Source organism: Papaver somniferum, chromosome 11 (assembly GCF_003573695.1).
Source record: "Papaver somniferum cultivar HN1 chromosome 11, ASM357369v1, whole genome shotgun sequence".
Lineage (NCBI taxonomy): Eukaryota > Viridiplantae > Streptophyta > Magnoliopsida > Ranunculales > Papaveraceae > Papaver > Papaver somniferum.
Genome location: NC_039368.1, coordinates 132,143,653 through 132,215,741, shown reverse-complemented (window position 1 = coordinate 132,215,741; position 72,089 = coordinate 132,143,653). Strand labels below are relative to the sequence as shown.

Here is a 72,089-nt window from a genome sequence, read left to right as displayed (position 1 = left end):
AGCAAGGCTAAGTGAAAAATGTAAAGTCCATGGGGAACAATATCTAACCTTGGCCAAAGAACCTAATCTTTTATTCATCATTGAAACGACTTCAATCTACCACTACAGGAAAAAAAAAACGTTTCATGACTGTTGTTTCACGACAGTTTTCGTTTTAAGTCAAATATTATCAATGCCAACTCTTAGTAAAAAGAGTAGTGATGAGAAAAACATTAAACTAGAAACTTTATTAGACGCTATGCCATTTGAGAAATGGAACAACTTTATCCCATATTTTAAGGCCAGGATGTTGAAAAGAAAAGCAAGAGAAGAACATCATGAACATGTGATTTGTATCAAATGAACAACATCAGAAAACTTGATCATTTATCACTTACAAGTTCCGCACCTGATCATTTAAGTTAAGACTAGTGTCGATTGAGTGGGATACAATGATAATTATCTTAATTGCTTTCAGATGTAACCAGATGAGACTTGTACTAAACCAAGATCATGATTTATTGGATGAAAGTTAAAGAACAAGTCATGAAATTAAAATTTGTGAGCCAACTGCAGAGAAAACATTTCAAGTAGTTACATACCGATGAAGAAAGTCCTTGCTTGAAGAAACTGCAGAAGGCACAAATGGAAGCTCACTCATTCGCAATGCATGGAAGCAATGAACCTGAAAACTGAACCAAAGAAGCAATAAGAAAAAGTGCATAGGAAGGCACAAAATGAAGTTAACCAAAGCTTAAAATCGAAGTAGTTTGAAGGAGTTACCTACCAGGGTTTCTAAATAAATTTTGGGGATATCAATGAACACTCAATCCTTTGCTAGCAACCAGGACTAATTGGACGATCCAAGTACATGGTGCATATTCCTATTTGTTTCCTACAAGAAAACAGAGAGAAACACGATAAGAGTTATGGACTAGAATGAGAATGTATGCATAGAAAGGTACACCAAATAGATATAGTACTAGTTCAGAAGAACAAGCATATTTCTTGGCAACTAAAGTTCACCCCCGTAAGAGTGACAATTTAGAAATCACTGCAACAATGCAACTAAAGTTCATCCTATAAGGTGAAAATTCATAAATTGAACATGCTAGGGACAGTCTACGCATTATCTAAAAGCCTTATACAGCAAATAGATCTTGAATTTCTACTCCATTTCCACTTTTCTTACATGGTGGTTCAAAGACTAATTCCTCATTAAAAGGACAAAAAAGAAGCCAGAAGAAATAAAAAAACAAAACTCTGAGCCCCTACCCCTGCCAGAAATGGATATTGACTTAAAGATTTTCCCCTGTTAACCCTGTTCCAGCTAAATATAAGTGAAAAATTGGTTCAATTTTAATAACCAAGATTTTGGTATATTTCCTGACCACATTTTAGGTGCACTAACATTGAGGTTAACTTAACTAGGTGAGCAGGACTGGGACCAGACAAAGCCTTTCTAGAGAGATCAGCTTCAAAAAGATTCACATGATTTCCAAAACTTTGAAAGAGTTTTACCCGGTTTTTTCCTATGTGCAAATGTCTAAGACTTGTGAGATCTCCCATACTGAAAGGTAAATTTCCTATTAACATGTTGTCATGAATTAGTAACCCTTGGAGTGGAATCTTACCAATTGATGATGGTATACCACCGGTAAATCTATTACCTGATATTCAATATTGATTCATAAATGATCAAACTAGTTTAAACAACTTTTAATACAGAGTTTACAGATAGAGTGAAAAAGAGATATGTACCCCTGTCCAAAAGCAAGTGCAACTCTAGGTGCAGATCTAGCTACCATTGTATCACTGATTTCATATCCCCGCAAATCTTAATCTGATAAGCAAGAGAAAGCATGTGTCAATACTAATCTGATATGCGCACAAATCAATTCAGATATTTCCCTCGAGAAAACTCACTGTTGTAAAACCCTCCAGCTGCTTGTGCATCAGATGGATCTTCATATGACAGAACTCCATCTCCTTTGTGTTTTCCAGAATCATCTGTGGAAAGCTTAATGTTCCAGGGCAATTGATCCTTGTATCCTTTTTCTTTTGTTTTATCCTTGCAATCTACACAGTGGGAGCAACATCAATATTTAAGCAATTTCCATTACCTAGGAGTTGCCTAGTGTGTGCCATAATCTACTTCTCAATGCACTTACTTAACCGGCGAAAGAGATTTGATGGACACAAAAGAAACAAGCATACTAGTTAACTGATAATACATACATAGTGATAGTATGACTGCTGGACGACCCATGACTTCAACGGAAATTACAAAACTGAAGTACAAAAATACTGGATGTGCTTGTTTCATCAGTAGTACAAAAATTACCCGTTCACTTTTATTCAGTTCGGCCTCCTTAGCCTGCAGCTCCTCCTTTTTCTTTAAATCCTACATTACAACCAAATAAAAATTTAGAAAATCAGTTTAATTCCTACACAAAAGCAGTGATATCATAGAGCATAATTAGGCGACAAGTTACAGATAACACGACCAACAGTTGTATCATATATTCTCATTGACTCGAATCAGCCTATCAAAGACTCAAAGTAACCTAATCAATGAAAAAACAAGAATTATCATAACAATGTCCATTCTTAGGCATTTTCACAAACACATAAAGGTCTGTTAAAAACGTATACGTGCAAGAAATGAAAACCAAAACATTCTTCAAATATTACTTGTTTTAACCCATGAATCCTAACAAAACTTTGCCCTAGTATCAGTAACTTCCTACATTATTACAGATTCAACTCAAAATTCTCTAACTCAATCCGTAAAATTATCCAATTGCACCAAAAAAAAAACAAAAAAACAAATTTAACTCCAAATTATCAAACTCAATCAATATAATTCTCCATCTGAACCAAAAAAAAAAACAGACTAACTCAAAATCGAGCAGATGATCGGTAATATACTACGATTTACCCAAAAACAACCTTAAAATTTTCGTTTCAAGGAGCAAACCAGAAAAACTCAAAAAGGGAAGGAGAAAAACTTAAAATTTGGGGATTTCTTTTCCAAGAGAGTGAAAGAAAATTGCACCAAATTGACAAACCCCAAAACAAAATTAACAGAACCCTAACCTGATTCTCAACAGAAAAAATAGAAACACAAATCAAAGAGAACCTATTACACCAGATCCTCAAGATTTCCCCAATTTCAAACTCTTACAACCCCAAAACAAAATCGAACAACCAGGATATTAAATCCCTTAAAAAGAAATAAAATTTCATACTAAACCCACTTCATAGAACTTCTAAATCAAAACTCAAATCGAAGTTAAAAAAGCATAATTCAAACATATTGAAACCAACCTTATAAACCAGACAGAAATTGAAAAGCCCTAATTTCTCTCCTTTAGGTCTTCGATTTCAATTAGAGAAGATAAGAGCTGTTTTACTAAGAACTTAGAAGAGAAAGAGAGAATATTTCTGAAATCGAGTTAGCGTTTGAAGGATGGGGAGTTACGTTTCAGAAGATTGAGCAGTAGAGAGTTTCAGGGAGAGTAGTAGAGAGTTTAGGGTTTCAACATTTTTATCTAAACCCAAAATATTTGACGGTCCACATAAAGAAGAGCGCGAACGTTCCCGCGGTTTTTTTTCTTTTGCCGCCACACGAAATTTTTGGAGAAATTTTCCCTCCATGGGACAAGGTGGCAATCCGTGTGAATATTTATGTTTGCATCCATTGGTGTATTAGAGATTCTTGGTTTTCTATTGGTGGAACTGGTGGCAAACGGATCAATGTAAGCCAGATGATTTTCATCTTGATTTTTACTTTGACTGAAAATTACATTTTTTTTCTCCTTCAAAAAAGGAAAAAAAAAATACATTTTTGTTACAATTTTATAAAATCTGTACTTTAATTTGAATCTATAATTTTTAAGGTGTCCATAAGTACGATGTTGAATTATATTAGTGACTTTTTTTTTTTGTGGTGGTGTATCGACTATTTATTACTCGATGAAAAAGCTTTTGCGGACGAGTTTCGAGCTCTTGTCATTAGTATCCATGTATTTTTTTCATGCTTCCTGATCATCCGATTAAAAACTGATTTCGAATTCAAAGGATTCGATTGCTAAGATTTGGATCAATCCAAAGGATCATACTAAAACCTTGAGAAAGTAATTGAGGTCGGTGGATATTAGGTAAAATTTATGCATTTAAAGGAAAAATCGAAGGAATCCGAGTGAAATTGAGCAAAGTCGAGCGACATTGAGTTATATTGATGAATACCATATAAATTGACGAAATCCAGGTGAAGTCAGTAAAATTGAGTAAGATCGATAGATATTCGGTGAAACTAATGGATAGTCGAGGAAATGGATGGTATCACGATGAAAACGAGTAAGGTCAAGCGATATTGTATAAGTTTGGTGGACAAGCAAGTTGGACAAGTCTCATTACTAATCCAACTGCCACCCTATCAACAAGACCTAATCTCAATTCTATCTTTAGAGGAAATTGGTGAAAATGAGAATCCAATCTTCTCTGATAGGAATTGATCTCGCTGCGTCCAGACTGCGTATGGAAAAAAGAGGGTGCCTTTACCGTTGTACGAGACATGTGCATCCAGTCTTCGCGGGAAATGTTTTGGGGTAAATAATATGATAGGAAGTATTTTCGGTAAAAATGGACCATACATGTATGCACATGTCAATGATATTTGTACTCCATGTTTATAGATCGAACAGGAGACTTGTATCATTTGTAATCAATAAAATCTTGTTATAATACGTTGTTCGATAAGATTAGTGGAGCGAAATTTTGGGATATTTGAAGAAAGTAATAGATATAACAAGTCGGGGAAAAGTTCTTCAGAAAGATTGACCTTTGCGCATGCGTTCCACCACTAATAATAAAGAAATTAATTGAATATCCAAATAAAATTGAGCAAGTTCGAGTGTCATTATGTGAGATTAATTTGTAACCGGAGAAATTGATTCAATCCAGGTGAAGTCATGTAGAATTGAGTAATATCGATGGATGTGTATAAGCCGAATTCCATGACAGCGCACGTATATACAACTTTATAAGTTGTGTTCAATTGAATCGGAAGCGCATATAGTTTTACATAAGTCAATTTGGAGAAAGGGTTATACCACTCTAAAATTTGTTTAAGAAAAGTATACGACTCTAAAATTCGTTAATTAGTTACTTGAGACACCCCACCATAATATCTATGATAAACCTGAAAGTAAATAAAAAATATAAACATAGCCATCTCTTACTGTTCCTACATTTTTATTACCCTCCTATCCAGGGTTACGTTTCTCTTTTAACCTTACTCGGAGAAAACTAAAAATGTGAAACAAGGAAACCTAACTCAACAAAAAAAATCCTCTCTAAACTCATTAAAAATTTCATGAACCTTAGACCGAGAAGAATAACAAGAAAAATGGATTCATTTTATGGCTTAAACAACCAAAGTGTACATACATATGTATCCTCTTGAGGAATATAATGACCTTCGAGGTTGTCCGTAGGATATATCAAAGGACAACTGAAAACAAGATTTTATTTGGAATTAGAAAGCCGAAATATTAATATCATAACGTATTTTGATTAGGGTTGCGATACTATTCGAACTAGTATTATATTTATATATGGATTTTGGAGAAAAATCGTTGTAACTCCTAATCACTCCTCATCGGATATGCTTAGCGATCTGCACAAGTCAATTCGAAAAAGAAATTCATTTTCTTTTAGATTTATTTTATATGCATCGAAGGTCTATGACAAATATTGGATTTCAAACTTAATTTTTCTTCCTTGTAATTCATTTCCACTATGCATTTTTGCAAAATAGTTACAGTTTTTCTTTTTATCGAAAAAGAACATAAGTTGATTCCAAGTCAAATTTATCCGACTGAAGCATTTGTTTGATCTCGTTGGATATGTTTTTAGATTTATGGAAGTCAATTCAAAAAAGATAATCATTTGACTATATATTTCAAAAAAGAGTTTCATACATCCAACTAAACTAATACTACTCTACGAATACAAGTGTGCGGGTATCAAACATCTAAAAAATCATCACATCCTCTAATAATTTTACCATTGAATTACTGTCATTGAGGTTTCTTTGGGGATTTATTTTTTTTATACAAAATGCATCTTTCCAATTGAGGATCGAAATTTTTTGGGGATTTTTTTTTTATACCAAATGCATCTTTCCAATTGAGGATCGGAATACAAAGTATCGTTTGTTTAATTTACACGTGGCTGTAAATAACCATTAGATCTTCCTCAACCAATCACGTAAGCGTTGGAGCTAGTATAATCATCCAACCTGATACACTGTATGACACCCATATGGATATTATCACCCAGCCATAACCCTAATCTCTTCATTTCCCACTTCTGCGCCGTTATCTCAACTCTCTTTGCATCCTCTCTCTAATATAATCCTCCTTTTGATTTCTAATCGAAAGAAATGAGATCTATGAAATCTATGAAGCGAAAGAATTGATGTTAAACTTAACCCTGTTGCAGAGACACATCAAATGAAATCTATCATAGATCCGTTGATGGTGAAGGTTTTTTTTTGCCAAAGTGAATGTAGAGATTCATCGATGGTTAAGGACGAAAGGCAAGTAGAGATTCACAGAAGACGAAGTGCTAGTATTAGTCGAAGTGATGAAACCAAAGGAGGTTTGAGGTTTTCTGTTGTTGTAAGTATTGTTTTGAAGAACTGAAATTATTGGTTCATTTGTTTTTTAAAAACCCTAAATCTTTGAACTCTCGGTCCATCAATATGTGCACTGTGGGCATAAAATTCTGCTCAAAATTTTCACCAATTCGACCCCCCAGTTCAGCAATCATACTAATCTTCTTCCCTTTCCCAAGATCATCAACCACAATCTCATACGGCCCAGAAAACCCCCAAAATCTTTTGTTGCTGCTGCTTTGGAAGAAGTCTTCAATCCAATTGCCCTAGATTCAAAACAACCCAACTGTTATTGCGAAGAAGTCTACAATTATTACCACTACCGTTAACATCAATTCCATTTGTCTATACGGATCCATGAAGTCTCCATCTCGATTTTGTGAAGAGTTGATTCCCAAAATAGGAAGGAGTTTAAGGATGTACATGAGAGAACACCTCTGCGTAAGCTAAGTCTCATTTACTGCTGGTCATTTGATTAGTTTTGATGGGTTAATTAGTGTTACTAACTTATTCCGGTTGGTATTTTTGATTTTGTAGATGATAAAATGAAGATTGAGGTAGAGCCTTCTGAATCAGTTGCTGAATTTTGCGGGGGATTCCTTGTTAAATCTTGCATATCTTCACTGTGTATGTTTAAGATCTCTATTGCTCTATGAGTTAGTGTTTTGTAGATTTACTCTTACTATTTTTATGTGAAATTTTCAACTTTATAAGTATTATCTGATTATTAGAGTTTTAATTAAACTCAATCTAGGAAGTCTTGTTTAGTAGGAATTCATGTTTCAATTCCTTGCACATATTCCTTTAATTTCCATATAACACTAACCAGTTGTTAGTAGTGCTGTTAGCAAAGCCGGCCATTAAGGTTGTTAGTGGGATTAGATAATGGTCAGTATGTTAGATTGTTTTAAACATTAGTTGTGATTGCAGCATGTAGTTAGTGGGTAGAAGTCATGTACTCAGATCTCACCTATATAATGGTGATCAGGTTATGACTTTATCATTGAAAAACGTTGAAATTATGTAGTCTCCGTAGCATTTTTGGTTTCACCAGATTTCTTTTAGCAAATTGTTTGTAGGTTTCAAATTTTGTTTGGTATACTTTCTTTTGTTTGGCTATTTATTGCATCTAGATTTCCGGCATTTAATTTTGACGAAACCAGCCTGTTTGTTATAATATTATGTCATTGTTGGCTAGCTGGTATAAATGTTTCTTGGATCCTACTAAAGAAAATTAGCTTTCAACGTGTTTGGCAAGTGCCTGGCAATTGGTTCTGTTAGCCCAAAATTACGTTAGTGTTGTAAACGAAATTGAATCTTGTCTATTGACTCCCATGTAATGCTAGTTATTCATTTATCTCTGATATTGGTTATTCAATCTTAAATTTATATTTAAATCTTTAGTTTGTGTATGTTGATTTTCTTAGGCATATCATTTAAGTGGTGAATATCTTTTCATGTGTAAAAGCCAGTACTCTCCCTACCTGTTGATGTAACACATTATTCTGGTAGTGTCTTAGTTCTGATTAATGGTGTTCTTGATTGTTCTTATGTGTGTATCATTTAGGTTATAGTATCTCTTTTAATTACTATTATTAGGTTAATAATAAGTTTATATAGACTCATCTGCTCTTTTATTCTTCATATTAGCCTTGCAATAATTGAAATGGTTCTCACATGATTTTATTATCCTTAATTGTTGTTTTCGAATTCGAGTTGACTGGAAGTTTAATAAGCATGAACAAGCTCCGTTGTAATACTTCAATGCATTCTTCATGAATTTGAATGAGCTTGCGTTCTTAAGTTGTGGTTTTTATGTTTTTATCAAATCTAACCAGGTTAAGAGGAAGACTTATTGGTTTTTGACTAAAAGGTATCTACACTATTCTTTTTCTTGTAGCTTTTTCTGTGTTTTACAGAAAACCTGTTGTCATGTAAATTAGAACGTGCTATTTTGTCACAAATAGTTGTCTGTCAATGTATTTTCAAATTGGCCTGTTTTCCTTTGTAGGTTGCCAAGAGAATCTTATTGTTTGCTTATAAGATGGTTCAAACTGGTGCCATTTCATCTGATCCTCTTTTTTGTATGGCATTTGTGTTGCAGTGCATCTCTTTGGAAGGACCATCTGTTCGTGCTGACCAAGCAGCATTGTACCATCAGATTGTTATCATCGCTATGTTTGTTTTTTGTTTTTTCTTTTTTATAGGCATAATGTGATCTCTTATGTATATCTTTGTTGTAATCGAAATAATAAATGTATTATTAATTATAAATAATAAATTACTTTGGAATTAGTTTGTGTTCAGCTTTAATTCTGGCATGCATTTATTTAATTTAATTGTTAATTTCGTATTAATATTAGTTTACAGAACTCTGCTACCTAGAAATTGCATTGGTTTGAACATTTGACCAATTAATTACTAAACTTTTGTGGTATTATTTCGTTGAACCAAGTCCCAACCACTTTGGCACAGCAATCTATGAAAGCTGCATGCATTGGTCTATACATTTGACCAATTGAACCTTCATTGGCAACTTTTACAGAGCCCAAAGTAATTAATCTAGCACCTGTCATATGGGAACTACAAAACTGTCATATTTTAAAGCAATTCCATATGTTGTTGCCGGTTTTAGTTGTGAATTGAATCAGGAACCATCTGACAACTACTGATGTTACTTGTTGAATGAATCGGAAACTACATGCCAACTACAACTTAATTGCTTTAACCTATTGCAATTATGAAATAACAATATTTGGTTACTACCAAATTGGTTGCCATATAAATTCACAACAAGATGTATATTAGTTGCCATATTGTTTGGCAAGTACATGATAACTAGATAGATGTAGTTGTTTGAATGTTTGGCAAGTAACTAACAACTGCGAAAACTAGTAGGTCTAATTTATCGCACTTAACAAATAACGTATTTGGCTACTAAAATTTGAGTTGCCAAAAGTACGCATAGCAACAAGCCAGTTTTGGTAGTTGCCTTTGCATTTCGAAACAACCCATACGGCAACCAAAGCCTGGCAACTACCATTAGTTTCCTTTCTGTTTGGCAACTAAAAACTCATCTTAGGCAACTAAACCAGTATGGTTTCCAATGCTCAGGTTTTTTGTAGTGAAATTTGATATTCATGTTTTGAGTTGAAAGCCACATTCTAAGAAAATGACATTGCAAAAAGGTTTTCAGGCATTGTGAAATGCCAATTCAGCTTCTGTTTAAAATGAGCCCAAATTTTCTCTGCGAACTCACAATGAAGAAAAAGGTGATTAGATGTTTCAGGTTGAGAACAAAAGAGCAGCTTTGAGGGACTTCAATGCCTCTCTGCTAACATATCCCTAGTAAGTAAGTTGTTATGAGCCAGAGTCCATAAGAAGAAGCAAATTTTAAGAGGACATTTCAGCTTCCATATGTATTTATAAATATGAGAAAGATCATTGTCTGTAGATTCTTGAGAGAGAGAGAGAATCATAAGTAGACTTCACAGTGAAAATTCCTTTGCTACCAGTATCCCAAATAATTTCATCTTCTGCAGTGACGTTAAGAGAAACCAACTCCAAACTTCTTTGTAACTCTTCAAGTTCAGTTCTAACATTACTGTTTTGGCTTCTAGGTAATTCCAAGTTTCATTGATGCTCGTCCACTTGAATTTTTTTTGCAACAGTGTTATTCTTAGCTCTTGAAACTGCAGAAATATTTGAAAATTTCAAACACAAAGGTACATTCAAAATCCACTTGTCCATCCAAAAGCTGATACTACATGGCTTCTAAATAAAGAGTTACATTGCATAATGCCCTTGCAAACTGATTTCCCATAGGAACACTTATGAATCTTAGAGAACCAAAATGAGTCAAACCCATATTTCTCATGCACAATTTCCCCCCATAATACATCTTTCTCTATTGCAAACCTCCAGTGTCATTTAGTTAACAATGCTTGATTTATTTTCTTAAGACTTTTAATGCCAATCCACCAAATTTTTTTGTTTTGCACAGAGCTGGCTATCTCACTAAATTAAGCTTTTTTCTTCCTTTGTTATCATTCCACAAAAAATCCCTCATACAATTTTCTTAGCCACATAGACAGGGATGGTAAACAAGGACATATAATAGATAGGTAAACTAGCTAAAACACCGTTTATTAAAGCTATTTACCTGATCTTCTAAGCACTAGATGACAACACAAAATGATCTGTTTAAAAACTCCATATTAAGTAAGTAGATGCAAATAAATATCGTGAGGTTGAGTCGTCAATTGCAACCGAGAACCACATAAAATATAAACGATTTGTTCCAACCGCATTAGAGGAACAAGTTGTCATCAAGGTAGTCAATTTCGGCCATCTCGGCCGAAATTCCGCCGAAATTTCCCTTTTCGGTTCGTGACATAGCGGAATACGAAATTCCGGTGATACGAAAAGTGACCGAAAAAATCGGTTATATCGGCCGAAATTCCACCGATTTTACCCCCGAGATAGGGTGTTTTAGTAATTTAACCTAACTAATCCTAATATCTATTCCATCGGTTCACTCTTCTCCACTTCGTTTCTTCTCCACTTCGTTTCTTCTTCAGTCTCCGACTCTCTCTCACATAATCGAAGCAAGATTAGGGTTTGTGGTGTTAATCGAAGCTAGATTTATATATTTTGACTTTTGAGAACTTTTCTATCATATTGTGAGTCCTTTTGATGTTAATCTGAGATTAGGGTTTTGAATTTCAATTGAAGCTTTCTTTGTTTAATTACTAAATTTGTTTTTCATGGGTTCTTTTTGATTTGTCATGGGTTCTTGTTGATTTGCTGGTGAGGTCATTAAATATTGAGTTCACTTCATAGTTGTGACAGTGTTTGATGCATGTTAGGGTTCTTGTTGATTTGCTTTAGTAATGAAGAATTGGGTGTTCGGTTTCCTCAGGTAGCAGTATTAACTGCTGGTTAAGCTCAAGAAGTATTTAATTTTTCTTTGGGTGGCTCAAGTAGTAGTCTTCTTTCAGCTGGATGCAAATCTGAGGTAGGCATCCATTCTATGCTTCTCTCAGGTAGGAATGTGGTTGAGGTGATGTTTGTGTCATTATCTGATATCAATTTATAGACTATACATCGATGTTCATAAGTAGAGTTTTATTAGGCAGTGGTAATAATTTTGTGCTAATAATTGGTTGTATTAGCCAGTGGTGTACCAAGTTCAGTTGGCTCCCAATTGTAAGAAAGTTCAGTTGGGTAATAGAGTTTGCTTATTGTTCTCATAATTTCAATTTGACATGAATTTCAGGTTGTGATTATGGATTCTTCTAATGCATCCAGTTCTAACAAATCAAACACTACATGTGGGTCAATACTCCCTCAATCTTCTAGTCTGACTCAAACAAGAGATCCAGCATGGAAATGGGCTACGTGCAAAGATCCTGCATTTCCGAAGAAACTAAGTTGTACGCTTTGTAACAAAGAAATGCATGGTGGTGCAATTACTAGGCTTAAGCAGCATATCACACAAGTCAAAGGGAATGTTTCATCATGTATGAAAGCAACAGTTGAAACTATAAATGAAATTAGACAAAATGACAGTGTAAAGAAGTTAAAGAAAGCTCACAGGGATAACGTTGATGCTATGTATCGTCGCACACAATCTGATGAGAAGTCTGATGAGAAGTCTGATGATGAGGACCATGAGGTACAAGAAGTTGAAAAGGATTTTAATGTGGGCAGTAGTAATCAAGTAGTTGTTCAGAGTCAGAGTAAAAGAAAATTCAAGAGCCAAAGTAGTTCTAGGGGTCCAATGGATTTATTCATGCAGACAGACCACCAGAAAACTCAGCAAGCCACTCTTGACATAAACAGTTCAGCGAAAGAGAAGTTAAAGAAAGATGCATGGAAAAGCATTTCAGCTTGGATGACTGAGAACTCTATATCTTTTAATACTGTTCGATGTCCAAGTTTCCAACAAATGATCTATGCAATTGGTGAATATGGTAAAGCTATGCCTGCGCCATCTTACCATCCAGATTCGCACAAATCTTTTCAGGACCAGTAGCAAACAAAGAAGTTTGTTGTACATTTAGGATACATTGGAAGAGGTATGGATGTTCTCTTATGTCCGATGGTTGGACAGATGGGAAAAAGCGACATCTTATTAACTTTTTGTGAATTGTCCGGGTCAGTTTCTTGACGTCTGTAGATGCGTCAACAGAACCAATGATGCTGATTTCATACGTGAGCTTGTAAAGGAGGTAATTGAGATGTCGGGAAAGAAAATGTGGTTCAATTCATTACTGACATGGTTCAAATTTTAAAAAGGCTGGGAAAGATTTAATGCTTGATACCCGAATCTATTTGGACTCCTTGTGGTGCTCATTGTGTCCAGTTGATGCTAGAGGAACTTGGTAACAAGCTTATGCGAATCAAGACAGCCGTCATTCTAGGTAAAAGACTTGTTACTTACATTTATGCTTTCAAGTAATGTGCTGCTTGGGGAGTTGACACGTGCAGACTTACATAGGTCTACAAAGACTAGATTTGCAACTCAGTATTACACTAAAAAGTCTTCAAAAGTATAAAACTCCTTTACAAATGGTGTTTGTGTGATAGGGGGCAAAAACTAGATTTTCAAAAGAACTCTTGGAATTATGCACTTAAAATTGTTACAAGAGCACATTTTGGGAAGATGTTGATTATGTTGTAGTGTGCTGAAGCCTTTAGTTAAGGTTGTAAGGTTGGTGGACATCGAGCGCAAACCTACAATTCCTTCTTTTTATGATGCAATGAGGATAGCAAGGAATCAACTAGAGGAGAAATTCAGTGAAGATGATGATACGTGGGGTGTAATTAAGGCTTGCTTTGAGAAAATATGGAAGAATAACTTTAATCATGCTCTACATTGTGCGGCATACTATTTGAATCCTTCCATATTCTACACTATTGAAGCTTATGAAATGGATAGTGATCCAAAGTACATAGAAATCAAAAGAGGACTTCATAGAGCAATGCAAAGGCTTATACCCAATGAAGATGAACTTGATGCTGCTACGGGTGAATTGAGAAAGTATGCTGATGCTGTTGGGATCTTGGGATCTCCGCCTTGCAAAAGAAGAAGAAATAAGGATCAACCTTGTAAGCTTGTTTGTTCTTTAAGTTTAAAGTTTGACTACATTTGTGTTAGATAGATTTTATAACTACTTTGTTTATATTTATAACAGATGAATGGTGGATTACATTTGGAGGAATCGATGCGCCAAACCTACAAAAATTTGCAATCAGAGTATTGAGTCTTACTTGTTATGCTTCCCCATGTGAGCGAAACTGGAGCACATTTCAAAATGTAAGTATTCTAATCTTTTACACTGATTAGTAATATTCTGAATATGCACGAACCATGCAATTCCAGTACCTATATTTTGAATTAATTGATTGTGGAGTGTTGTATTACTGTTAAGACTTGACCATAACTCATTTCCCTTAAGTGCTCTGTATAGTAGGTCGATTGAACTAGGAACATAACATGCCTGTATACCCCTATGTTCTTATGACAACAAGCAACAAAAAAATTAGCATGTGCTTACTATTAAGTATTTTAGTTGAATTACTTACTTATCTTATGTATTTCAGTTGCACTCGCAAAAACGAAATCGCATAACGCAACAGAAATTGAATGATAGTGTTTTTATCCAGTATTATAAGAAATTGCAGCGTCGTTACCTAGAAATCCAATAATATAACGATAATGATAAAGCTAATGATCTTATTTTTCTGGAGGAGCATGATGAAAATGATGAATGGTTGGAGTTACAAAATTTGAATGACTTGGAGGTTCATGGTGATTATGTAACTTTTGATGATTTGCAAGTGATAGTTAGTGAAGAACGTGGGACTGTTGGTAGTAAAGGTGTCAGTAGTTCTCGAAGTAAGTCTACGTGTCCAACTAACTCGGAGTATGATGGATATGATACTGATGACTTGATGTTGGACACTCAAAATGGGCTACTCGGTGGTGTCGGGAATGATGGAGTTACTTTAGATGATGATATCTATGATGAATCAAATTATATTGATTAGAATTGTAATATCCTTGTTGTTCCTTTACTTTGTACACATTTTGTAACGTTTACTTAGTGCGTGAGACTGCTTTTCTTGGTTGTGCAATCATGATACATTCTTGATAACCTCTGGAACTGGCTGTGGATGTAAAATGCTTCCAATTTTATTTGTGAATGGAATTAATTGTTACTAATAGTCTTTCAGAACTCTGGCCTCAGCACAATTTCTCATCAATCCATATGAGAGTTAGTGTTTACGCCTGGTAATTGAACCTGTCAACAAACACTTCTTATTTTAAAAGTTGGGACCGAAATTACACCGAAATTTGAAAACGGAATCTCCCCGAGACAACGTTGTACCAGTGTCTCGCTCGGGACCGAGATAAACCGGAATCCGAAATTAACTACCTTGGTTGTCATCGTTATGTTTCTTGGTTCAAACTAATGCATTCTAAGGGCCAATTAGAAAATTAAGCCAAGATAATTAACAACAACTAATGAAAGTGGTCCATGCAGTCCGTGCCAATAATAGTATTTCAATTTAGCATATGGACCGGCTGCATGGTTGGCTAGGCTAGGCTGTATGTCGCCTGATTTCTTTCCAATTATATGTATTGGAATATAGTTGTAGCAAAGTGGTAATTTCATCATTCATATCTTTTAGAAACCAAGGTTTGTTGTTTCTGTTGATTAAGTTTACCAGATTATCTGCTCTATGTACTTGTTATACCTTAAATAAAACTTACATAATACTTAATCGTAGTAGTTTGGGAGTCGCCTTCTTGTACTCTGAAATGAATTAGTAAATACAAATGAACATTTGGCGGTTGAGCCGTCAATCCCACCAGAGAACCACATAAACTATGGGAAAGGTATAATCCAGATGTTCCAACTCACAGTCAATATGTTGCTCCGGTCAATGCACTATAATTTTTGTTTTAATGGCCCCTAATTAGAAAATTAAGACAAGATAAGAAAAACTAATGCAAGTGGTCCATGCCAATGATGCCATGATAGTATGTGTAAGTGAAACTTAACTGTTTGTTTATAATATTATAATAAGCAGATGAGTACAATACGTTGGATTGATCGGATGTGATATCATGGTCCTTCCCCATGATTACGTCGTACGTACAATGGTGGTATTTTTTTTTTTTTGATCGAAAGAGAAGATATATTGAGAGAAAAGAATGTACAAGGGGTTCTACCAGAGGTAGATTGAAGAAAACAAAAGAACAATAAGCAAATTACAAGAAGATAGAACCCCAGGTACGCAAAATTTGAAATTGAGAAGATCCTAGGTGACCTGCTGCTGCTGCCCAAGCTAGAACTGAGGATTTTACAGACAAAATTAAATCGTCGTCCGTTTTGTAGAGATATTGTTCCTCAAATCGTCTACAGTTTCTTTCATTCCAAACGGTATGAACAATCGCAGCTGGTATCAAACCCCATATATAATTCTTTGACTGAGAAAAGTAGCCATAATGCCAACTGTCTGCCAAGGTTCTCATGGAACCAGGTAAAACCCATACCCAACCTGTAATAGGCAGAATACTCGACCAAATCTTGTAAGCAATCTTACAATGTAAGAAAAGATGTTCCTATGTTTCAACACCAATGCCACACAGAACACAAGAATTATGAAGATCCATACCTTTATGTTGCAAGATGTCAATTGTCTTCAGTCGTCCGTGAATCAAGCACCACATTAAGATATTAATCTTAGGTGGAATTGTTGGTTTCCAGACGAACAAGTGAGGAAAATGATCAACTCCAACTTCTGCCGTAGATAACAACGAACCACCCCCATGTGAACTTATCCCATTGACATTTGACATATTACATTAACCCCTTGTAAACAAGGATCAGGAGACATAAAATCTTTTGTTATGATTTGATTTAGATTTAATTAATCATGTATTATCTGGATTGCATGACTATGACACTCACTGGTCACCTCACGACCATTAAAATCGAGGAGTTTAATACTATGACAGTGATCAAATAAATGCACTAATAAGAAATAACCAATCATTTTCGAACTATAAATTTGATATTTTACTTTGTGAAAAGTACGTAAGAACCCAAGTGAAAAGTTGAAAAGATTGGCAAGTGAAATAGTCAATAGAAGAGGACGCTTAAGCTGGCAAAGTTGAATCGAATTAACGAGTGGTTAGCTGATAAATGTAGTTGATGGAACCTTGGAAGAAGAAGACGACAAAGTTGCCCAGTGTTTCACAGTATTTTATTGGTTAAAATTGATAATATAATCCGTAAGATGTGATCTTACACATCATCATAGCATTTCTTATTCTAATTTTTTATACACAAAATTGGTTAAAAAGACCAAAATCAACAATTCCTGGATGAAATGGACAGTTAGATTTTGATACTATTTAACTGGATAAAAATGTAAAAAATAGGCAGGATGTAATCAGTTTCATCGTACCCATTTTCAAATATTTTTTCTTATTTTTAATTTACACAGGATGTATCCAGTTTCATCCTTACTATTTTTCATCCTTACTAATTTTTTTTTGGCCATTTCACCCAATCTATTTTTTACTCGTCCATTTGAACCGTGATTTAAAAATATTTGAACAAATAATCCATTTTCCGTTTTTTATACATTTTTTTTTGATTTTCATTATTTTTTACTAATCCTGTTGTCCTTTTTCTTTTCTTTGTTTTTTAGATCAACTGATTTATTACGTCCTAATTAACTGAAATAATGACGTCTAGCGTCAGTGTTAATGTCACTTTTTCCCTCTATCAGACGATCATATTTGATTCATTTTATATATTTACTAAAACTTAAATGACCGATTGATTTTAGGAATTTACTCCATATTGATATGTTTTTTTTTTCAATTTTTAATTTTTTTTTCTCGATAAAAGAATATCTTATCATGAAATGAATAAAAGAATATCTTTCAATCTGTGATGAGGTTTTTTTTTTTGAACCACCCTAGCGTATAGAGTTTTTTTGAGGATTTTTATTTGCTTTCAGGATTTATTTATTATTTTTTGTTTTTTTTATTTCTTCCCTCCTTTGGGTGGATATATCCCTTTTGTATTCCGCTTTTGATCTAGTATAATCTTGGTTATCGATCAAAAAAAATATTGAATTTTTTCGAAATTGATTAAGAAATTAAGATAGTTATCTAGAGGTTTAATCATGAACTGCATACTCTGGCAGAAAAAACAAAACAGAATAAAAAGGTCAAAAAGTTTCTCTGTCACACCAAATTGCTGTCAAAATGTTGTTACCTAGCTGTTCATACGATAACATTATGAAAGAAAAAATTCAATAAATATAACTGTCATATCATAATATTGTTGTTCGTATGGTATCAGTTTTACATTATGTGTAGCTAGGAATTCTAATTTAAAAGGTTTCAAGTTGTATCAATTAGTATCTAAATTAGAAAATTAAACCAATGTAAGAAATTCTTTACATTATTTTTTACTTTTTTTTTGTGTGTGGAAAATTGTACTTCAACAATCATACAAGTAGCTAATTGAACAAAATTAACGAGGAACAAAGGTACTACATATCAAACCGAAAATTAGAATCAAGAAAATCAAAATCCATGTAAAGATCCGGAGAATCAAATGCTGAAGTGAATTCAGAAAGATCGAAATCCGAAGTTTGTAAATCCTGTCCATCTTCTAAGTTGTTCACTAGTCCATAATTAGAACAAACGGAATTGGATCCTGAAGTTGACGGAGACGAAAAAGGACTAGCCACGAAGTGATTATCAGGTGTCATTGAATAAAAAATGTTGTTGTTATTTTCTTTTTGTTCATCACATGGAATTGGTATTGAAGCCGCAGGAAATGAGAATGAAGGCGATCTAGGCACCGGAACCGAAGGAAATGAAAATGAAGGTGATCTTTGTACTACTTTTGTCGTGCCGGAATCCGGCGTTTCACCATGACAACCTGTTTGAAAATTGATAATTGTTTCTTGTGATGATTTTGTTGGCTTTTGATGTTCTAGACCAGCTTTGTTTTGTGATTGCCCTGGTAGTAAATGTGGTGCTTGAACACAAGTATGTCTAACACAATAGGTAACATTAAAGATCGATGAATCTTCGTCGGAACGTTGAACTTGTTTCATTGCTAAACACCCTTGAGCAGCTCTATGTGTACATCTATAATAGCCTCTGGGATATGCGGCTCCGAGAATGTCTTTCTGTCCATATTTCCTCCAACTATACCCGTCATCTAGAGGTCCTTCAAGTCCTGTCTGTTCGCAAACACGTACTTGTTCTGTCCATCTCGCCACTGTTTTCCTACAGAAGCAGAATCAAATTACAAAGAAAATTAGTTTCAATCGAAAACCTTTTGAATATAAAGAAACTAACATATGTATACCTCTTCTTGGAGGGAGGTTCCATTAGATCGGATTCGGAATCGCTCCGAGGACTTCTGTTAACAGAACGAGGTGAATCGGTAGGAGTGCTATCTGTCTCCGATGCCGTAATTTGAGATTGATTGTTGCCGGCTTCTGACTTGCTTCCATTTAACAAGGAGAGAGACTTCTCAAAGTATGATAATATTAGAGGTATTAACAACTTGCTTCCATCAGTGGAAGTAGCAGTATGAAGATCAGTTTCCAACAGTTTCAGCAGCTCCTTCGCTTGAGCTAGTTCATTGAGTATGAATAGTTTCGGATCCAAATAACCCATGCCGGTAGTATTGTTTTCCTCCATCTAGTGCAAATGGAAAATCTGAGAAGTGCAGTAATCTGAGAATTGAATTTGGGAAAAAATAATTTGTTTTTGTTTTTGTTGTAAGAAATTTGTGAGAAGATCTAGTGATAGATTTGAGTGATGATTTGACATGAATTTATAGGGGACCCGGATAGACGAGGTGGGGTGAATTGAATGGGACAATAAGAGTTGGGTAGAAAACTGAAGAAAAAAGGACTGGTCTTGGTGTCCATTTATCCGGATATTACCCCTATATTTTGCCCACAGTTTGTCCTTTAGTATTGGATTGGTGTGTCCTTAAATGTCATGTCAGTTAAATAAATGTTCAACCGCGTTAATTGTAGCCCGTTTAAATCCGAAAATATGATGTCATGGACGTTTTGGGGTTATACGTCATGGGCTAGATTGATGGCGTAAATGCTGATATGTCACCAATGTGAAATGGGAACCAAGCTACCCTACCCAATTTGACATTTTGGTTTTCGTTCCTATCAACATGGATGCACTAGTTTTTATCATAAGTATTTTATTATCAACTTGATTAAATTTGTTAATCAAATTCAAATCATTAAATTATTTTAGTTCTGGACAACCTGATTCTGTCATCTAGTGGATTTGGAATCTCACTTTCTCAACACTCAACTCAAGTGGTTGATCAGAAAACGAATCTCAAACCTCAAATGGGAATGTGCATTTAGCTGCAATTTGTAGCATTATGCACACTGCATGTTATTGGTAAGATTTTTCTTTTTTTTTTTTTTTTTTGTAACAAAAGAACCTTTTATTAATGGAAATTCAAGGTTATATAGGGTTTAAATGAAAAATTAAAGAATACAAATTAATAAGAACATGCCATACAAGTACAACACCGAAAAATCCGACAAGAAAAAGAGAAGGATTAACGGAACATGACGAATACAAGCATGAATCACAACCGATTGAATCGGTGGAATAATGGTTTTTATCGGAATTAAATTCCAACCATTTTGTTTGTTTTTCTATTCATAAAGAAATGCTCCTAAAGTTAGAGTGATTTGCTCAATTCTCTTTAGACTTGTGACAAAGATTTCGTCGTCAAGAATATTATTGTTGAAGATTCCGTCGCCGGATAATTCAAGGATGAAGATTCCGGTGAAGATTCCGTCGCCGGAGACAATAATGATGAAAATCTCGTCGTTGGAATGCATCTCAAGTGATTTTAAAACCCATAGTACCCTAGAACGACCATTAAATCCGAGATAAACCTCTCTATTAGAGGAGATAAATTACCATAAAGGTGCACAAAACTTATCAAATGGTAAGAGAAAAACATAAATAAACCTATCTATAACAAAAATATAATGAGAAATAATAAAAAGAGGTGAATATCCGCTCAGATACGGCCCAAAACAGACCAGATCCGAGCAGGTAGAATTTCCGGCGAGAGTTTTCTTTTTTCTTTTGTAGAGGGAGGTGGGAGAGGAGGGAGGAAAGTCTATGGAACAACAGATTTTTCCAAAAAGTACCGAGTTTTGGTAAGAAAATTCAAAGGACACTGTCACTAATACCGAAAGAGCATAAATAGAAATGCAATAAGCAAAGTGAAATTTTCCTTTTAAGGATAAGGTACTATAGACAATGATTTTTTTTTTCTTTTTTCTGAAAGTTAGGTTTACCGCATGTACAAAAAAAGATGATTGAAAAAGTTATACTAAGAAAAAACCCATGCATGGGCAATGAGAAAAGTGCAGTTACAGAAAGTTACGGACACAAAATTGAACTTTCAGACTGAGAAAATATAAGCACACACAAACTTACAGACGCATGAAGATGTCTCAACTGCTCCATACTAGACTTGAGTTAACAAAATTGAAAGTGCCGTTATTGCAAGACCACAAGGCCACAATAAGCTTCACCAAATCAATTATTTCAGACGACCCCTTGTATGCGTTGCCAAAGACGTGATTAAGTCGCTCCTTCCATAATAACCTAACACATAGCGTAGTGTATAATGTGCCATACTCTTTTACCTCTCCCTTGAAGCACATTACAAAACCATGCATTTAAAGAGCTCAATCAAAGTTCTTGGCATAAGCCTGGATATTTTAAATGCTTTGATGAAGTAATTCCAGATTTCGAAAGCAAAAGTTTAATGAATGAGCATATGCTCGACTTTCTTTACTTCAGTATTGCAAAACAAGCACACTCTAGTTGGCAGCGCATCTTGAAAACCTACCCACAACATAAAAATAATTTTGTTGGGTATGTTAGTCTCACAAATATGTCTTTGAAACAGACACTGCTCAAAATCACCAACCGAAGCATCATAGCACCTCTTAGTGCTGAAATCATTCGGGATAACCAGTTCGTCCAACCCCTCTATAAGTGCAGGCACATTACCTAAATCTCTTTTAACAAGATCCCATTATAGTATTCGTTAGCATTAAGATATTTCTTGAAATTACATCTCCAACTGTTTTTAACTATCATTTCTGCAGGTGAAATGTTTTTATCTTTGACAGCCTTCTAAATTACCAGAAAAATATCTCTTAAACAATCCTTGTCCAACCACTTATAACACCAAAATATGATATCACTACCATTTTTTAGTGCAAAAGTTAAGAAGTCTTGAATTACCGGCACTACGTTCACTATATTCTTCCACAAGCTTCGACACTGAGGTTAATTGTCTGCTGATGGCACTAATAGTTCGTTCCTGACCTTGAACTATTCTCATCGATAAAACTTTTTTGTTTCTGGAATACCTCCAAACCCATTGGCGAGTAGTGCTAGATTGGTTTTTCTCAAACTTCTAATGCCTAACCCACCATTATCTTTAAGAAGGATTATTTTGGCCCAAGCAACCCATGCAAGTTTCTGTTAGAGCATTGCTCAGTCGAACTTACAAGTGTTGCTATGTTGTCAAATATAGTTGTCAAAACTATATCTATATTTCTAGTCTACAATTAGTTAAGTCTCGGTCTATGATAGTGGAGTTGAGAAACGATCCAGTCGTCATTTGCATTCTACCGTTTGAAGGCGAACATCAACCGAACCTTTTGGAGAACTTCATAGACAAAAGGTAAGTGAAGACTGAACCACCTATTTCTCAAGTTATATTCACCATTCTATCCTTGAGACACATGTTCGGTTACGGTTTACCTAACCATAGTGTATATCTTGTATATGTGATTAAGATTCAAAGCTTTCGTCTAACGGTGGATATTGTTTACTTGTCTCCAAAGCTATCTTAGATTAAACCTAAAGCAACCTAGGATTGGAATTCTATATAAGGGGAACTCTTGGCAACTGGGATCTTTGAATCCCGAGACTACTTTTTGTTGTGTCGTAATTGTATCTAGATTCGTCCTCTCCAAAAACCATTCTAGGGTTTAGCGACTACAAAGACTTCACCGGGATTCGTGAAGCCAGGTCTACCTATCTTTTATCTTGATAACTTGAGTATCCTGATCTTGATTGTTTGTTGAGCCTTGCTCCAGAATGAAGATGGATAGTAATCAACAAAATCTCTTCGTCAGATACTTTGTTGATTCCGCAAGTTTTATACTTGTGAGTGAATAATAATCTAAGATGCACTTCGGGTTGCATAAGCCCAGATTTTAAGGATAGCCAGACTTTTGTTTAAGTTGCTATCAATTTCTATCACCTAGATCTATCGTTTGATCTGATCATCGGTTAAGATCGTAAATCAGGAAATCAAATATATGCTTAATCTGTGGGAGGCAGATTTGGTTTAAAGTCTTCAATTGAGTTGAAGCAACTCTTAGTTATGGGTGACATCAGCTGAGGGAATCAATTGCGCAGAGTCTTGCGAGATTCAAGAGGCGTAAGGAGCGTGACTGTACCTTAATTGGTAGATTTCCTTTTAGGGCTCAACTACATTCCATACCAAAGTTAATTGGTAGTAGGCTAGTGTCTGTAGCGGCTTAATACAGTTTGGTGTTCAATTTGGACTAGGTTCCGGGATTTTTTTATGCATTTTCGGTTTCCTCGTTAACAAAACTTCTAGTGTCTGTGTTATTTTCTTTTTCAGCATTATATTATTTATCTTTATAATTGAAATATCACAGGTTGTGTGTTGATCAATCACGGTAGCTAGGTCCAACCTTGTTATTTGGAAAAGACTTGATTGATCCTTGGACATTGTTCTTTGGGACCCTCAAATAACTCTCTTTGTAGTTAGGTTCACGGATTCAAATCTGTAAACATTTGAACAACAAAAGAGAGAGAGAGAGAGAGAGAGGGAGATAACTCTAGGCACTTTCCTTGATTGAGTTTTTACTCTCGGAGTTGTGTTGAGTTTGTCCATACAGATTGTCTAAGAAAAAGTTGGTGATGTATCTTGGTACCCAGAGCGTTTTCAGTTTCCTTCTCCCATCAACAACACCCCATAGAAGATTTCTCATAATCCTCATCATTCTCTTTTTCACACTTACAAGGAGATGAAACAAAGTGAGGTAGTAAACATGTAATCTAGACAATGAAGATTAAAGTATCATCTGCAGATGAGAGATCATTGTACTATAATCGGCCACCTAAAAGCCAGAGAGTTGACCTCATGCGACAACATCGTTTATTAGTTTTGATAGAATTTCCACCAGAGATAAAGATAGGGAGATAAAAAATCTCCTTGTCTCAAACCTTTGCTGGGCTTAAATTTCCCAGTTGAACCTCCATTGACAATAACTGACAAGTGAGTGCTAGAGATACACCAAGTTATTTATGAAATCCATTTGTTCCCAAATTCATGTTTTCTTAAGATTGTTAATAGAGATTGTCAGTTTACATTTTCAAAAGCTTTTCCCATATCGATCTTACATAAAATTCCTGGTTTCTTACTCTTTATCCTGCTATCCACACACTCATTTGCTATTAACACCATCAAGAATTTGCTTTCCTTGTATAAAAGCACCTTGAATATCAGAGATAAGTATTAGCATAGCTTTCTTGAGTTTTTCTGCAAGAACTTTTGAACGAATCTTTAAAACACACCCAATAAGACTTAGAGGTCTAATCTTTTGGAGTGCACAAAGCTTCCTTTTTACGTATCAAGCATAACCGCATCTACAAAAAGAACGAAAAATAAAAAACTATTATCAAGAAACACGGAAGCTTTTTATAGATGTTGTTAACCTTGATACCTAAAATCAGCTTTTTTATAAAATAGGAAGCTGATATCTAAAATCAGCTTTGAAAACACAAAGTCAAAACTCAAAGTTAAAAGAGTAGCTGATACTATTGAAATAGAGTGGTTAAGTTTTTGGTTGATGATACTAATTGCTGAGTTTAATTTTTCCATTGCCAAAAAAAATTTACTGAGAGATTACTGAAAATGAATTACTAACTTTAAGAAGTTGTACCATGAAATTGGGTAAAAGTATTAATCACCAAAGCAAGATTAGCACGACTAAGCAATAATAATTTCATATTAAGAATGATAAGTTGATGGATGGAGTTGAAATTGGGCAAAGGGTTGAAGAAGACAAACTTGACCACCCCTGATTTGTTTACATTTTCTTAAAATTAGTTTAAGGGAAAATCAATGTATAAAATATTGAAAAAAATGATTAAAAACAGGATTACCAAAAGTAAACAGCTTTGATGGACACTTTCCCACTTGATCTAAGCAAACAATACCTCCACACGTAAAGAAAGGGCAAGGGAAGTGGAATACTGGATCATATTTCCTCAATTATTCATTTTGTGTTTTGTTTTCCTACTAAAAATATCTACTTAATTAAATTGATCCAAGTTTTGCTCAATATGTCGCCATATTAATCTTTAAACCTCATGATGTTATATTTGTCGATTTGCAGTAATTCAACTTAGGGGACGGTATTAGGATATGTTTTTCTCTCTTTTTATGAAAATCTATAGCAAAAGCAACATTAATTTACGCGGGCAAACGGTTTAACATAAAATTTCCAATTCGCACACATGGTACTAGTTTTCGTCGCCTAGGTGACACGAATCATAGAGAGTGTACATGTGTTTGGATTCACGTTCCTACGTGCTCAAATGAAGAGGATCAAAAATTATACACCGTGTATGCGTCATGCATAAAAGTAACTAGACTTAGACATTCGGTTTGATACTAATTAAACTAGATTATCTATGTACCTCACCGTATGACGATGTGCATCTCCAGAGGAAATACAGTACAAACATGGTGGAATATAATAACACCTTCTGATCTGGTCTTTTTAGATGATGTGACGCAGCTTAAAAAAATATCTTATATCCCCGTTATCGGTCAGTCCGATTAAACCGGAAATGCGATGTCATGGACTGTTTTGGGTTGTACGTCAAGGTCGATCGCGTAGATGCTGTTATGTCTACCATGTGAAGTGTGAAAGCATTTGAAATTATTTTGATACCTATCAACATGGACGCGTTAATGCTTATCTTAATTAGTACAATATACTATCAACATGATAAAATTTGTTAATCGAATTAAAAAAACATTGTTTCTTTTTAGTTATTTTGGAACAACCCGATTATGTCTTCAAGTCTAGTGGATTTAAATCTCAACTCTCAAGTCTCATCAAGTGGCATTTGAATGATGTTTTAGTATTCTTGCTTGGAATTCCAAATATCTCTAGCTATTTGCTCGGTTTTTGCATTTAGCTGCATTTTTGTTGCACTATGCATTCTGCAAAAACGAGATATAGCCAGATAGATAGGTAGAAAATCAGCAGTTTGTTAACTATTCTAGTCCTTAAGATACCCAGCAAGATGGCAACTGCCAACCCTTGGCATGGGCTAAACTGGCTCTGCCCCTATCAAGGCGCTTACACCACCTTTACGTTGATTTTTTTATTTGGAATTGTGGATTTAGTTTAGTGGTAAAAATTTCACATCGCGGTCGTGGTCCGTGGAGACAGAAATTTAAACTAGATTATCCATCTATCTACCAAGCGACTACATACATCTCAACTCTCAAGAGGAAAGTCAATACCAACATCGGAACATGGATGCTTCTTTGGATCCAAAATCCACTTTTGCCCACAGGGTTTGGGATCGCCTACTGCAACTCCAATGGATATTTTGCAGCAGCAAAATGCTGGACATCCTCAGTAAATTCATGGAGAATCTAAGGCACTCTAAATGGCAATCAATTAGGCTCAAGAATTACAAATTGATTATTTTTGTTTCTTGCAATTTTTTCTTGATAAATGCCATGATTGTAGTAGCGGGTTTACTTATTTTGCTAAATCCATATGTAAATACGTAAATTCAACTCTCAGCGTTGCGGCAAATATGTTAGCCAAGCTAGAAAATCTAATATGTAATTACATGCAGGTGCTAATTGAACAAACTATGAAGAGAAAAATCTGATACATGTAGATACGCAAATATTAGCTTAGAAGCTTAATGATGTTCGTTGGACATCACATCGAATTGATATGATCTCCACAATTAAGAGAAAAATAATTACTGTTTTAATAAGAACTACTTGGTAATTGAACAAAATTAATAAGGACCTATCCATCAAATGGAAAACAAGAATCACCTTATACTCATTCGTCAAATGAAGTGAATGATTATCAGTTGTCATTGAAGAGGAATTTTTATCTCTCTCTATACTTAGAGTTGGAGTGGGCAATGGAGCAGAAGGAAATGATAATGAAGGTGATTTTAGTACTACTTTTTCCTCACCGGATTCCTCCGTTTTAACATGACAACCGGTTTGAAAATTGATTACTGTGTCGAGAGATCTTCTCTGTCGTTTTTCATCTAGTTGATCATGCCTGTTTGAAAATTGAATACAAGTATGTCTTCGCCGGTACGTGACAACAAACGTTGATGGGTCTTCCTCGGAACGTTGAACTTGTTTCAAAGCCAAGCACCTTTGTAATTTACATCTGTAATAGCTTCTGAAAATACAGAACTGGAACTTAGTTAGAGACTAAACTTGTAAAATGCGAACGGATGAATTATATATGTTTAGGTTTCATGTCATAACCTTGGATATCTGGCTCCAAAAACGTAATTCATTCCATATTTCCTCCAACTATACTCATCATCTACGGGACCGTCCATTCCTGTATGTTCCGGCACTTGTTCTGTCCATCTCAGTACTGTTTTCCTATGATCATAGAACAAAATTCCGCTTGTAAGATAATGTTCATACAAAAATATTTTGAATAACCAATTCAATACCACGTGAATAGTTATCAAACAGATCCAAGTATACCTCTTCTTGGAGGGGATTCCCACGAGATCGGACGTATAATCACTACGAGGGCATTCATTGATAGAACAATGTGAATCGGTTGGGATAACTGAGCTCGTCGATCCCCTAAATTTGAGATAGATTTCCAACTTCCGACTCAATCCCACTTGACATGGAAAGGGAATTTTCCAAGAATGATAAAATTTGAGGAATGAACAACTTGCACTCAATTTCTGCACTAAAGTTTTCTCAAAGAAATTAGTGAAGTTGTACTAGTTGGATCTGGGAAATTTGATGAGAGGTAGAGCTTATGAGTTATGAGTGATAGATGATGAGGAAGGGGGGTTGTGCTTGTGAATGAAAGACAGAAAATGTTTGACCAAAAGGGAAGAAATGGAAGACAAAAATGGAGCTTTTTCTCGGAAAGACTGGTCTTTGTGAATTACAAAAAGTAGCCCACCTTGATGGTCATTGGTCGGTTTTCCACTTGGACCATCCTACACAGCACCTCCACAGGTGTAGGAAAGGGCAATATATTTCACACACTATTCATAACTGAATGTTTGCCCCAAAACTAATGCCAAAACAAAAAAAGCACATCAAAGTGTTAATTCGCAGGAAATCCATTGAATTCATAACTTTGATCAAAGCTGAAAATCCCAGCATTCAGTGTGTGTGTGTGTGTGTGTGTGGGGGGGGGGGGGGGGGGGGGGGGGGGGGGAAGGATTTCTTTGTAGAGAAAGGTACCAAGGTTGGATCGTTTTCACTAAACCAGGTCGAATCCTGCTGTAATATTGAGGTTTTAACATTATTGGAAGTAATGACTGGGTGGAAGATTTAAAGAAACATTGCCAAACCCTGCAAGTGCTGCCAAATTATGGTTGGGCTGTAGATCCCTTTTCACATCTGATTTAGCATGATAAATCAAAAGGATTTTTAAAGAGATGCAGTTGAAAATGAATAGCTTGCTTCAGAAACTTGGGATGGAAAAACAAGCTGTTGCGCTAAATTTTTATTACTCAACAACTCAAGAAATTACGATAAGGAAGGCCAAAGCAATCTAAAGCCAAACAAGAAAAAGCAAGATAAACAGCAAAAAAGAGCAACCAAACTAAAATCTATAATACCTGGCGCGTCCAAAGGGGTCTGCCATAATACACTTCTCTCCTCCCAAACAGAATCCTACCAACTCTTTAAGACTAGCAACTCCCAGATGGAAGCCTAGCAAGTCTCTTAGCCAAAGCATCTGCACAGAAATTAATCTCTCTAAAAGCATGAACGAATCTCAAAGAAACAATTCTCCTGCTTTTTCTACATAACTCTGGCCTTAGAATGATTCACATCAGGTTTGACCCCATCATAGACAGACCTATTTCTTTGAAACCACAAACCAACCATAACAATAAAAGAGAGACTTAAGACCTTGGACAGAAGTCACAAAACTCCTTGAACTTGAAGATACAGTTCAAAGACAGACTGGACTTCATCATCTTACCTGAGTATAGACTACAGAATAAGGATAAAAAATGATCAAATAATTTTGCAAGTAAAAACACAGCGTATCAGGAAAGTTCAGAAATATAGAGACATCGAATAGGAGCCCACTTCATATAAAAGTCAGCAATCATAACCCGAATAAGAAGACTTCCTTAAACACACCAAACTGAGAACACTAAAAATTAAACACAACAAACTGAGAACACTAAAAAAAAACCGTAACATCATCTTGACTTCCTTAGTGAAGAGTAAGGCATAGAATTCATAATTGTTCCTTAGTTTCCAAAGAACACTCGTAACTTAAAACTTAAAAGAGACAACTGAGTTCCTCAGTTACCTCAAAGTGTCTTCATTCTATTTTGTATTCAAGGATTGAAATCTAAGGATGGCGTCTTACCAAGAGGACGGTGAAAATTTTGTTGGCATCACCTTTAGCACAAACGGCAAGACCATCTTCCCCGTAACATTCATATGCCTATTAGTCAAAAGTGAAGAATGGTCAAGCTCTTCAAAACTTCCGGTTTCAATATTGAACTCCCAAACCCAATGCTTGCGACCAAGTAAAACAATATTACTGTCTTGCGGATTGAAGCCTAAAATCCGGACTTTGCCAACATCACCTATCAGAGAATAAATTTCTGTTAAGGTCTTGTCAATTGAAATATCCTTGTGCAGCATTTGCCAATTGTCATCATCAAGCACCCAGACACTCACAATAATTTTCCTATTTGTAACTCTAGTACTAGCGTAACAGATCCTCCCTTCTGACTCCCCGAGAATACGACTAGTAAGGGTACCAAACTCATTATCACTGATGTCCGCATCCGGCAGATCGATCAAACTACACTGATGTCCATCACTTTCGTTGTTCTGATTCATATTATAAACCAACATTCTATTCGACCTTTCCATCCAGTACAAAACACCATTAAGAGTAGTAACAACATTCTCATTATCACACTCAAACCACTCAACATCTTGATCACAGGAAACTTCAAAATTTCTCCATTCACCAGAATCAGAACAAAACACATCAACATAAAATATCTTCGAGGGCCAATCAAATATCGGAATACGCACAACCTTATAACAACAACTTGCAGATAACGAAAACTCACAGAATATACCACTAACAGCAAATCGACTACCCCGGGAACGGGGTAGTAACGGAATCGAAACCCATTTCTGAGTAAGTGGATTATAAACATGATACCTCCTTTCCTCAGACGAATAATCTTCATTTTTTACTGAAAAACAAAGTACGAGACCATTACTAGAACCTAGCAGGTATAATTCAGCTCCTTCTAATGGTATCTCATTTATCAGAAACTCAAAAGAGAAAAAATGTTCATTTCTAGATATAAATCTTGAATGTAAATCAGGATATGAGTTTCTAAATTGAAAAGGGCTTTCATCAGAAAAAGGAAAAGTTAATCTAACTGTATGATACTGTAACCATGGGAGAGATTTGTTGTTAAATTGGAACCATTTGGTAATGAAATTAGGGTCTGAGAGTAATGAAAACCATACCTTTGAAACTGATCTGAATCTGTAAATTGAAGTTAGAGGAAGATACATAAAGATCTCAATAAATGTATTATCTGTTATTGATGAAGAAGAATCCAACCGAGATCGAAAACCCCCAGAAATTTGATTTACCATTTCTTAAGTTCTTGATGATGAACCCAAGAAAAATCCCCAAAACCATACTTACTAAACAGCTTTGATTAAATATTACACCTATACATCAAAAACTGAGTTGCAAGTATGATCTTAGCCGCTCAAAGTGACTAGGCTATTTCCACTTAGGCCCCAGTAAAATCGGTCACCGGTTAGTAATTCTAGGAAAGACTGGTCTTCGTGAATTACAAAAAGTAGCCCACCTTGATGGGTCATTGGTCGGGTTTCCACTTGGACCATCCTCCACAGGAGTAAGAAAGGGCAATATACTTCACACACTATTTCATTTATATCTGAATGTTGTTGGCACAAAGCTAATGCCAAAACAAAAAAGGGTTTTTTAAAAATACGTTCCTCTTTATAATTGTAATTACAAATATGTCATTCTTTCGAACCGAATTAGAAATATGTCCCTCTGTTAAGTTTTCCCATTCGAATTTTTGAAAACAAAAATATGGTGCCACGTCACACGTATTTACATCCAATTGTGGACAAACCTGTCCTCAACATTTTACTATATGTAGCTAACTGTACAAGCTGACGTGGAATCCTTTACACGTGGCTACTTGTACACATATCCCTGATGACATGGAAAATTTGGCACGTCAGCTCTATAACCCCAATATGACCGTTGAACGGTCATAATATGCTCCATGTGCTATAAAACCAGCATTCCTTCCATTTTTTTAATCTGCAGAACATAAAAATCCATAAAAATTTTCACAATCATCTATAAGTTTTTTTCCTACAATGGATGAAGTTATGCACAAGTTTAATGTCAGTAGTAGTATGGGTGAGGTATCTAGCAGCAGCAGTTGTAACATTTTATGTTCAATGTGTGAAATAGATAATCATCCACCAATTTAGTGTCCATGGATCTCCTCTAGGTGCAAGAATGTACCTTGCACTGGTGTTAGGAGAAGAAAGATTCTCAAAGATTAATTGTTTTCCTTTATTAATCTTTGGTTTTTCACGAATTTTTATCAAGTTACCGATTAATTGCTATATGCTTCACAGGATCTGAAAGTAGATGTCGCCAAAGAGTTGAGGAACTTGAAGCTGAAAAAGAGGAACTCGCAAAGAATCTTTCTCCTCGCAATGACAAATATTCTAGATTAAAGAATCAAATCAAGATCACTGTTGCGAACTTTAAGAACGACGCTCTGCATTTTCGCAATCAAACGATTCAAATGGTTTGTGATGACCATATTATTCCTCACTCTGGTTATCTTTGTCTCTTGGAGGAGATCCCAAAGAAAATTCCTAGTCTGAGCATCTCTGATAGCGAAGCTGATGATGAAGAATCTGATGGTGGTGAAAGTTCTGATGGAGATAAAGGTTCTGATGCAGACAAAGAAGAGAACAAGTCTGATGAAGATGATGAAGGATCAACTAAGAAATAGTCTTTGTTTCTTTCTTTGATCTTCTGTAATACTTGTACATTTATTCCTTCTTTTTGTATATTTGCGAATTCTTTTGGTTCCCCATATTCCTTAATATATGAGTTTCTTTCATTTTGACCTGCATTCATTAAAACAATTCTTCCTTGCAATATGGTTAATCAACATAATCATTAATTTTTGAATTTTTGCGTAAATCTATCATGTGGAGACAAATAACATTTTCTACTTTCATTCATTCCCATACTTGCCTCTGTTATTTGTATCCAAATGAGAGATTTTGCAGATTTTTCTTATTTTGTGCCTCAACTTCGCAGTTGTTTATGTATAATTTCGCAATTATATGTGAAGTGAATTTTGATTCTTTTCAAAATCTCATTCCTGTGTGGTCTTATTTTGCCTTCCTAGTTAAAGGTCTTATTATGTCGCCTCTTGTCATTGCGAACAAAATCGCAGGACGTCCTTGCACTTTCATGCAAAAACCCGTTGATCTTTCCTTAACTTTTTTCTTTGCATTATTGCCTCTCCAGGATAGTTTCGACAATATGACAGGCCTAAATTTTCTTGCGAAAATAAATCCCCATGACATTGTCGTCTTGCGACGAAATCGTAGGACGTCTTCGCACTTTCATGCGAAAACCCATTGATCTCGTCTTATCTTTCTCTTTTGTATTATTGCCTCTTCAGGATTGTCGCACAAATATGACAAGCCTTAATACCCTTGCGAGTAAAAAGCCTCATGACATTTGTGTCTTAAGACACTTATCAGCTCCCTAATGGAGGGTGCCGCCCTTATCTCCCCCCTGGTTGCCCCTTCAAGGAGGCGTACCTCTACCATACAAGGTTGGCTCCTCCCATCCGGTCTTAACCACAACCAGTTGTTTACGCAACCTCTTATCCCTTTTACCTATAGGGTTTATGGTTACAAGACTACACCCTAAGTGGGGTTTTCTTCGGGTCGAGTGCAGTATAAGCCAAGACTTGTCAAGAATGGCAAGGTACGCTCCAGAAGCCCCTGGCACTCTTGACTCAACCGTGTACCTCGGCGCCTTGATCAGATTCTGCACTCCTTGGGAGAGTCCTTATTACCTTAGTCTCCCAACCTAAGTCATATGCTTAAGTTGAGAATCCAAGGTGCCTCTCCCGGATGGGATTTATTGACCCCAAATCTCCATGACTCAGGTTCCGGGGGCGGTGTAGCCTTTCCCTGAGCCATGCAACAGGTACCCCCTTATATGACGTACTTTAGGTCTTACATTTTCCTCTTGCGAAATTTTATTCACGAACTAGGGTGTACGCTGATGAGTGCCAAATAATGTATATATTTATCCCTTTTTGTTAGCATTTTAACTCATCTTTTGTGCATTAATTCTACATTTCATCCCATATTCTGTATTTTCATTGTTTTCAAGAATAAATATTTTTCTTACTTAATTTTATGTTTTTAGGTAATAAATAAAGTTTGGATGAATTGCGGAGCGGAATAGAGCAGAAAAGTAGTGAAAAGCCGGAAGAAATTACGCAAGGAAGCCGCAAAGAATGGAGCGCACGTCCAAAAAGCTAGGAATGGGCTCAAGAAGGAAGAATTGTTCTTAAAGAAGATATGGTCTTGGCATACCCAAGGCCCAAAACCCTTACCCAAACCCATTTTCTATATCCATACCCGCCTCCATTCTCAGCCGTTAGATCGGATCCAACTCATCATCCTACGGTCGCTCCTTTGTCTGCGCATCAAATCTCGATACTTCCGCTTAGCACTACAGTACCTAACATCATCTAAAACCGTTGACTTCGTTGTGTTTCAAAATCCAACGGTTGCATCGATTCATCTCTCATCTCACCGTTAGATCTACCAACCATCATCGCATCCCGCAGCTCAGAGTCACAAAACATCAAAATTTGATGAAGCCGCCTCACACTAGAACAACCAATACCTATACCCCATCGCCAAACACCCCCTTCTTCCCAAAACAGTCGACCCTCACCTTCTTCTCCCTCACCTCTGCAGAACCACCTTCTCCACTGCCATCGCCACCACCTACTCCATAACCACCTAACCACCTCCAATTCAGTAAACCCATCATCCCATACTGCAAAACCTATTCACCTAGCCAAAATTATTTCATCAAACCCACACTCACGCCACTGAACCCTAGGGTGTGGAGTTGGTGAAGCAATTCAAGCTAGAAAAGCAATTGAAGGCATGGGAATGGAGCAGGAGACTAAGGAGAAGCATGGGTCGAAGTCAGTAGAAGTTTTCAGAGATTAGGTATGAATTAATTTCATTTTTTATCAAACCCTAATTTCATAAATTGGGGATTTTGGGGGGGAAGTGATGGAACGTCTAATTGAAGCATGGGTTAGTCTATTAGGGTTGTTATCATAGTTAGGTAGGATTTTCTTTGATTTATTTTGTATTTTCACCAAACCCTAATTGGACTGATGTGGTCCTGATTTTTGGGGATTTTGTTTATTGGTATAAATAGGTGTAAGGGTTGTGAATTAGAGGGGGATGATCTCTGGACTAGCCAGAAAAACCTTTGTTCTGTTTTATATCACAATTCCAAATTTCAGTTCATCCAGGCAGTTAACAGTGAAAGTTGTGATGTTTTGATTTTTATCTTGAATGTTGATTATTGTGTTTAATTTATCATATGTGATGAATATTGATGCTGTTAACATGTGTAGTGTGAGCTAATTAGCAACAAGCTGAGGCTTTGATGAAGCCTTGGTGCACTGTCAAATGGTAGATTGCTAGGTTAGGATGCCATATGCTTGTTTTTCTTGTGCATTGGGAAGAAAGCAGTGCTATGATTGCTTGTGATTGATTGTGCTGTCAAAAGACAGTCAATACTAGGGGTATTTCTGTTAGCAAGCTGTTTTTCTTTCCTTTCTATTGTATGCATAGGACTCAACTCAACCTAGGAATATGCTATTTGATTAGGACACCAGGTGGAATCTAAGCCTTAGCTTAGCCACAATTCCTTACTTCAGTTACATTCTTTTATTCACTGTTTTTATTCACTGCTTAGTTACATTCCTTTACTGTTTTGCTTAGTTCTTGCATTTTGAAGCCTATTGTGCACTGAAGTCAGTGCACAAACTCACCTCTGCCCTTGGCTCTCAAGCCTTGGTTCTTTGTTGTTTTACCTTGCTGCTTTGTATGCCATATTGCTTTGCCTTGCATTGTCACCATTGTTAGCTTAGGTTTCTTTTATAGTGCTCCCACTCCCTGTGGACTTTCCCCTGCTTTCCTTCTATTCTATAAACTTGGCCTTGTATACTTGCAAGTTCTGTGTGTCTTTGCCTGTCACACCAAGTTTTTGGCGCCGCTGCCGGGGAGTGGTGCTGCCATCTGCTGTTACCTGAGCTGCTGCTGCTGCTGTTGTGCTGTGCTGTTGCTGCCAAGCCAAAGCCTGCTGCTGCTGTTGCTGCTGCTGCTGCTGTTGTTGTTGCTGCCAAGCCTGCTGCCAAGCCAAAGCCTGCTGCTGCCAACTGGGCTGCCAACTGAAGCTGTCAACTGGGCTCGCCTATTTCTGTTGCTGCCGGGCTTGTGCAACCTTTGCTGCTGGGCTCTGTTCCAACCTTTGTTGCTGGGCTTGAACCAACTGAGCTGGGCTTAGTAACCTCATTTTCTGCTGGGCTTCGCTGCAGATTCTGCTGGGCCTGTGTTGCTGAGTCACTTCAATTGCTGCTGGGCTTGGACGTGAGCTGCTTAGGACGATCCTAAAGCCCAACTGGGCTGTGCAACTAAAAGGGGACTAAAAGCCTATTTTTGGGCTTCCCTCCAAAAACCAAGTAAGCCTAACCCATGAGTTAACCCATTTGGGCCTCATTTAAATTCAATTTCGGGCTTGTAATAATTAATTTAATTATTTATTTGGGATTGTAATAATTTTTATTTATTTTCTTTTTCTTTTTTTTTTATATTTGGGACTGTAATTATTTTTTTTGTTTTTTTTTTTCTTTATTTTTCTTTTTCTTTTATGGGCTTGTTAATTATTATTATTGTTTTTATTTTCTTTTATGAGTTGTGCTAATTTATGCTAGGTTTAGTTCAAAATTTTTTCCAAAGCCCAATTTTAAACCAAAAACAAAATCCCTTTTTCCAAAACCCATTCAAAACCAAATCTTTAACCCTTGTGGGCCAAATTGTTTCCGATTGCTCTGTCTGACCAACATGTTAGTTAAGGTACCTACTAGGACATGATTGTGACCTACAGAGACCAGACAAACAGACTTGTTAGAATTAACCCAGACGAACCTATCGAAATTCTAAGTTCTGAGGGAGACAGTCCAGATCAACCAGAAACAATGGGAGAACCCCGTACCCTCAAGGATTATATGTACCCAACTAGAGCCAGTCAACCTTCTTGTATTGTGCTGCCCGAGGCTAATGGCCATTATGAGCTGAAATCAAGCACAATACAGATGCTTCCTATTTTTAGAGGTGTTGAGAATGAAAACCCGTACCACCACGTGAGAGAATTCGAGGAAATTTGTGGAACTCTGCGTTTCACTCAAATGTCCGACGAAACCCTGAAGTTAAGGCTTTTTCCTTTCTCCCTGAAAGATAAGGCAAAGGCCTGGCTCTATGCTTTACAGCCTCAATCCATCATGACATGGGATGACCTCATAAAGGAGTTTTTCAAAAAGTTTTTCCCGAACCACAAGACTGCGACAATTCGTCAAAGTCTGAATAGCTTTGTGCAATTAGAAGGTGAGACCTTAGCTAGATACCTGGAGAGATTCAATGAATTATTGCTCCAATGTCCCCATCATGGTTTTGAAAAATGGAGACTTGTGCAAATTTTGTATGAAGGTCTAGATGTGTCCACCCGAACAACGGTTGAGTCGATGTGTAATGGTCTATTCGTAGATAAAACTGCTGACGCGTCTTGGGACTTCTTGATTGAAGTAGCTGAAAAGACGCAACAGTGGGAATCCATCCGTGAAACCAGAAAGACTACATCCGAAGCAAAGGCTTTTAGGATTGAAGCGGATTTTGAGGGAAGAGCAAACATGGCATCAATAGTTAGGAGATTAGAAGAGTTAGAACTACATAAAAATTCAAAACCTTCCACCACTACTCTCCGAGAACATGTCGCTTCGTCTGTTTGTGCTGCTTGTAACGACCCCAACCATCAATTCCAAAATTGTCCCGATTTGCTTGCAGTCCAGGAGTCTAGGCTTGAACAGGCACATGCCATGTTTCAAAAACCAGAGCATAACCCTTATTCACAGACCTACAATCCAGGATGGAGAAACCACCCTAACTTTTCATGGTCAAAAGGACCCACTCAGGAGGACCATCTCAACCCAATCAGAGCTATCAAAACAATCAGGGATATCAGAACAATCAAGGTTATCAACACCCGAGAAACCCTCAACAACAATCAAACTCTCAACAACAATCATATCCTCAACACAATACCGACAAGAGATTATCCACCCTAGAGGAAATGTTCCAGAGTTTGATGCAAAGTCAGAAAAATCTAGATCAAAAGATGGATCAAATGTGAGAGAGAAAAGGGTAAACTTCCGAGCCAACCCCAACAAAATCCAAAGAGGATATTTCAAACAGGCACAACATCCTGCACTGAAACCTCACCGATCAATCCATGCCATTACCACCCTCCGAAGTGGTAAAGTCATCGAGAACAACGTGGGCGAACCTAATGAATCTGATACAAATTCCACGCTGTCTCCACAACCCCAGAAAACCAAAGAATCTGAGCAAGTTGGAAAATCTGACAATTCTACTGCTGTGAATGTCCCTTTGCCAACTCATCTCCTGTTGCCCCATTTCCTCAAAGATTGATCTATCAACAGAAAAGTACCCATTACAATGAGATGTTAGATCTGTTCAAGAGAGTCAACATCAACATTCCTTTTCTTGAAGCAATCAAGCAAATCCCTGCTTATGCCAAATTCCTCAAAGACTTGTGTACTCAAAAGCGCAAGCTCAATGTGCAAAAACGTGCTTTCTTAGCTGAGCAGGTGAGTTCCATCATTCTGAACAAAACTCCACCCAAGTTTAGGGATCCAGGATGTCCAACAATTTCTTGCACTATAGGAGAACACACGGTCAATAAAGCGTTATTAGACCTAGGTGCAAGTGTTAACCTACTGCCATATTCTGTTTATGAGCAGTTAGGTCTTGGGGAGTTGAAACCAACATCTATCACTCTACAACTGGCAGACCGATCTGTCAAGATTCCTCGTGGAGTGGTCGAAGACGTTTTGATCAAGGTTGACAAATTCTATTTTCCCGTAGACTTCATTGTCTTAGACACTCAACCTGTACAAAACCCAGACTGTCACATTCCTGTCATCTTAGGACGTCCTTTCTTGGCTACGTCCAACGCGATCATAATTGTCGAATGGAGTGTTGAAACTGTCTTTTGGTAACATGACGGTAGAATTGAATGTGTTCGATATTAGTCAACAACCTGTGAATCTTGATGATGATGATGTGCATGAAGTTAATATGATTGAAGGATTAATGCAAGATTCGTTGACTAACATTCTATCCGTCGACCCCTTTCAAGCATGTATGGAGAACTTTAACCCAGATTCCTGATGATGCATACTGTAGTGACGTCCTATCTCTGCTCGAATCTGTACCTCAAATGGACGTCACTGAAAGGAAATATGAAGTGGAACCACCCTACTCTCTGATTCCAAGCTTATTCCATCCATTGTTGAGCCACCCAAGCTTGAATTGAAAACATTGCCTAGTACGTTGAAGTACGCATTCCTAGGTTCTTCTGATACTTTACCTGTCATTATTTCATCATGTTTAGACACGGAACAGGAAAGTAAGCTTTTAGAAGTACTTAAGGAACACAAAGAGGCCTTAGGATGGACCATCTCAGATCTCAAAGGAATTAGTCCCACCATTTGCATGCACCACATTAACCTTGAAGAGAATGCCAAACCATCGAGGGAAATGCAAAGGAGACTTAATCCTAACATGAGAGATGTAGTCAAAGGAGAGATCCTGAAACTACTTGATGCGGGTATCATATACCCAATTCCCGATAGCAAATGGGTTAGTCCCATTCAAGTTGTGCCTAAGAAGTCAGGCATTACTGTAGTTCAGAACGACAAGAATGAATTAGTCCCTACTCGTACAACCACAGGATGGCGAGTATGCATCGACTACAGGAAGTTGAACACAGTAACAAGGAAGGATCACTTCCCGCTCCCTTTCATTGACCAAATGCTAGAACGTGTGTCTGGACACAGTCACTACTGTTTTCTAGATGGCTTTTCCGGTTATAACCAAATTCACATTGCTCCAGAAGATCAGGAAAAAACTACATTCACGTGTCCATTTGGGACGTTTGCTTATAGACGTATGCCCTTCGGGTTGTGTAATGCACCTGCTACTTTTCAGCGTTGCATGATGAGCATTTTTTCTGACATGATAGATAGTTTTCTCGAGATCTTTATGGATGATTTCTCTGTTTTTGGTTCCTCGTTTGACGAATGTTTGAAGCATCTTGCCCTCGTGATATCCAGATGTAAAGAAAAGAACCTTGTTCTAAATTGGGAAAAATGCCATTTTATGGTGAATTCAGGAATAGTTCTAGGACACATCATCTCAGAAAAAGGAATTGAAGTGGATAAAGCTAAAGTTGACCTCATTCAACATCTACCACAACCTTGCTCTGTGAAGGAGATCAGATCATTTCTAGGTCATGCTGGTTTTTACCGGCGATTCATCAAAGATTTCAGCAAAATCTCCAGACCTCTGTGCAGTCTTCTCTCCAAAGATGTTGCCTTCAATTTCGATGCTGCTTGTGTGAAGGCATGGGAGGAATTAAAAACCCTTCTCACCACCGCTCCTATAGTCCGACCACCCGATTGGAAGCTTCCGTTCGAACTTATGTGTGATGCCTCTGATTATGCTGTTGGTGCTGTTTTAGGACAGCGAGTTGATAGACTACCATATGTGATATACTATGCTAGCAAAACCCTTAATGATGCCCAACTCAATTATTCAACTACCGAGAAGGAATTGCTTGCCGTCGTTTTCGCATTAGACAAGTTTAGATCTTATCTGATAGGGTCTAAGATCATCATATACACAGACCATGCGGCTTTGAAGTATCTTCTTTCCAAGAAGGATGCTAAAGCTCGCCTTATTCGATGGATACTCTTATTACAGGAATTCGATCTCGAAATCCGTGATAAGAAAGGTTGTGAGAATGTGGTTGCTGATCATTTGTCTAGATTAACTTTAGAGTCTATTGATGAATGTGAGCTGATTAGAGAATCATTCCCAGATGAACAGCTGATGTCTATCTCAGACCTTCCTTGGTTTGCTGATATTGTTAACTACCTCGCTACAGGTAGGATGCCCTCACGTTGGTCGAGACAAGACCGCTAAATTCCTGGCTGAAGTCAAACATTTCCTTTGGGATGACCCATATTTGTTTAAGTACTGCCCAGACCAAATCATTAGGAGATGTGTCCCCAACACTGAACAGAAAGATGTGATATCTTTCTGTCATGACCAAGCATGTGGAGGCCATTTCAGTGCCAAGAAAACCGCTGCAAAGATCTTGCAGTGTGGATTCTATTGGCCATCATTGTTCAAGGATTGCCATGATTATTGTGTTGCTTGTGAACGCTGTCAAAAGCTAGGAAGCATTTCGAGGAGAAACATGATGCCATTGAACCCCATTTTGATTGTGGAGATTTTTGATGTTTGGGGGATAGACTTCATGGGTCCATTTCCCATGTCTGACAGCAAGTTGTACATCCTAGTCGCAGTTGATTACGTTTCTAAGTGGGTAGAAGCCATAGCAACCAGAACAAATGACCACAAGGTGGTACTTTCATTTCTAAAGGAAAACATTTTGCACGTTTTGGTACCCCTAGAGCTATCATCAGTGACGGCGGTTCACATTTTCGTAACAAGTACTTTGAGTCTTTAGTACGCAAGTATGGCATAACTCACAAGGTTGCTACTCCGTACCACCCTCAGACTAGTGGACAAGTGGAAGTGTCTAATAGGGAAATTAAGCACATTCTGGAGAAGACGGTCAACCCGTCCAGGAAAGATTGGTCATTGAGATTGAATGATGCTTTGTGGGCCTATAGAACAGCTTATAAGACACCAATTGGCATGTCCCCCTATCGTCTAGTGTATGGAAAGCCGTGCCATCTACCTGTGGAATTAGAACATCGTGCCTACTGGGCAATCAAAGAGCTGAACTTCTCTCTGGACGAAGCTGGAATTCAACGGAAACTTCAACTCAACGAGTTGGAAGAATTGAGAAATGAGGCTTATGATAGTGCCAAGTTATATAAGCAGAAGATGAAGATGTTTCATGATAAGCGTATTCTGCGCAAATCCTTCGCTCCTGGTCAGAAAGTCTTGCTGTATGACTCCCGATTACATCTTTTTCCAGGAAAAATGCGTTCCAGATGGAAGGGACCGTACCTAGTACGCACAGTTTTTCCTCATGGAGCTGTAGAGCTGGAGGATGTCTCCAACAAGAACGTTTTCAAAGTCAACGGGCAGAGATTAAAGCCATTCCTTGAGCCATTTCCACCCGACATTGAAACAACCAACCTGGAGGACCCAGTCTATGTGGACTAAACTGGTCCACTCTTTCCCTAAATAACCAAAAAGTTTTCCAAATCTTTCCCTAAAAACCAAAATTTTTCGTTTTCCCAACAAAACCAAATTTTTTTTCCAAAAAGTCCAATCCCATTAAAAACCAAATTTTCTTGTAGATAATGTGTTAGTTAAATTTCCTTTTGTATATATTTTGTGCTCATCCATTGTGACTCCTAATATGATGGATTTTTGCCGTGAATAACGGAGTTTTAATCGAGCTGCCGCCGTACAATCGGGTATTCTCTCTCCTTTTACTCTACTCAGCATGTTCCTCTTCATATATTGTTTTATAATTCTTTCCATATTTTGAAACATTGAGGACAATGTTTAGTTTAGGTTTGGGGGTATAGAGTAGATACCATGATAATATGCTATAATTAAAAACGAACTCCTTCTTCTTTTTGAAAAAATCGAAAAAATTAAAAAAATTGAAAAAAAAAATTGAAAAAAATCATAAAAATGGAGCTCATTTACCTTGAAATGTTGACTCTTGTGCAAATATGTAATTATTAGGAGTCTTAGTCTAGATATTTAGGCACCCTGATTCTAGCACAATTCACATAGTGATAAGAAATTTGCACGCGCACGATCTACCAATACATGTATGGCCTCGATATTCAAGGTGTTTGATAGGAAGTTACGATTGTCAATCACTTTAGAATACTGAACGAAACTTGACTAGCTTGTTCTTTGGTTGGTTGGGATAGAAGGTGGAGGTTACATTAAGAAAGACAACCATCGAATTTAACTGGGTGCATCAAAAAGGGCTACCTCTTGCAAAGTGTCATGTAATTTTTGTTTCTTTTTGTTATGTATCAAAAGTGTTTCCTTCTCAGTTCATCTAAAAAAAAAAAAAAATCAAGTATTTATCAATTCCATCATCTCTTGTTCCAAAAATAAAAGAGAGTAGTCAATGTAAATAAGAGTCATGTAAATAGTCATTTTGTTGTTTCTTTGTAATAAGCAAGGAGGGTGTATGCCATTGATGTACAACGCGAGTAATTGTGAAATACCTCCAACTCATTCACAATTCTCGTAAAGTCCGGACAGCTAGCTAGATTTCGACCTTGGTTCTTAGCCTGAGAAACTATCTCTTGGTGATTAGTAGTCATAACTTCAGATCTTTCTTTACACATGTGTAGATACACTTTACACTCTTATCACATGTCCTTATTTGTTATCAGTGCTAGGATTGTGCCTTCGATAGCTAGATTGACATCTCCATTTTGCTGTGAGCTTAACTGTTTTGCACATGTCACATTTGATGGAATCTGAGCTTATATTTTGACCTAGAACTTTGTAGGTACGTTCTAAGCAAACCTTCACGAGACTTCAACTCGTTCACTAGGGACACTTAGTGGTTTAAAAGGCTTAGTGCATATGCTAAATGCATTCGAGAGACCAGCGACAGTGGTATAGTTAGGATTTCCTTAGTTTTGTTTTACTTGAGGACAAGTAAAATTCAGGTTTGGGGGTATTTGATGAGTGCCAAATAATGTATATATTTATCCCTTTTTGTTGGCATTTTAACTCATCTTTTGTGCATTAATTCTACATTTCATCCCATATTCTGTATTTTCATTGTTTTCAAGAATAAATATTTTTCTTACTTAATTTTATATTTTTAGGTAATAAATACAGTTTGGATGAATTGCGGAGCGGAATAGAGCAGAAAAGTAGTGAAAAGCCGGAAGAAATTACGCAAGGAAGCCGCAAAGAATGGAGCGCACGTCCAAAAAGCTAGGAATGGGCTCAAGAAGGAAGAATTGTTCTTAAAGAAGATATGGGCTTGGCATACCCAAGGCCCAAAACCCTTACCCAAACCCATTTTCTATATCCATACCCGCCTCCATTCTCAGCCGTTAGATCGGATCCAACTCATCATCCTACGGTCGCTCCTTTGTCTGCGCATCAAATCTCGATACTTCCGCTTAGCACTACAGTACCTAACATCATCTAAAACTGTTGACTTCGTTGTGTTTCAAAATCCAACGGTTGCATCGATTCATCTCTCATCTCACCGTTAGATCTACCAACCATCATCGCATCCCGCAGCTCAGAGTCACAAAACATCAAAATTTGATGAAGCCGCCTCACACTAGAACAACCAATACCTATACCCCATCGCCAAACACCCCCTTCTTCCCAAAACAGTCGACCCTCACCTTCTTCTCCCTCACCTCTGCAGAACCACCTTCTCCACTGCCATCGCCACCACCTACTCCATAACCACCTAACCACCTCCAATTCAGTAAACCCATCATCCCATACTGCAAAAACTATTCACCTAGCCAAAATTATTTCATCAAACCCACACTCACGCCACTGAACCCTAGGGTGTGGAGTTGATGAATCAATTCAAGCTAGAAAAGCAATTGAAGGCATGGGAATGGAGCAGGAGACTAAGGAGAAGCATGGGTCGAAGTCAGTAGAAGTTTTCAGAGATTAGGTATGAATTAATTTCATTTTTTATCAAACCCTAATTTCATAAATTGGGGATTTTGGGGGGGAAAGTGATGGAACGTCTAATTGAAGCATGGGTTAGTCTATTAGGGTTGTTATCATAGTTAGGTAGGATTTTCTTTGATTTATTTTGTATTTTCACCAAACCCTAATTGGACTGATGTGGTCCTGATTTTTGGGGATTTTGTTTATTGGTATAAATAGGTGTAAGGGTTGTGAATTAGAGGGGGATGATCTCTGGACTAGCCAGAAAAACCTTTGTTCTGTTTTATATCACAATTCCAAATTTCAGTTCATCCAGGCAGTTAACAGTGAAAGTTGTGATGTTTTGATTTTTATCTTGAATGTTGATTATTGTGTTTAATTTATCATATGTGATGAATATTGATGCTGTTAACATGTGTAGTGTGAGCTAATTAGCAACAAGCTGAGGCTTTGATGAAGCCTTGGTGCACTGTCAAATGGTAGATTGCTAGGTTAGGATGCCATATGCTTGTTTTTCTTGTGCATTGGGAAGAAAGCAGTGCTATGATTGCTTGTGATTGATTGTGCTGTCAAAAGACAGTCAATACTAGGGGTATTTCTGTTAGCAAGCTGTTTTTCTTTCCTTTCTATTGTATGCATAGGACTCAACTCAACCTAGGAATATGCTATTTGATTAGGACACCAGGTGGAATCTAAGCCTTAGCTTAGCCACAATTCCTTACTTCAGTTACATTCTTTTATTCACTGCTTTTATTCACTGCTTAGTTACATTCCTTTACTGTTTTGCTTAGTTCTTGCATTTTGAAGCCTATTGTGCACTGAAGTCAGTGCACAAACTCACCTCTGCCCTTGACTCTCAAGCCTTGGTTCTTTGTTGTTTTACCTTGCTGCTTTGTATGCCATATTGCTTTGCCTTGCATTGTCACCATTGTTAGCTTAGGTTTCTTTTATAGTGCTCCCACTCCCTGTGGACTTTCCCCTGCTTTCTTTCTATTCTATAAACTTGGCCTTGTATACTTGCAAGTTCTGTGTGTCTTTGCCTGTCACACCATACGCCATAAAGGTTCGCCCATTTTTCTTTTGTCATTGTTCTCTGATTGTCTTTTGTAGAATTCATTATCTCTGCGAGATTCTCGCACATCATTGCATCGTATTTGCACTTCTCAATCTCTTTTTTATCGTTCAGTAGAATGTATTTTTTGAAAATTTTCGCAACAAATCAAACATTCATACACATCTTATTTTCTGCTACTGCTTCCTTGGTAGTGGTATTTTCACCATTTCTTATTCTGAGCTAGCATTAGCTTCGCAATATTTCTTCTTCTTTTCGTTCGATTGCATCCACCATCAATCTCTCACTTCTTTATGTGTCTTTGATTTTGCGTCGCCAACTTTCCTTCTTGTTTGCTCTTCCTTCGCAGGATTCTACCTTAGTTTCGTAACATTTCTTTCCTTCAACCCAATCTCCTTTTATGATTCCTACACCGCTTCGGTGAGGGAATTTGATGCACTGGTGGAAAGTTGAAGCTACACCAAGAATCCCATGTAGCCATGGTCGACCAATTAATGCATTTTAGGGTGACTCTACGTCAACAACACAGAACAGGATTTCAGAAGATATTCCCTTCAATGAAATTCGCATAGTAACCTCCCCTTTAGGCTTGTTGGTAGTACCATTAAAACCATATATCTTATATGTTGATGGTATAAGATCATCATCTCTCCATCACATGGTTTTATAAGTATGATAGAATAAGATGTTCACAGAGCTTCCGGTATCGATTAGAATCCTATTAATTGCCCATGAGTTTTCAGCTTCATCATCTTCATCTTCTTTCGGTTTTGGATTAATTTCTAATTTTAACACTAATGTATTGTCATGTACCTCTCCACCTTCGAGGACTTCTTCTGCGGTAAAAGAAATAGTCTGCTTCTGCCACTCCTCTAGTGGCGAGATTTTCGGAATGTACATAATTTCTCTTCCATCACTGTCTCTTGCGAACACTCTACTCAAAACATTTTCATGAAAATCTTCAATTGTCTTGTATGAATGTACGATAGAGTGACAGAATAGATTCTTTGCTTTTGCACCAACTTCTATGAAGAACGTTTCCTTCTCTTTCACCGTGTTTACTCTGTCATGCTCTGGTGGTGGTAGTAATTGTTGAGATTGTGTGTGCCTTACCAGAAAGTGGTTTAGTTTTCCTTGATCTATCATTCTCAGAATAATTCTCTTTATATTTCTGCAATCATTTGTAGTATGTCCATGAAATGATGATAAGAACAAAACTCGTGACTTCTGCGTCTTGGAGGTGGTTCCGTTCCCATTTTCCATGGTGTTGGTATATTCTCCATCAAAATTATAGATTCTCATATTTTCTCCACACTTGCATTCAGAGGTGGCATCTTGATTTCTTCCCATACTACCTTGTGACCTCCTTGTCCTCTATTATAATTTTTTCTTGACCTCCATAGGTTTCTTGCTGCTGATCAAGTCTTTGAATCTTATTATTTCCACCACGATTGTAGAAATTTCTTTCTCTTTCATACTCCTCTTGATCTCGGCTTCCTATAGCCACTAGTTTCTGTTGATTGTTGTCATTCACCTTTTCTTGTTGTACTTGCGAAGTGCTCTCCACTGTGTTTATTAGTTTAGGTAATAAGCTTGCATTCGCTGCTTGTGAATTGGTGTTCGCAACTGGGTATGATTCCATTTCATTTTGCCTTTCCTCTAGAGCAATATACTCTTCCTGAATTTCTCGTAGTTCAGTCATTGTGATTGTATTCTTGACTCTGAAAATTTGGATATACAATAGATTGGTTGCGAACATAGCATTGATAAATGATAAAATAAGATATCTCTCATCCACGCGGCAAGCCATTTCACTACACATAGTTCTCCACCTTTTAGTTAGGTTCTTCAAACTTTCGTCTATCCTTTGCTTTAATCCAAACACATCTTCAATATCAGATCGCGAAGAATTGTTACTTATATATTCCCCCAAGAATGTGGTCTGCAAGTGATTGAAAGATGTTATTGTATTTTTTTTGTATACCTTCGAACCATTTTAACGCTTCACCTGTTAGACTGGACGCAAAATACTTGCACAATACGACATCATGATTTTCCCATTGCAACATGCATCTCACGTAGGCTTTAATGTGTTGAATTGCACAAGTTGTTCCATCAAAAATGCTGGTTAATGCGGGCAAATTGCATTTTGGAGGTATTCCTCCTAGTTGTACTTCTCTTGTAAATGGAGTTTTCGAAGCTTCTTCTATAGCTTCATCTAATTTTCTTCTGCCTACTTCTCCTATATTATTTAACATTCCTCTCATTTCTTCCAAGTCTTTTAAGATTTGTTCATTTACGCCTGAATTTTGATCCATTGGTCTTTTTAATTTTGTCTCCCTTCTTCTGCGTTCATGTCTTTCTTCTCTCGCGAAATTTTGCTTTTCTTCATCATCATCCTCATCTCGTCTTATTCTCCTGCGACTCTCTTCCTCATCTCTATCTTGAATTCGCATATTATGATGTCTCTCATTTTCCCCTCCATGATTTTGTTCATTTCTTATCAATTCCATTCGTTGTCTTTCAGCTCTCCTCTGTACTCTATCATACTCTTCATTGAGATTACCGTTATTCTGATTTTTTGTACGCCTTCTTTCTCGATTGTCGTGATTATTCTGGCGAATCGCCTCCTGCAGCTCTTGTTCTTCCATTTCCGCTCTCAATCTTTCACGTTCGCTAGTTAAACGTGCTTGTTCAGCATAGTGTCTTTCAATTTTCTTCTTCAATCGTTTGTTGACTTCTTTGAGCTTCTCTCTCATGTAAAATTCTCCTTCCTTCCTCTCAATTCCCTTCGCCATCTTGATTATTTCGTCCCTGATGTTGTCCATTCTCTTGATTTCTATCATTTTGCATATCATCAAAAGTTTCATTTTGTGGAACGTAACGATCATCAGTCCTTTCTCTATCTTCGCGATGTTCTTCATTAGGATTTGGTATTTCTTCTCGAATATTATTTCCAGCATTAAATGTGGGTGAGTTTCGCCTCATCTCTCTTCTAGTCGATCTTGAATATGATCTTGTAGTACATCTCGATCTTCTACTCTGTAGTCTCATATTTTCCATTCTCAATTCGTGATTTTGCCTTGTTAGATTTGCACGTTCTTCTGCCTCAGCTCTTCTTTCTTCATGTATTCTTCGTCTCAACGTTTCTAACGCTCCAATTTCCTCATCTCCATGAATTATTCCTTCATCTGCTTCTTGATTTCTCTCTACCTGTCTATGGTTCCTGGTTTGCTGCTCTTCTTCTACTTCTTCTGCTGAATTTGATCGCCAAGTGTGTACACTCACTCTATCATAATCTATTGTTCCATTTTTACCGGTGTTTCCTGAATTGGTGGTTGAATTTGATTTTCTCCATTATTTCTCCTTCTAGTAGATTCTCTCATTTCACTTCTCTCCCTTCCAGCAAGTCTTTTACTTCTTCTTCTAGCAGTTGTCGGTTGTTCCGATACGTTTTTCCTTCTAGCCATTCTTTCGATACTAACAAATTGTAAGAGATTATGTAAGTTTTTTCACCAATTATTTTCAATTCTAATAAATCACAATATTAATCTTCAACTTTTTCTAGAACAATCTTCAATCTTCAGTCCCTGTTTCTAGCGCCATTATGTAGTTGCAGAAATCCTACACTACACCTCTCACAAGATTTCATTAACATTCAACTCATTTTTAGATGAACAATCTTAATTTTATTGATTAATCTTTTGAACAATCTTACAAGAAAATATAAAAGGATCAAGACCAGCAACCACCCTTGATTTTTCTCTCTCCTGTTTGTTAAAAACTACTCTTCAAAAAAATCTCTCCCCTTTCCTTTACAACTGAACGACTATTTATAGGGAATTTCATAGTGGATGACAGCTAATCTGTCTTTTATTTTCGAATATGACTTGCGACATTCTCGCAACCTTATAAATATCAATCTCGCAAACTTCCTTATTTTGCGATAGAAGAGTGTCTAGAAATTCCAAACTTCCTTATCACTCTATCATAAATATCATTCTCGCAAACTTCCTTACCATAGGGAATTCTAGACACTCTGTGATAGAAGAGTGTCTAGAAAGGCACTAGAAGTTGGTCGACAATTTACTTGACCAACAAGTCTTTGAGGTTTCCTAACTTAGTTAGGATTCCTAGTTTAGATGAGTTCTAAAAACTCATAGTTATTTAATTTCCAATAAGTTTAAACTCCTATAAAAGGAGGTGAATTCTAGTTAAGAGAGGTAGAGAAAATCTCCGAGAGAAGAACCGGTTAAGGTTTGTAAAGGAGTATTTTTCTTTCACAGTTAATAGAAGAAGAAGTTAGTAACAACAATCGTGTTCTTTCGTTCTTAATATTTTCTTTTGATTTTTTGATCAAGCAGTACTGACTCTAGGTACCACTGATTGTTTTCGTATCACAAAATATCAGAATAGGTCAAAATTCAATGGCTCATTTTACATTTTAATTTTATTTAGTTATATATATATATAACTAGTAAATTATGATGTACTAATTATGCAAAGCCGCCTACTAAAGAAGGACCGGCCAAAAAGAATAATCTTGGCCTGTCCATGGATCAAACGCAAAATTTGATGTGACAACATGGCCAATACGTCATACGCTGGATTGAGTTCTCCATCCTACTAAAGAAGGACTATTTGGAGTTGGGATGGGTGAAACATTTATCATAAATGGCAATAGATTTTCTTTTTTAATGTATTCATAGATTGGAAATAGATTTTGGCAAATCTAACATAGATTGGCGGTAGATTTTTTTCTTTTTCCTGATGTCATAGATTAGCAATAGAGTTTATTTGTTTGGTATGAAAATTGATTAGTTATTTTTTGGAGTTGGACTTGCAAGAATAAGTGCGAACACTGTAAGAAAAACAAAGTACGCCAGCCTATTTTGTTAAATTATATTTTAAATCTTTCAGTAGTAATCTTATCTTAATAAAAAATATAAACATATGAAAAAATAATTGGATTCCAAAAAGTATCCCACCGTGATGGTCAGTTTCCCACTTGGTCCATTCTAAACAGTACCTCCACAGGGTGTAGGAAAGGCCAAGGGAAGTGGAATAGCCGAATATAGAGAATATTTCTCCCATTGTTCATCTATTTTTACACTAACAAAATTCCAATTTGTAGACTAAGAAAATAATGAATATCAACCGGCCCTAATGACCAAAAGAAACGTTTACGTGGGAGAAAGTACGGTGCAAAGAGTCATTGAAGAAGAGACTGGTATATGGGTTTTTATTCCGAGAGAAGGAACGAATCTTCTAGTTCAGCTAAATCAACATCACATCCTTTAACTAATTCGAATTCCTCAACAAGTTATGGATCAAGGTTTACACCAATTCAGCAGGAAGAAGATTCAGAGAATAGTTTTTCTTCAGCGGAACCAAGCAGAAAAGAGATGGAAGACGGTGTTGTCAAGAATTTGGAATAAATACAACAACTGAAAGATACAGAGGATGATGGACTGATTGATAAAACTGTACAATCCCTAGTTCACGTGGCGTGTAGCTATGGAAGTATTGATGAAGCTCAGTAAGAAACACTGAAACGAAATATGACTAAATTAGTCATAAATTATAGGCAGCGCTTTCGAAAGGAAGATGTTTTGCAAGAAGGTGATGATACTGAGTTTAATGATGTAATCAATAACTCAATGAACCAGGAGGAAGGAAATACAGAAATTGAGGAGCAGGAAGACAACATTGTGGTAGATATAAGAGCAGCAAGGGAGGAAGTAATCATTAATGGATTTTAAAATTCTATGTTGGAACATAAGGGGCATGAATGAGTTTGATAAGAAAATAGAACTAAAGAACTTGATTGCTGCTCAAAGATGTGGAGTGTGTTTAATACAAAAGACAAAGATTCAGTTCATGTTTGAATGGTTTGTCAGACATCTTTGGTATGATGATAATTTCGGGTGGAGTTATATACCTTCAGTTGGTAGCAGTGGTAGAATGTTATCAATTTGGAATAGTAGTAGATTGGAAAAATTGCAGGAAAGAATTGGTTTTAATAACATTACAACTGTTTTGTCTAACAGAAGTAATGGTTTCCAGTGGGCAGTAACAAATGTGTATAGCCCTTGTGAATACAATTTTCGGGCTGATTTTTGGGAAGGCATGAATGAAGTTAGACAATGGTGGAACGGCCCTTTATGCATTGCTGGTGACATGAATGCTGTGAGAAGCAATGAGGAGAGGAACAGAGGGGAAGGAGATAGCTGAAACACGGCTTTTCTGAGTAACTACATTATGCAACATGCTTTGATTGATCAACCTCTAATTGGAGGTTCATTCACTTGGTCTAATAATCATTCTACTCCTTTATTGTGCACATTAGATAAGTTTTTGTTCGATCATGATTTTGAGGAGGCTGACCCTAACGCTCTTCAAATTGTTCTAACTAGAACCATCTCAGATCATAATCCAGTACATGTAATTACTGAACCAATTGTGCCTCCTAGACCTTACTTTAAGGTCGACGGGGTGTGGATTGAGCATAAGGATTTTGCAAGGAAGGTGCAGAATTGGTGGGAAGTAATGTCTTTTCAAGGGAGTGCTAGATCTAAATTCTCCTTAAAGCTACAGAACTTGAAACATCTAATAAAACCTTGGAGAATTCAGGAGTTTGGGGCTATTGGGAGGGAGAAGACTTCTCTTACTGACAGAATTCATGAGTTGAACATTCAAGAGGAGACTGGCGCTTTACTTCACAATCAGTTGGAGGAGAGATTACAATGCAAGTTTAAGTTGAAGAACATTGAGACCTTGGAGGCTAGAAAATGGCAGCTGAGAGCCAAGCAAAATAACTTCAGGTGGGGTGATGATAACACAAGATATTTTCATAGCATTGCTAGTGCTAGAAGGAAAAGAAACACGATTGTTAAATTGCAGGTTGGTGGTGAGGATTGTTTTGAGCAAAGCATTATAAGAGAAGAAATCAGATCTTTCTATATTAATCTTTTCACACAACAGGATGAAGTTAATTCTCAGATGGAAAATTTATATTTTCCAAAAGTGAAAGAGGAGGATAAAGGTTGGATTGAAAGAGAGTTTTCATAGGATGAAGTTTGGGGAGTTGTGAAGAAAATGGGTCAAAACAAGGCCCCTGTGCCAGATGGTTTTACATCAGAATTCTTTAAGTCATGTTGGAGTACAATTAAGGAAGATCTCATGAATCTTATAAACGATTTCCACATGTACAGTTCTATAGATTGGAGATTTAATTGTTCTTTCTTAACTCTTATTCCAAAGAAGGAAGATTCTTGTACTCCTAAGGATTTTAGACCTTTAAGTCTAATTGGGAGTGTCTATTAAATTCTTTCTAAATTTCTAGCTGAGAGGTTGAAGAAAGTTATGCCAGAGTTGATATCTGACTTTCAGGGAGCTTTTATTCATAATAAGCAAATCTTAGATGGAGTTCTAATAGCAAATGAATGTGTTGACAACAGACTGAAATCTAAGAAACCTGGTATCTTATGCAAGATTGATATGGAGAAAGCTTTTGACAATGTCAATTGGCAATTTTGTTTACTATTCTGCAGCTGCATGACTTTGGCGCAATTAGATGGTGTGTATCCTCTTCTCATATTTCAATTCTGGTGAATGGAAGCTCTACTGAGAAATTTAATCCTAGCAAAGGCTTAAGACAAGGTGATTCTTTATCGCCTTATTTATTCTTGCTGGTGGTGGAAGTTCTTTCTAAATTGATTAATGATGTTGTGGCTAGGGGTCAGCTCTCGGGTTTTCAAGTAGTGGAGCAAGGGACTATAATTTCTCATTTGCAATTTGCAGCTGATACTCTTATTTTTATCGATACAAGTACAGATGAAGTAAGAAGACTTTTCATCATTTTAGATGTTTTTGAAACCTTAACAGGCTTGAAGTTGAACATGGAGAAAAGCACTATGATTAGTATAGGTGCTGAGGAAGTTATTGATGTTTTAGCAAAGGAGTTATCTTGGGATGCCATTTACTTATCTTGGGATGCCAATTGGAGCTCATTGGAGGAGTATATCACTTTGGGAGCATGTTATTCTTAGAATGCAACAAAAGCTTGCTTCATGGAAGAAGAGAAAACTCAACAAAGCTGGGAGGCTAGTGCTTATAAAGAGTTGTTTGGCTAGTTTACCTATTTATTATCTTTCATTATTTCACTTGCCTGTCATCATTGAGAAAAGAATGATCAGATTAATAAGGGATTTCTTATGGGGAGCTGAGGAGGGTAGGAAGAAGTTGGTTTGGGTGGGTTGGCCAAAGATATGCAAACCAAAGAGATGTGGTGGTTTGGGAATTAGAAGCCTAAGAAAAACTAATTAAGCTTTATTAATCAAATGGATTTGGAGGTATTCAAACAACAAAAGCATCTTGTGGAGGAAGATTGTTTACCAAAAGTTTAAGAAAGATGGTGATGTGCTTATGCCTGATGTCGATGACAATTCTCGATGTAGGAGTTTGTGGAAGAACGTAGTGAACATGGTTCCAGTTTTGCAAGAGATTGTTGTGTTTACTATCAGGAATGGAAGGGGATACGGTTTTGGAAAGATAGGTGGGTAAATAGAGGCTGTCTAAAGGATCTTTTCCCTGTGATTTTTAAAGCTGTCAAATTTAAAGACGCGACTATAGCTGAGGTTCTGGGTTCTTCTGGGTGGAATTGCATCTTTAAAAAACAGTTGAATGCTAACGAACAATTAGAATGGGATTTACTGAGAAGGGATTTAGCAGTTTTGCCGAGATTGGTAGAAGAAGATGATGAGATGAAGTTAATGGATAATTTCAGTGTACACAATTGTTATGAACTTCTGGCAAGAGACAGTGACGTTTGTAACATTGAGGTTCATCTTTGGAAGACTAACATTCCTCATAAGGTCAGTTTCATATTATGGGCGAGCTTTCACAATTCATTGCCAACAAGAGATGTACTGGGTCCTAGAGGAGTAGATATCGATTCAGATTGTTGTGTGTTGTGTAATGCAGAGAGGGAAACAACAGACCATATGTTCATTCACTGTCCCTTTTCCTTCAAGGTATGGGATTATTTCATCAAGGCATTTAAGATTGTTTGGCCTCTTCCCGGTTCATTGTTACAGCTGTTTGATGCTTGGAGGGAGAATGTTTTGAGAGGAAGAGGAAGAGAAGTGTGGAAGATCGTTCATTATGCAATCTGCTGGATAATCTGGACGGATAGGAATGATAGAGTCTTTGGAGCAAGGAGAAAAAGAGTGACAGAAGTGATTGACAATATCAAGTATCTGGTTGTTCTGTGGTCTTGGGATGCAGATACATTTAAGTTTATCAACTTAAGTCTAATCTGGAGCAATTGGGATCTTCTAATGAGCACGTAACTCCTGGTTTGGTCTTGTTCTGGAGCAACATGCAAGTTAAAGGTCCATGTGTCGCTGTAATTTGCTTTTGGCTTGTTTTGGTTTTTGATCTGTTGGCCTGTAATGGCTTTGTTCTCGCCTGCAATGGCTTTGTACTCGCCTGCTATGGCTTTTTCTTTCCTCTACCTTCTGGTAGTTGGATTTTTTTAATATAACCTTCTCGTTCGAAAAAGTCTCCAACATAGATTTACTTGTTATCTGTTGGTGCTGCCTAGTAACTGCCGGGTTCTTGGTCAATTCTTATATTTCATATTGGTTCCAATTAAGCTAATGAAACCAAAAATACACTAATGTTATCTCACACAAAAGTTATTCTTTGAAATTTTGTGTTGCATAATGGATTTTGAGTTATAAAAGCTATAGGTGCTCATGTGGACAAATATTTTTTTTATCACAATGCATATTTTAAGTCGCATCGCATGGTATCTTGGAACTTTAATCTTTTCTTAAACATATTACCGGAGTGGGATTACATCGAAATGAGATTATCTCCATAACTAGCAGATAAATCCTCACCTTATCTAATTGTACAAAATCAATGACGACTATACATCAAATAGATACAACTGCTTCAAAAAAATAAAAAATAGACAACTTGAATTACAAGCCATCGATAAAACCCAACTCGAAATACAAATCTGCAGAATCGAATGCTGAAGTTACGGTTGAAGTGAATCCAAAAGGATCAAAATCTAAAGTTTGCAAGTCCTGAACTCTGTAAGGAGAAAAGGAATTGGATTCTGAAGTTTTAGGAGATGAAAAAGGACTACTCACGAAGTGATTATCAGGTGTCATCGAAGATAAAATGTCGTTGTTGTTGTGACTTTCTTTCTCTATACATGGAATGGGTATTGAATCCGAAGGAAATGAGAATGAAGGTGATCTTAGAACTGCTTGAGTCGTATTCAAATCCTCTGTTTTACCATGACAACCTGTTTGAAAATTGATAATTGTTTCTTGTGACTTTTTCAGTCGTTTTTCATTCTCTTGATCGGGTGAGTTTTCTGATTTCCATGGTAGTAAATGTTCAGCTTCGGTACAAGTATGTTTTCCCCGGTAGGTGACATTAAAGATGGATGTGTCTTCGTCGGATCGTTGAACTTGTTTCATGGCTAAACAGTCTTGAGCATTCTTATAAGCACATTTGTAATAACCTCTGGAGAAATAAAAATCTAATTAGAGGCTAATAATCAAGTTTCCTTCATCTTATTGTATGTTCTAATGATCAAGTTTAGAATTTATTTTCTTGCTCACCTTGGATGTCTGGTTCCAAGAATGTCTTTCTGTCCGTATTTCCTCCAACTATATCCATCTTCTATGGGTCCTTCGAGCCCTGTCTGTTCGCAAACTCGTACTTGCTCCGTCCATCTTGGTACCGTCTTCCTATAATCACAGAAAAAGGAACACTTATAAGATGGGATACTCACGGTATAGATATATATCTTTCACAAATTTTATTAGATGTCATCTCAAACATAAGAGATCCAGGTATATATATTATATACCTCTTTTTGCAGGAAATCCCATTGAGATCGTAGTCACTGACGATTTTAGAGTTGATCCCACTCAACATGGAAAGAGATTTTTCAAAGGTTGATAAGATTATGGGTACTAACAAGTGTCCATTAGTACAAGTAGCAACATCAAAATCGGATTCTAACTGTTTTAGTAGTTTTTTAGCTTGGGTTAGCTCATTGAGTATCAATGGCTTTTGATCCAGGTAACTCATGCTTCTTGTATTGTTCTCCATTTTAAAATAACTACCCAATCAATTGGTATAAAAAGAGAAGTGGAACTCAAACAAGAATCAGGAGCTTAAAAAGATTTATGACTCAATAAAGAAAATTTCTAAGAAACTAGTTTGAAAATTTTGAGAAATGAGTGGTGATTGTTCGAGTTGGTGCAATATGTGTTTCAACCGACTCAAACAAGAAGATCCAGAAAGAACGTGAGTGATGAGTTTAAAAGGGTTGAAGATGGTTGTGCATTTATAGAATTCTTTCATCATACTAAATTTAGCTATAATATTCCAAATATGCCCATGGTTTTTTCTTTAACATTTGGAATTTTATGTCCTTATATGTCATTTTAGTTCAAAGAATTTGAATCCGCGTTGCTTTAGTTATCCAATGTTCCGAGTAGGATTAATTTCAGGGGAGGAGGAAAGTGGGTATTGTGATCATCATGGGAATGCTTACGTTTTGGTGAACTGTCACCATGTGAGCCTACCCAATTTGACATTACCTTTAAACATGGAATGCTAATATTTTACTTAATCTGCATATATCTATCATAAAATTTTGTAATCATGAATCAGATGCATAGTATTAATGTCATCTTGGGACAAGGTGATTCTGTCATCTTTATTCAAGTGGCTTGATTTATAAAACTAATATCAAGTAGTATTTGAATAATGCTATATCATCCAAGTATCTCTATTTCGTAACGAACATTAGAAAATGAAATAAAACTCTCCAAGAAAATTGAACTCTGAAAGAAAAAAATTGAACAGGGGTTGAGTGGTGGTGGGTGGGCTCATCTGTTGCCAATTTTTTCTTTCTCCCAATGTGATGATGTAACCAAAAAAAATAAAAAGATCAACTGGTGCTCCTCCATTTACTTTTCTTTCATCCGATTATTTTACCGGTCGTCCAACCAAAAATAAGAGTTGAGGATTCCCTAGAGAAAAAAGAAGGAAATAAGTTTACAAGTCTACATCAAAGTTATATGACAAAAAAATGCAAACGAATTTCTTCTGCAAATTGCAGGGATCGTTTGAAATTTTCCTTATATGGATAAGTACTAAAGCGAATCTATTCCAATAAATATGAAAAGAGAGATTAGCGACAAAGTTAGTAATAGAAACTATCATGACTAAGCAATGCTAATTTAATATTAGAAATAGGATTTAGTATTAATTAGGGAGATTAGAAAAATACTAATACAAACTGTAATACGAAGCAGAAGACATAGTTAGCCACCCTATTTTGCGTAAGAACATAAATAAAGAAGCTTAATAGAGGAGGATAGACGATTCTCAACTTGTGCTTCCCGAAACTGTCAAACGGTACTACCTCCACCCGGAGGAAAGGGCAACCGAAAGGGAAGTGTATCATTTTATACTACCACCATTCATTTGTTTATCATTTGAAACAACATTCTTTATTCAGATGTTACATAGTATGAATCTCAAGATATTCGCTTTGTCAATGTGTTGCTGATGCAACGTGTATATAGAAAGAGAATAAAGTACGGCATGGAAATCGTTTTCTCTTGGTATTGTAGTTCGAATATTTCAGATGCTCAATCCACAAGTTGCCATTTCTCTGGTCGATGCAGAAGCTAACATTGTCATTTCTCTGGTCGATGCAGAAGCTAACATTGTCATTTCTCTGGTTGATGCAGAACCTAACCAACCAAACCATTATTTGTGGCATAAATCTTCACACATCGTTTGGCGACATTTGACCGCCTCTCTTCCAAATTAAACTCTAATGAACATGTGGCGTAATTTTCTTACCATTTGAACATCATTTAGCCTTATGTTCTGCAAACTTATCGAATGGCCCTTTCATAGTCCATTCTTGTGCCCCATGGGGGATAAAGCCGTACAATTGATATCATTGATCTAGCTTTGATGTGTGACAATGTGGCATGACTTTCAATTTGCAACTCCCAACTGTGGGAATTTCCCAACATAGCAAAAAGAGGAGCGAGGGAGAGATTGAAACACTTGGAAAATTAGAACTACATTGCTAAAAATCTTCTGTATATTTTCATTGTTAAAAATCATCCTTAAATAGACTTTACATAAAAAAGAAACATTAAACCACTTATTAACCCACTAACAATAAATTTCATTATTGTAGCCATTATTCCTACAATAAAATCACGTTCAACACTCGCATTCAAAACTAACCCGTTTAGATTTCCTAATTAATCTCTCACGTTAACCACACCTCCTATATTAACACGTTTTAAGATACCTAATCAAAATATCTAACTAATATAATTCAAATAATCATAGACAGTGTTTTGATTATAATTCCAACACCAACTTCTCAATCAGTGAGCATCGATAGTGTTTCACTACTATTTAGGTCAAGTTGTCAAGTTAGACACTTTAGGCAAATGTTAATCTATGCATGGGTGTATATGTTAACTGCTCATTAATTGTTTAATTTTTTTGTTGGAAACGTACATTTTATCTCGAAAACAAAACAGTGATATTTTAAGTATATTGTGTTGTTTTTGGTACATAGAAATGATGATCGAGATAGAATAAGTAAATCTAGGTTCCTAATGAACTCAGCCTCTGCTATAAATTTCAAATAATTTTCATTAAAAAGATAAGGCAGATGTTCTTACAAATTTAAATTAAATGATTAACCTAACAACAACGAACATATAAAGGACACGCGTCACTATCTGACCGGCTAAGCAACTACCCAATCACTAATAAGTATAAGGGCGCAACCAAGTAGTACTATGGACAGACACAGGACTATGACATTGCCTACTGCTGGAAAGGATCCTTGTCATCAAGGATAAAATTGCGAAAGTGTGATTTGATGACAACCAAGTCCTCCCGAGTAGCATCCTCAGGTGGTGAATTCGTCCACTGGATGAGCACTTGTCTTACTAGTCTCTTGCCCATAAGAATGGTTCTGTACTTGAGAGCTTTAGCCGGAACCATGATAACTTCCCCTGTATGATCAACAATAGGCAGAGTAGAAGAGGGAATATGCTTTTTACCAATGTGTTGCTTGAGTTGAGATACGTGAAACACAAGATGAATCCTTGCCTGATCTGGAAGCTGCAACTTGTAAGCCACTGCACCAATTTTTTGTAGAATAGGAAAACGCCCATAGAACTTTGCAGATAGTTTAAAGTTCTTCATGAGAGAAACTGAAGCTTGTCGATAAGGTTGGAGTTTAAGATATACCAAGTCTCCAACTTCAAAAGATCTGTCCTTCCTTGATTTATCTGCAAAAAACTTCATTCTTTCTTGAGCTTTCTGAAGTGCTTCCTTAAGAATATCAATCATTGCTTCCCTGTCCTTCAAGTATGTCTCTACAGCAGCTACAGAAGTGGTGCTAGTAGATGGGAAAGCCATATGTGGTGGGAGATAGCCATAGAGAGCTTGAAAAGGAGACATTTTTAAACTAGTATGATAACTAGTGTTATACCACCACTCAGCAAGGGGCAAAAATTGACACCATTTACTAGGTTTGTGACCAGTAATACATCGTAAATAAGTTTCTAGGCATGAATTAACTCTTTCTGACTGGCCATCAGTTTGGGGATGGTAAGCAGTGCTGAGATTCAAACTAGTACCCAATGCTTTAAAAAGATCTTGCCAAAAGTGACTAGTAAACACTCTATATCTATCAGAAACAATAGAAGCAGGTAGGCCATGAAGTTTGAATACCTGATCCAAGAAAGCCTTTGCCACTGAAGCATCTGTATAAGGATGGTGCAGAAAAATGAAGTAGATGTACTTGGTGAGTCTATCTACCACCACAAGTTTTACACTTTTTCTGTCACTTAGAGGTAAGCCTTCAATGAAGTCCATCGTAATGTGTTTCCATGCATGTTCAGGAATTGGAAGTGGTTGCAAAAGACCATCAGGAAAGGTACTCTCACCTTTATTTCTCTGGCAGATGTCACATTCAGCTACAAATAGAAGTATGTCTTTCTTCATTTGAGGCCAGAAGAAATGGGACTTAGCCCAATTATAAGTGGCCTGCATTCCTGAATGGCCTCCAACATTAGAAGAATGAACAGTATTCAAGATGATAGTTCTTACCCCATTGCTAGATCCCACATATATCCTAGATTTGTACTTCAATATGTCAGCAATGTAAGAATAGAATCAGCGGGTACCAGCAGCCGAGTAATGAGTTGTTGAACTTTAGTGTCCCCAACATAGCTTTGAAGAATGTCATGCATCCAATTTGGTTGAGAGATAGATAAAGTAGAGCAAGCATCCCGTGAAATTGGTCTTCTAGATAAGGCATCAACAACTACATTTTCTTTACCTCTTTTGTATTTAATTTCATATTCAAAACCAAACAATTTCGTTAGCCACCTTTGTTGCAGAACTGTGGTGAGCCTTTGTTATAAAAAATACTTAAGGCTGTTGTGATTTGTTTGGATAACAAACTTGCTCCCTTGTAAATAGTGTTTCCATTTATGCACAGCCTTTACAATTGCCAAAAATTCCTTTTCATAAGTTGACAAAGCTCTAGCTCTAGGTCCCAAAGGAGAGCTGAAAAAGGAAATTGGGTTACCTTCTTGAGTTAAGACAGCTCCCAGAAAAGAATCACTGGCATCACACTCCACAGTGAATTGCTTTGAAAAATCAGGCAGGGCAAGAACTGGAGTGGTGGACATGCCTAACTAGAGTTGCTCAAATGCAGAAGTGGCAGCTGAAGTCCAATGGAAGGAATTTTTTCTTAATAGATCAGTTGTAGTTGCAGGAAATCCTACACTACACGCCCCATATGATTTCATTATTACTCAACCCATTTTTAGATTTAAACTCTTAATTTTATTGATAAATCTTTGAATATTCTTACAAGAAAAGATAAAGGAATCAAGAATGACCTTTGCTCTAGACTTTCTATCTCCTATTTACTTGTTTCTTACTCAAAAAAGATCTCTCCCTCCTCTTCTCAGTTGAACGACTATTTATAGGGAAATACATAGTGGATGACAGCTAATCTGTCCTTTATTTTCGGATATGGCTTGCGACATTCTCGCAACCTTACAAATGTTAGTCTCGCAAATTCTCTAATTCTCGCAGAATCGTCACATCTTTCTCATGATTTTAGCTGATGTCGTTTATCATATCATTTCTGAAATTGTTCTGCGACGCTGTTGTGTTGTGTTGTTGATAATTTCGCTGAAATATTATTTCTGCGAGATTCTGATCCTACATCTTGCCTCTTTTCATATATTCTCTGCAAAGTAGAGAATGATGTGAGAAATGTCGCAGCTGTTCCTCTCTTCATATTCTGCATTTATCACACGTATTCTTTCTTCCATCGTTTCTTGACACGTCTTCTGTAACCGCTGCTTTTCAACCGCTCATGTCTTTTCGTCTTAATGGTTTATTTCTTCGAGTAAAAAATCTTCCTTATATATTCTTCTTACTCTTCTTTCACTTTCTTTTTACTTTCTCTTCTCTTTTATTCTCTCATCTCTGCAACTCTATTGTTCTTCCGTAAATTCCGCTACTGTAATTCTTCCTTCTTCAATCTTCTTACTTTTTATTCATTCCCATACTCTATATTCAAATGTGCCTCCAAGTGTCCAAAATGGAGAAAACTTAAAATGTCCAAAAAGATCTTGCAGAGAAGGTTTCACACTTCCACCATTCCTGGTGAAGTGCCAAATCAATTCTTTCTATCAATCATAATTTCGCTAGGTCAAATTCTCGCAGGTCTCCCCATTCCTCTTTACGACCCAGATATTCCTCTGTTTATGAAATTCTCGCTCATTCGGGATTTTCGCGAGCTATCTTCCAGTTGAGTGGGGATTGCATCCGTCTGATGCTAGAGTTCGCTAATCGTGGTGCTGGTAAAGGATCTCTGTACTCCAAAGAACTTAGGGATCCTAAATTCGCAGACTTAGAATAATTGCTGAGAAATACAGTACAAGCTTCTTTGAAAATTATGAATTGATCTCCATGAAGAAAGAGAATACTCGCTGGGGTATTCGTTTGAAAAGGAAAGATAACATTGATGAAGCTAAAATACTTATGCAAGATATTGATTGGCATTCTGGTAAGAACACAACTCCTCGCCAATCCAAAGATGATAAATGGTGTGTTTTTCCCTTGATGCTAAAGGACCTTATTGCTGGATCAAATTCTTCCTGAGAATCTCGCTACCTATCAACCTTGGGTATTCTCTTGGCCCGAGAAGGAGAAAGAGGTATGTTTCTTCCCAGTTTGCTCACTTTATATTTCTTTATTTGTCTTTATTCTTTTGTTCGCTGACCCTTGCGACATTCTACAGATCCAAAAACTGAAAGATAGTTATAACAGGACTGGGAGCTAGTACCTTGTTAGCTCTTCGCTCATACACAGATGAGGTAAGAAATTTTCTCTTATGATTTTAAACAGTATACTGTTGCTTCCATTTCTTATTTCTATCTGTGTGAAGATTATTGCTGAAATAGAAGAACCTGCCGATGTTGCGAAGACTGGTGATAAAGGCAAAGGTGCTCTTCGCAGAAAAATCAACTGCTCCTCCTTCAAAGAAAAGGAAAGTCCGTTCTTCTTCCCTTCAAATATTCCTTCTCATGAAAATTCCGAAAGTGACAAGGATGATGAGGATAATGATGACCTTGCCGCAAGTGAAGATTTCCACCTGAATCTTCTATGGCTAAGCTCTCTGGCCTCTTTTCTGATTCTCTGCAAGGAATGGGAGATAGCCAATTCGCTAATACCTGCAAAGCTCTCGCTACAATTTGCGATGTCCCTTTTGGATGGTGATAGTTCTCTTCGTGGAGTTTCTAGATCAGTGACTCCCGACTTCTTGCATTCTCTTAATAGTCTGGTATACTTTCATCCTTTTACTTCTTCATTGTCATAACTCAAAATCTTTTCTATATTAATATTTTTTATATTTTCGCAGGCTGGAAAAGCTTCTTTCGCTGTTGCCTCAGATCTAGAGAGGAGACGCGAAAATCTTGAAAAGAAGAATCTTCAATTTCGCACAAAGAATGAAGAATTGGAAGCTGAAGTTAAATCTTCTTCGCGAGAAAAATAGACAACTAGAAATTGATTCTTCTTCGTATAAGAACAAAATCTCTAGTCTTCAGCAAGCTAATAATCAGCTTTACGGTATGTTACTTTTCTCTTTCCCTTCATTCATTCATCCTGTTGTTTTATCTTATTTAAATGATCCTTTTTGCAGACATTTATGGTCTTTCTGATGAAGCTACCCTTCTTCGTTCATTTCCTAATGCCTTGGATAATGATACCCTTCTTGAGCGTCTTAATAATTCTTAAATAGTTTCTCAAATGATAGAATTTCATCTCTTTCTCTGAATGAGCTTAGATCTAAATTTCGCCTCTTAGAAATTGACCATAGATCTAGTTTAGGCTTAGCCAACCGATTTAAGCGTCTCTTCTTGATTCTAAAGAGAAAACCAATGAGTTAAGAACCAAAATTAGCGGTCTCATAGATGATAAGGATCGCATCTCTGATCAAGGTGCTAAGGCTTTGGCGAAATTCCAAGAGACTCTTCTTGAAGTTCAACTTGAACGAGATGAAGCTAACCGCAAGAACATCGAGCTCTGCGAAAGGAAAACCAAATTCGTTCTCGTCTTCTTATAAGTAATGAGGATGAATTTGTTTGGGCTGCGAAAATCTTAGATGATGCCAGAAAAGATTTAGGTGTAAATGTTAGTCTCCAAGTTGAGCATACAGCCTTGATTAGAGATATGATTTCTGACAGAGAAGGTTATAACTGCTCTTCTTTACTAATCTTTTGCTTCTTATGAATTTTCATCAAGTTAATAATTGATTGTCTTTTGCTCGCAGATTCTGAAAGTAGATATCGTGAAAAGATTGAGGAACTCGAAGCTGAAAAGGAGGAACTCGCAAAGAATCTTTCTTCTCGCAACGACAAGTATTCTAGATTAAAGAATCAAATCAAGATCACTGTTGCGAATTTTAAGAATGATGCTATGCATTTTCGCAATCAAACTATCCAAATGGTTTGTGACGATCATAATCCCTCATTCTGATTATCCTTGTCTCTTGGAAGAGATCCCACAGAATACTCCCAGTCTGATTATTTCTGATAGCGAAGCTGATGATGAAGAATCTGATGGTGATGAAGGTTCTGATGGTGATGAAGATTCTGACGCAGACGAAGAAGGGAACAAGTCTGATGAAGATAATGAAGGATCAACTAAGAAGTAGTCTTTGTTTCTTTCTTTGATTCTCTGTAATACTTGTACATTTATTCCTTCTTTCTGTATATTTGTGTTTCTTTCATTTTGACCTGCATTCATTAAAACAATTCTTCCTTGCAATACAGTTAATCAATATAATCATTAATTTTTGAATCTTTGGTAAATCTATCATATGGAGACAAATAACATTTTATAATTTCATTCATTACCATACTTGCCTTTGTTATTTGTAACCAAATGAGAGATTTTATAAATTTTTCTTATTTTATTCTTCAGTTTTGCAGTTAATTATGTATAATTTCACTATCTTATGCGAAGTGAATTTTGATTCTTTTCAAAATCTCATTCCTGCGTGTTCTTATTTTTCCTTCCTAATTAAAGGTCTTATTATGCCACCTCATGTCATTGCGACAAAATCGCAGGACGTCCTCGCACTTTCATGCGAAAACCCATTGATCTTTCCTTAACTTTTTCTTTTGTATTGTGGCCTCTTCAGGAATGTTGCAACAATATGACAGGCCTAAATATTCTTTCGAAAATAAAGCCCCATGACATTGCCGTCTTATGACGAAATCTCAGGACGTCTTCGCACTTTCATGCGAAAACCCATTGATCTCATCTTATTTTTTTCTTTTGTATTATTGCCTCTTCAGGATTGTTGCATAAATATGACAAGCCTTAATACCCTTGCGAATAAAAAGCCTCATGACATTTGCGTCTTAAGACACTTATCAGCTCCCTAATGGAGGGTGCCGCCCTTATCTCCCCCCTGGTTGCCCCTTCAAGGAGGAGTACTTCTACCATACAAGGTTAGCTCCTCCCATCAAGTCTTAACAACAACCAGTTGTTTTCGAAGCCTCCTATCCCTTTTACCTATAGGGCTTATGGTTACGATACTGCACCCTAAGTGGGATTTTCTTTAGGCCGAGTGCAGTATAAGCCAAGACTTGTCAAGAATGGCAAAGTACGCTTCAAACGTCCCTGGCACTCTTGACTCAACCGTGTACCTCGGCGCCTTGATCAGATCTGCACTCCTTGGGAGAGTCCTTATTACCTTAGTCACCCAACCTAAGTCATATGCTTAAGTTGAGAATCCAAGGTGCCTCTCCCAGATGGGCTTTATTGACCCCAAATCTCCATGACTCAGGTTCCGGTGGCGGTGTAGCCTTTCCCTGAGCCATGCAACAGATACCCCCTTATATGACGTACTTTAGGTCTTACATTTTCCTCTTGCGAAATTGTATTCGCGAACTAGGGTGTACGCCATAAAGGTTCGCCTTTTTGTCTTTTGTCATTTTTCTCTGATTATCTTCTGTAAAATTCATTATCTCTGCGAGAGTCTCGTATATCATCATATTGTATTTGCATTTGCATTTCACAATCTCAATTTTGTCATTCAATAAAATGTATTCTTGAGAATTTTACTTATTGCGAGAGTGTCGCAATAACTTAATCATTCATACATTTTCTGTTTTTATTACCTTTGCCATCCTCTACTTCTTTATTATTTTCTACTACTGCTTCCTTGGTAGTGGTATGTTCATCATTTTTATTCTAAGCTAGCATTAGTTTCACAACATCTCTTCTTCTTTTCTTTCGATTGCATCCACCATCAACCTTTCACTTCTCTGTGTAGTGTATTTTTGATTTTGTGTCGCCAGTTTTCCTTTTTGTTTGCTCTTCCTTCGCAAGATTTTATCTCAGTTTCGTAACACCTCTCCTTCAACCCAATCTCCCTTTATGATTCCTACACCACTGGGGTGAGGGAATTTGATGCACTGGTGGAAAGTTGAATCTACAACTAGAATCCCATGTAGACAAGGTCGACCAATTAACGCATTGTAGGGTGAGTCTACATCAACGAAACAAAATAAGATTTCAGAAGATATTCCGTTCAATGGAATTCGCATAATAACCTCCCTTTTAGGATTGTTAGCAGTACCATTAAAACCATATATCTTATATGTTGATGGTATAAGATCATCATCTCTTTCTCCCATAGTTTTATAAGTATGATAAAATAATATGTTCACAGAGCTTCCAGTATCGATTAGAATTCTATTAATTTCCCATGAATCTTCAGCTTCATCATCCTCATCTTCTTTCGGTTTTGGATTGATTTATAATTTTATTACCAATGGATTATCATGCACCTCTATACCTTCGAGAATCTCTTATGTGGTAAAAGAAATGATCTGTTTCTGCCATTCCTCTAGTGGCGAGATTTTCGCAATATTCATAATTTCTCTTCCATCGTTATCTCTTGCGAAAACTCTACTCAAAACATTGTCATGAAAATCTCTGATTGTCTTATATGAATGTACGATAGAGTGACAGAATAGATTCTTTGCTTTTGCACCAACTTCTATGAAGAATGTTTCCTTCTTTTTCATCGTGTTTACTTTGTGATGCTCTGGTGGTGGTGGAAATGGTTGAGATTGTGGGTGCCCTACCAAAAAGTGTTTTAGTTTTCCTTGATCTATCATTCTCAAAATAATTCTTTTTACATTTCTGTAATTATTTGTTGTATGTCCATGAAAATGATGATAAGAACAAAACTCATGGCTTCTGTGGTTTGGAGGTGGTTCCGTTCCCATGTTCCATGATGTTGGTATATTCTCCATCAAAATTATAGATTCCCATATTTTCTCCACACTTGCATTTAGAGGTGGCATCTTGATTTCTTCCCATACTACCTTGTGACCTCCTTGTCCTCTATTATAGTTTTGTCTTTGACCTCCATAAGTTTCTTGTGGTTGATCGAGTCTTTGAATCTTGTTATTTCCACCCCGATTATAGAAATGTCTTTCTCTTTCATACTCCTCTTGATCTCGGCTTCCCATAGCCACCAGTTTCTGTTGATTGTTACCCGTCACCTTCTCTTGTTGTACTTGCGAAGTATTCGCTACTGTGTTTATTAGTTTAGGTAATAAGCTTGCATTCGCTGTTTGTGAGCTGGTGTTAGCAACTGGATATGATTCCATTTCATTTTGCCTCTCCTCTAGAGCAATGATTCTTCTTGAAGTTCTCGCAATTCAGTCATTGTGATCGTATTCTTGACTCTGAAAATTTGGACATACAATAGGTTTGTTGCAAACATAGAATTGATAAATGATAATATAAGATATCTCTTATCTACACGGCCAGCCATTTCGCTACACATAGTTCTCCATCTTTTAGTCAGGTGCTTCAAACTTTCGCCAATCCTCTGTTTTAATCCAAACACATCTTCTATACCAGGTCGCGAAGAATTATTACTTATATATTCCCCTAGGAATGTAGTCTGCAAATGATTGAAGGATGTTATTGTATTCTTTGGTAGACCTTCGAACCATTTTAACGCCTCTCATGTTAAGCTGGATGCGAAATATTTGCACAATACGGCATCATGATTTTCCCATTGCAACATGCACCTCACATAGGCTTTAATGTGTTGAATTGCACAAGTTATTCCATCAAAAATGCTGGTTAATGCGGGCAAATTGCATTTCGGTGGTATTCCTCCTAATTGTACTTCCCTTGTAAATAGAGTTTTCGCAGATTCTTCTATAGCTTCATCCAATTGTCTTCTGCCTACTTCTCCTCATTGTTTAACATTCCTCTCATTTCTTCTAACTCTTTCAAGATTTGTTTATTTACACCTGAATTTTGATCCATTGGTCTTTTTAATTTCGCCTCTCTTCTTCTGCGTTCATGTCTTTCTTCTCTCGCGAAATTTTGCATTTCTTCTTCGTTATCCTCATCTCGTCTTCTTCTGCGAGTTTCTTCTTCATCTCTATCTTGAATTCGCAAATGATTATGTCTTTCATTTTCCCCTTCATGATTTTGTTCATTTCTTATTAATTCCATTCGCTTCCTTTCAGCCATCCTCTTTATTCTATCGTACTCTTCAATGATATTATCGTTATTCCGTTTTTGTGTACGCTTTCTTTCTCGATTGTCGTGATTTTTCTGGCGAATTGTCTCCTGAAGCTCTTGTTCTTCCATTTCCGCTCTCAATATTTCACGTTCGCAGACTAAACGTGCTTGTTCAGCATAATGTCTTTCAATTTCTTCTTCAATCGATTGTTGATTTCTTTGAGTTTCTATTTCATGTAAAATTATTCTTCCTTCCTCTAGATTTCCTTCGCCATCTTGGTCATTTCGTCCCTGACGTTGTCCGTTCTCTTGATTTCTACCATTTTTCCCATCATCAAAAGTTTCATTTTGTGGAACGTAACGATCATCAGCTCTTTCTCTATTTTCGCGATATTCTTCATTAGGATTTGATATTTCTTCTTGAATATTGTTTCTAGCATTGATTGTGGGTGAGTTTCGCCTCATTTCTCTTCTAGTCGATCTTGAATATGATTTTGTAATACTTCTCGATCTTCTATTCTGTAGTCTTAAATTTTCCATCCTCAATTCGTGATTTTTCCTTGTCATATTTGCACGTTCTTCTGCCTCATCTCTTCTTTCTTCATGTTTTCTTCGTCTAAATGTTTCTAACGCTCCAATTTCCTCATCTCCATGAATTATTCCTTCATCTGCTTCTTGATTTCTCTCTACCTGTCTATGGTTTCTGTTTTGTTGCTCTTCTTATACTTCTTCTGCCGAATTTGATTGCCAAGTGTGTACACTCACCCAATCATAATCTGTATTCCTCCCTTGTACTAGTGTTTTTTTAATTGGTGGTTGAATTTGATTTTCTCTATTACTTCTCATTCTAGTAGATTCTCCCATTTCACTTCTTTCACTCCCAACAATTCTCTTGCTTCTTCTAACAGTAGTCGGTTGTTCGGATGTATTTCTTCTTCTAGCCATTTCTTCAATGTTAACAAATTGCAAGAAATTATGTAAAATTCTTAATCAATCACTCTAAATCTTCACAAATCTCAATATTAATCTTCAATTTTTTCTAGAATAATCTTCAATATGTTCTCTGTTTCTAGCGCCATTATGTAGTTGCAGGAAATCCTATACTACACCCCTCATATGATTTCATTATTACTCAACCCATTTTTTGATTTACACTCTCAATTTTATTGATCAATCTTTGAATATTCTTACAAGAAAAGATAAAGGAATCAAGAATGACCTCTGCTCTAGACTTCTCTCTCTCTTATTTACTTGTTTCTTACTCAAAAAAGATCTCTCCCTCCTCTTCTCAGTTGAACGACTATTTATAGGAAAATACATAGTGGATGACAACTAATTTGTCCTTTATTTTCGGATATGGCTTGCGAAATTCTCGCAACCTTACAAATGTTAATCTCGCAAATTCTCTAATTCTCGCAGGATCATCACATCTTTCTCATGATTTTAGCTGATGTCGTTTATTATATCATTTCTGAAATTTTTTTGCGACGTTGTTGTGTTGTTGATAATTTCGCTGAAATATTATTGCTGCGAGATTCTGATCCTACATCAGTTAAAGGCTTGCAGATAGCACCATAGTTCTTGACAAACTTCCTATAGTATCATGTAAGACCCAGAAATGCTCTCAGCTCCTTGAGAGAAGTAGGAATTGGCCAACTTTGCATGGCTTCAATTTTGCTGGGATCAACACAAACACCTTCAGGAGTTATAATGTGGCCTAAATACTCCAATTGTGATTGACAAAACAACACTTGGACATTTTAGCATATAGCTGGTGCTTTCTGAGCAATGAAAAAACTATCCTTAGATGCTCAAGATGGTCAGACATGGATGCACTGTAAATTAAAATATCATCAAAAAATACAAGAACAAACTTGCTCAAGTAAGGAGCAAAAACCTCATTCATAAGGGCTTGAAATGTGGCAGGTGCATTTGTCAACCCAAATGGCATGACTTTGAATTCATAATTCCCATGATGTGTCCTAAAAGCAGTCTAGTGAACATCCAAAGGATTCAATAATATCTGATGATAACCTGCCCTTAAATCCAGTTTGGAAAGAAACAAAAATCCTTTAATCTCATCCAACAGCTCATCCACAATTGGTATGGGAAACTTGTCTTTAATAGTGATGCTATTTAGCTTTCTATAATCTACACAAAACGTCCAGGTATTGTCTTTCTTTTTGACTAACAGAATTGGAGAGGCAAAAAGGATGTGGCTGTTTTGAATAATTCCAGAAGAGATCATTTCCTTAACAAGTTGTTCTACTACTCCTTTTTGAATGTATGGGCATCTATATGGTCTTTGATTAGGAGGTTGAGCACCAAGTTTTAATGGAATAAAATGGTCCAAAGTTCTGTGAGGAGGTAAAGAAGATGGTTCAACAAATATATCAGTGAATTCAGACAGAAGTGGTAATATTGGAGGTGGCACTGGAGGTGATATAAGTGAGGTTGTGACATAAAAAAAGTGACCAATTAGCCCATGTGTGGTTTTTTCGAAAAATTTCTTTACAGCAGAACCACTCATCATTAGGAGAGAAGGAGAGGTGGTAGTACCTTGCAATGTAATATGATGACCAAGATGAAGAAAAGAACACTGAGTTTAGCAAAGTTAAATACAACATCACTTAATTTCTTAAGCCAATCAGCACCTAAAACCATATCACAGCCCCTCAGTGGAAGTAATCTTAAATATTCTGTGAATTGATAACCCTGCTTACTCCAATTTAGCTGAGAACAAATACCAGTACTCACAGTTTTCTCACCATTATCAGTAGTGACTAGCATTGGTGCAGTTTTCTCTACCTGCGTTTGAGCTTAGTGGCCAAAGAACAATCCAAAAAACTAGTTGTGCTGCAAGTATCAATAAGAATAGAAATGGACTTGCTCTTAAGAAGACCAAAGATTCTTATAGTATCACGTGTAACAGTACCAGTGAGGGCATGAAGAGAAATCTCCATGTCAGATTCAATTGGGGAGTCCACAACCTCTTTAAAAACTTCTTCATCATGATCTTGTTCTTGGGAGTCAGAACTCTCATCTTGTACCATAAATAGTTGTTGTGTACCCTTACACCTATGACCCCTTGAGTAAACTTCATCACAATTGTAACAAAGGCCCTTATCTCTGCGAATGCGCATTTGGTCTTGAGTAAGGCGCTTAATAATTGGGTTAGCTGATGCAGGTTTAAGGGTTGTGGGTGAGTAAGCTTTTGGAGTGGTAGGAGCTGACTTAGAAGTAGTGTAAGAAGTTGAAATTGGTTTAGGAGGAAAACTGGCATTAGAGAAAGCTCTAGAGGCTCTGAAAGAACTGGATGATGGCCTAATACTCTTAGAAGAAATAAATTGACATTTCTGCTCCTCCATTCTAGCTAAAGAAAAATCCTGACTTTGGGTAAAACATAGCAACAGAGTTTCGTAATTCCTCTTTCAACCCACTAATAAAACTCATGATGAATTAATGTTCACTTAAAGAAGGATTGTTAGCAAACATAAGAGCTTTAAGATCTTCAAATTCCTCAAAATATTCCTCTACAGAAGTAAGCTGAACCACTTTATTAAAACTACCAATAAAA

At 36.7% G+C, this 72,089-nt stretch overlaps 4 protein-coding genes and 1 long non-coding RNA gene across 10 annotated transcripts in view; all 5 read right to left on the bottom strand.

The window, feature by feature from the left end:
- Positions 1 to 3,511, bottom strand: part of LOC113323308 — a 4,349-nt gene extending 838 nt beyond the window's left edge. Inside the window, exons 1-7 of one of the 6 annotated variants that reach the window (XR_003347539.1) lie at positions 3,310 to 3,511; positions 2,324 to 2,383; positions 1,906 to 2,058; positions 1,741 to 1,822; positions 1,614 to 1,649; positions 767 to 874; positions 582 to 671 (exon numbers count right to left, since the gene is read on the bottom strand). This is a non-coding gene — a long non-coding RNA (uncharacterized LOC113323308). Of the gene's footprint in view, positions 1 to 48; positions 103 to 581; positions 672 to 762; positions 875 to 1,613; positions 1,650 to 1,740; positions 1,823 to 1,905; positions 2,059 to 2,323; positions 2,384 to 3,309 lie in introns of all 6 variants that reach the window. The other 5 variants (XR_003347538.1, XR_003347540.1, XR_003347541.1 and 2 more) reach the window with 5 other exon arrangements.
- Positions 3,512 to 18,236: 14,725 nt separating this feature from the next.
- Positions 18,237 to 19,536, bottom strand: LOC113323190 (probable WRKY transcription factor 53). The gene is made up of 2 exons (XM_026571466.1): positions 19,081 to 19,536; positions 18,237 to 18,998 (listed from the first exon to the last, which is right to left on the bottom strand). Exons 1-2 carry the CDS (start codon positions 19,416 to 19,418, stop codon positions 18,251 to 18,253), a joined length of 1,086 nt encoding a protein of 361 aa, XP_026427251.1. The 5' UTR covers positions 19,419 to 19,536; the 3' UTR covers positions 18,237 to 18,250.
- A 7,191-nt stretch (positions 19,537 to 26,727) lies between these two features.
- LOC113320209 (probable WRKY transcription factor 41) lies at positions 26,728 to 28,787 on the bottom strand. Its single transcript, XM_026568145.1, has 4 exons — positions 28,722 to 28,787; positions 27,616 to 27,827; positions 27,385 to 27,507; positions 26,728 to 27,295 (listed from the first exon to the last, which is right to left on the bottom strand). Exons 3-4 carry the CDS (start codon positions 27,459 to 27,461, stop codon positions 26,782 to 26,784), a joined length of 591 nt encoding a protein of 196 aa, XP_026423930.1. The 5' UTR covers positions 27,462 to 27,507; positions 27,616 to 27,827; positions 28,722 to 28,787; the 3' UTR covers positions 26,728 to 26,781.
- A 697-nt stretch (positions 28,788 to 29,484) lies between these two features.
- Positions 29,485 to 30,753, bottom strand: LOC113325193 (F-box protein At1g49990-like). Its single transcript, XM_026573406.1, has one exon. It carries the CDS (start codon positions 30,751 to 30,753, stop codon positions 29,485 to 29,487), a length of 1,269 nt encoding a protein of 422 aa, XP_026429191.1.
- A 24,401-nt stretch (positions 30,754 to 55,154) lies between these two features.
- On the bottom strand, positions 55,155 to 56,662 carry LOC113320803 (probable WRKY transcription factor 41). The gene is made up of 3 exons (XM_026568695.1): positions 56,226 to 56,662; positions 55,975 to 56,103; positions 55,155 to 55,876 (listed from the first exon to the last, which is right to left on the bottom strand). Exons 1-3 carry the CDS (start codon positions 56,468 to 56,470, stop codon positions 55,321 to 55,323), a joined length of 930 nt encoding a protein of 309 aa, XP_026424480.1. The 5' UTR covers positions 56,471 to 56,662; the 3' UTR covers positions 55,155 to 55,320.
- Between the last annotated feature and the right edge of the window lie 15,427 nt (positions 56,663 to 72,089).

Coding starts and splice junctions, on each gene's coding strand:
- LOC113323190 (XM_026571466.1), bottom strand. CDS start 19,418: ATGGAGGAAAACAATACTACCGGCATGGGTTATTTGGATCCGAAACTA. Junction 18,999..19,080: donor GAACCTCCCTCCAAGAAGAG/GTATACATATGT, acceptor CTGCTTCTGTAG/GAAAACAGTGGCGAGATGGA.
- LOC113320209 (XM_026568145.1), bottom strand. CDS start 27,461: ATGGACGGTCCCGTAGATGATGAGTATAGTTGGAGGAAATATGGAATG. Junction 27,296..27,384: donor TTTGGAGCCAGATATCCAAG/GTTATGACATGA, acceptor CTGTATTTTCAG/AAGCTATTACAGATGTAAAT.
- LOC113325193 (XM_026573406.1), bottom strand. CDS start 30,753: ATGGTAAATCAAATTTCTGGGGGTTTTCGATCTCGGTTGGATTCTTCT.
- LOC113320803 (XM_026568695.1), bottom strand. CDS start 56,470: ATGGAGAACAATACAAGAAGCATGAGTTACCTGGATCAAAAGCCATTG. Junction 56,104..56,225: donor GGGATTTCCTGCAAAAAGAG/GTATATAATATA, acceptor CTGTGATTATAG/GAAGACGGTACCAAGATGGA. Junction 55,877..55,974: donor CTTGGAACCAGACATCCAAG/GTGAGCAAGAAA, acceptor TTATTTCTCCAG/AGGTTATTACAAATGTGCTT.